At 48.8% G+C, this 72089-nt stretch overlaps 1 protein-coding gene across 3 annotated transcripts; it reads right to left on the bottom strand.

The window, feature by feature from the left end:
- Nucleotides 1-18462: 18462 nt before the first annotated feature.
- sesn2 (sestrin 2) lies at nt 18463-70541 on the bottom strand. 3 transcript variants are annotated; one of them, XM_078423028.1, is made up of 11 exons: nt 70464-70541; nt 67680-67995; nt 42110-42175; nt 36508-36705; nt 35142-35324; nt 32548-32772; nt 28430-28577; nt 27262-27377; nt 25219-25409; nt 24225-24369; nt 18463-22785 (listed from the first exon to the last, which is right to left on the bottom strand). In XM_078423028.1, the coding sequence occupies exons 2-11, from the start codon at nt 67959-67961 to the stop codon at nt 22699-22701; spliced, it is 1641 nt and encodes a 546-aa protein (XP_078279154.1). In that variant the 5' UTR covers nt 67962-67995; nt 70464-70541; the 3' UTR covers nt 18463-22698. The 3 variants fall into 3 exon arrangements, with proteins under 3 accessions (XP_078279154.1, XP_078279155.1, XP_078279156.1); XM_078423029.1 differs by lacking the exon at nt 70464-70541 and adding an exon at nt 68937-69046; XM_078423030.1 differs by lacking the exons at nt 67680-67995; nt 70464-70541 and adding an exon at nt 47680-47834.
- Between the last annotated feature and the right edge of the window lie 1548 nt (nt 70542-72089).

Below are 72089 nucleotides of genomic sequence, written 5' to 3'. Positions count from 1 at the left end.
TCCGGGTGCTCCGGTTTCCTCCCACACTCCAAAGACGTCCAGGTTGGTAGGTTAATTAGCTTGGTTTGAATGTAAATTGTCCCTAGTGTGTGTAGGATAGTGTTAGTGTGCGGGGATCGCTGTTCGGCGCGGACCCGGTGGGACGAAGGGCCTGTTTCCACGCTGTATCTCTAAACTAAACTAAACAAAATGCTGAGCACGCGTTATTCCTGTACTTTATTTTATTACTCTTTATTACCTACTTATGGAGATAACGCATTTAGAAAAATATACCCTTTTTAAAGTAATAATGATGAAAAATTAGTGAACCAGTCATTCTTCTTTGTAATTGATTAGGTTTCCAGGCATCAATTACAGGGAGATAAACGTAACATTTTTCTAAGAAATAGATTGTGCTAAATGTCTCACACGATTGTTTCAGGGTTGTAGATGCAAGGAAATGCAGATGTTGAATTGTTGAAGGAACTCAGCGGGTCAGGCAGCATCTGTGGAGAGAATGGACGATCTTTATCCAGATCGTCTTCTATTCATTCCCTCCACAGATGCTGCCTGACCCTCTGAGTTCTTCCAGCAATGTTCCCCATGTTGGGGGAGCCCAGAACCAGAGGTCACACAGTTTAAGAATAAGGTGTCGGCCATTTAGGACTGATATGCGGAAAAACCTTTTTCACCCAGACAGTTGTGAATCTGTGGAATTCTCTGCCACAGAAGGCAGTGGAGGCCGATTCACTGGAGGTTTTCAAGTGAGAGTTAGATTTTAGCTCTTCGGGCTAACAGAATCAAGGGACATGGGGAGAAAGCAGGAATGGGGTACTGATTCTGGATGATCAGCCATGATCATATTGAATGGCGGTGCTGGCTCGAAGGGCCGAATGGCCTCCTCCTGCACCTGTTTTCTATGTTTCAATAGACAATAGACAATAGGTGCAGGAGGAGGCCATTCGGCCCTTCGAGCCAGCACCGCCATTCAATGTGATCATGGCTGATCATTCTTAATCAGTACCCCGTTCCTGCCTTCTCCCCATACCCCCTGACTCCGCTATCCTTAAGAACTCTATCCAGCTCTCTCTTGAATGCATTCAGAGAATTGGCCTCCACTGCCTTCTGAGGCAGAGAATTCCACAGATTTCCATGTCATATGTACCCACAACGGGAATAGTGAAATTCTTACTTAGTTCATATTCATAAGTTCAGAGGAGTAGAATTAGGCCATTCGGCCCATCGAGTCTACTCCACCATTCAATCGTGGCTGATCTTACAGCAGCACAACAGGCTGTAAACCAAATACTCACAGATAATATATAATAAACAAAGAAAATCAATAAACTGATAATCCCAGAGGTGTGTGGGTTTGCAGGTTAATTGTCCTCTGCGCATTGCCACTAGTGTGGAGGAGAGGATGTAAAAGTGGGATCACATAGAACTAGTGTTGACTTCAGTTTATTATTGTCACATATATCACATGTCGTGACAAGCTTTTGTTTGCCTGCTTTCCAGTCAAAGAAAAAAACGTAAATGGGTTATTGATGGTCGGCGTGGACCCGATGGGCCGAAGGGCCTGTTTCCATGCTGGGTCTCTAAACTAAACTGGACTTCTGTGTAAGAAGGAACTGCAGACGCTGGTTTACAACGAAGATTGACACAAAAAGCTGGAGTAACTCAGCGGGACAGGCAGCATCTCTGGGGAGAAGGAATGGGTGACGTTTCTGGTCGGGACCCTTCTTCAGACTGAGAGGCAGGGGAGAGGGAGACACAGAGATAAGGATGGGTCAGGTGTGAAAACGAGAGATCAAAAGGGATGCGGTTCAAGGTAAATGTAGAATAGATCATTGTTAGCTGGGGGAAGCTGACAACGAAGCATATAGAGATAACATTTAATCAGGGGGACAGTCAGACTGGTCGGAGAACTGGGAAGGGGGAGGGATGGAGAGAGAGGGAAAGCAAGGGTTACTTGAAGTTAGAGAAGTCAATATTCATAACGAAGGTAGACACAAAATGTTGGAGTAACTCAGCGGGACAGGCAGCATCTCTGGAGAGAAGGAATGGGTGACGTTTCGGGTCGAGATTTTTCTGCAGACTGAAGGAGTTCAGATCAGTTTAAAGAAGGGTCTCGACCCGAAACGTCACCCATTCCTTCTCTCCAGAGATGCTGCCTGACCCGCTGAGTTACTCCAGCATTTTGTGTCTACTTTCGATTTAAACCAGCATCTGCAGTTCTTTCCTACTCAATATTCGTACCGCTGGGATGTCGGAATAAAAGTGAGCCCTGGTGCATTAGACAGTGAGCCACGTCTGTGTGTCTACAGCATGGTCGCCAACTGTCCCGTATTAGCCGGGACATCCCGCATTTTGGGCTAAATTAGTTTGTTCCGTACGGGACCGCCCTTGTCCCTTATTAGTAGGGTTAACATCTTCCCCACTCCCAAATACGGGACAAAGGGTGATGTCACCGCCCCGCGCCCCACGTGACCTCACCCAGCCAGCGGCCACGTGCTCCCGCTCCCGCTCCGGGAGGCGAGTTGCTACTCAACCTCCGTTAGGTGGTGCCCAGGCCTAGGGGCCTACACTGTCCGGACCTACAGCGTCCGGGCCTACAGCGCTCCTCCCCTCCTCCCCCCGGGCCTAATACGGGACAAGGGCGGTCCCGTACAGGACAAACTAATTTAGCCCAATATACGGGATGTCCCGGCTAATACGGGACAGTTGGCAACCCTACTCACCACAGAGCGCTCCCACCTCTCCCACTAGCTCCATCCTCGGTCACCCTGCTCCTTCCCCCCCTCCGTACACTCATCACCCATCACTGAATCCTACTTTTCCCTTTTAACCCCCCTCTTTCCCTCCCCCCTGTCCCCTTCCGCCCACATCCCTCCCTGCAGCTGTATATTCCACTGTATATTCCATTTCCTCCCGCCTAGACTACTGCAACTCCCTATACACTGGGATCAGCCAATCTTCCCTGTCCCGCCTGCAACTGGTCCAAAACGCCGCAGCGAGACTCCTGACGGGTGCCCGTAAAAGGGACCACATCACCCCGATTCTGGCCTCTCTCCACTGGCTCCCTGTACGGTAGAGAATCAACTTCAAGCTCCTCCTATTCACGTATAAAGCCCTAAATGGACATTCCCCCCCCACATCAAAAATCTTCTAACCCCCCTCTCTAACTCCAGGTTCCTCAGGTCGGCCGACTTGGGGCTACTCACTATCCCGCGGTCTAGGCTTAAGCTCAGGGGTGACCGCGCTTTTGCGGTTGCAGCTCCTAGACTGTGGAACAGCATCCCTCTCCCCATCAGAACTGCCCCCTCCATCGACTCCTTTAAGTCCAGGCTCAAAACCTATTTCTACTCCCTAGCGTTTGAGGCTCATTGAGGAGGCGCTGTGAACTGTTTGCGTGCTACTGTATGTTTCATTTTTTTCCTTAGTACCTAATCAGATGTACAGCACTTTGGTCAACGTGGGTTGTTTTTAAATGTGCTATACAAATAAAATTGACTTGACCTCTCCCCCTCTTTATCTGACACTCTTTTTCACCTCGGTCCTTTATCACCGGGCGGTGACGCCACCATTTTGTCCCGTATCTGGGAGTGAGCAAGTTGGCACCCCTGCTCCACAGTGCGGTGGTATCTGCAGTAATCCTGCCCGCCCAGGCAGCTCTTGCCACACTCGGCCTTTCACCCGGCCGACTCCCCCTCCGAGATTTGTCGGAACGAGAGATAACGTCGTGTGAATTGGCACCGCTCGGGCACATCCTGTCAATGTTTCCATCTCGACAGGAACAAACGGCTCATTCTCCACTGATTACCCGCAGTAAAGCACTGCTCCAGCCGATAATTGTTCCGTGCAGGAAAGAACTGCAGGTGCTGGTTTAAATCGAAGGTAGACAAAAAAATGCTGGAGTAACTCAGCCGAGAGAAGGAACGGGTGACGTTTCGGGTCGATGCCCTTCTTCAGACTGAGATAACTTTTACGATGCATTAGGTGTTTGTTATCAACAATGCCTGCAGTAGCTTTTCACCCCGTTGGCTGCTAGTGAAGCCTGCCACTGCTGACAACGATGTTAATACCAGATGCGATCCTGCCCGTCCAACATCAATAACACAAAAGCAATCAATACTGGGCCAAGTGCACTCACTAACCCACTAACAACCTAAACTTTACGATTTAAAGACAATCAAACTCTATTTTTCTTTGAAACAGAAATTTCAAGAGAGAGTTAGATTTAGCTCTTAGGGCTAATGGAATCAAGGGATATGGGGAGAAAGCAGAAACGGGGTACTGATTGAGAATGATCAGCCATGATCATATTGAATGGTGGTGCTGGCTCGAAGGGCTGAATGGCCTTCTTCTGCACATATTTTCTATGTTTCTATGTTTTTATGTGATACATGTCAAGTCAAGAGTGTTTTATTGTCGTGTGTCCCAGATACAACAATGACATTCTTACTTGCAGCTGCCCCACAGAATGTGTAAACATGGCGCACTGTAAACAATGGAAAATTAAGAAAAGAAGTACACACACATACACACATGGACAAAACCAGTGCCCCAGGTCTATGTAGTATTTGGAGGTTGTAGTGTTTAATAATCTGGTGGTTGGAGAGGAGAAGATGCTCCTGAACCTGGAGTTACAGTTACAATGAAGGTTACAGTATTCATTTTACAGTTCACAGGCAAGTGTTTTTTCTCTGGGGAAGCGTCTCGACCCAAAACGTCACCTATCCATGTTCTCCACAGATGCTGCCCGACCCGCTGAGTTACTCCAGCACTCTGTGAAACGTCACCTATCCATGTTCTCCACAGATGCTACCTGACCCGCTGAGTTACTCCGGCACTTTGTGTTTTTTTTCTCTCGCTCACAGTAGGGCGGCACGGTGGTGCAGCGGTAGAGTTGCAGCCTCACAGCGCTTACAGCGCCGGAGACCCGGGTTCAATCCTGACTATGGGCACTGTCTGTGCAGAGTTTGCACGTTCTCCCCATGACCGCGTGGGGTTTTTTCCGGGGATCTCCGGTTGCCTCCCACAATCTAAAGTCGTTCAGGTTTGTAGGTTAATTGGTTTGGTATAAATGTAAATTGTCCCTAGTGGGTGTAGGATAGTGTTAGTGTGCTGGGATCGCTGGTCAGCGCGGACTCGGTGGGCCGAAGGGCCTGTTTCCACGCTGTATCCCTAAAACTAAAACAAAAAAACTGAAAGAAAACAGTTGTTTAAAAGAGCTTGTTGTTATTAGACTGACCTTGTAACTGTGTTAAGGACCGCTTTGGCAAGTAAGCCCACTCGTGTTAAGGAAATAACTATCTCCGAGCTCACTGGCGCAGCTGGGGAACTGTGGTGCCAGAAACACTTGGGCAGTGAGGTTGTGAGCACAGTGATAAGGCAGAGAGACAGGCAGTGAGGTTGTGAGCGCAGTGATAAGGCAGACAGACAGCCTCCCTCCACACTCCCTCTGCAATCACCATCATCAGCAACCTGCCTTGGAAAAAACAGCAAACCCCACTAACATCAAGTCAGAAGGCCATAAGTGATAGGAGTAGAATTAGGCCATTCGGCCCATCAAGTCTACTCCGCCATTCAATCATGGCTGATCTATCTCTCCCTCCTAACCCCATTCTCCTGCCTTCTCCCCATCACCCCTGACACCCGCACTGATCAAGAATCTATCCATCTCCACCTTAAAAATATCCACTGACTTGTGGCCTCCACAGCCTTCTGAGGAGCCAGAGGCATCGCTGAAGCAGTTTAATTGTCCTTGGCTGGTGTTTTTAGAACTCCACAGTGAGCAAGGACTGATATTTCCTACTTTTGCAAATATTCCAAAATATCCCAACCTAATATCGAATGACAAAGATGCTGCCTCACCCACTGAGTTACTCCAGCACTCTGTGAAACGTCACCTATCCATGTTCTCCACCGATGCTGCCTGACCCGCTGAGTTATTCCAGCACTCTGTGAAACGTCACCTATCCATGTTCTCCACAGATGCTGCCTGACCCCCTGAGTTACTCCAGCACTTTTGTGTTTAGCTCAAGATTCCATCATCCAGAACCAGGGGTCACAGTTTAAGAATAAGGGGTCAGCCATTTAGGACTGAGATGAGGAAAAACTTTTTCACCCAGAGAGTTGTGAATCTGTGGAATTCTCTTGCACAGAAGGCAGTGGAGGCCAATTCACTGGATGTTTTCAAGAGAGAGTTAGATTTAGCTCTTAGGGCTAACAGAATTAAGGTAGTGTATATGGGGAGAAAGCAGGAACGGGGTACAGATTTTGGATGATCAGCCACGATCATGATGAATGGCGGTGCTGGCTCGAAGGGCCGAGTAGCCTCCTCCTGCACCTATTGTCTATGTTTCAATGTTTCTACCTGCCTTCTCTGGTGACCTCTTTAACCTTGTGTCTATCGGTTCATTTTGTTTTCATTTATTTAAAAAACTGCAAAAATTATCTAAGTCTACCCAATCTTCCAGTTAGGCAGCTTTTGATTTATACTTAATCCAGGACCTTTGAGACTAGAGTTACAATCTCATATCTGAACATTTTTAACCCAACTTGGCAAGGGTAGAAGGAATTGAACATGAACTTTGATAACAGAAACACTCATAAAATGTTGCGTGGAACTTTAACCCGCTCTCTGGGACAACTCATTTCTATTTATCACACGGCTGATTGGGTTCAGAGGAAGAACCTCTTTGTGAAATTTCACATGCAACCAGATCCAGCGTTGGAGTTTTGGCTCCCTGCCTCTCCACCCAGTTGGACCCAACTCTATCAGTTTGGGTTGAGTGGGGCATGGTGGGGCCAGGAGAATAAACCCCATGGTAAGAATCTGCCAACTTATCCTGGACCAGCCATGGTGAAGCAACGACCAAGAAATCTTCCTTCCCTCGAAACCTGTCCTGTTTGCTTTGTTAGGCAGCATCTCTGGAGAGAAGGAATGCATGACGTTTCGGGTCGAGACCCTTCTTCAGACTGAAGAAGGGTCTCGACAAACCAGCATCTGCAGTTTTTGCTTTGTTGTCACCTTCTCCCATCTAACAATGATCTATTCGACATTATCCTTAATCTTCATCCCCTTCGCCCTGTTTTCACACATTCACGCTTCCGTATCTATCTACCTCCTCCCCTCTGACGTCAGTCTGTAGAAGGGTCTCGAACCGAAACTTCACCCATTCCTTCTCTTCAGAGATGCTGCCTGACCCGCTGAGTTACTCCAGCACTTTGTGTCTATCTTTGGTTTAAACCAGCGCCTGCAGTTCCTTCCTACATTACCCATGTAGCTGTCAGGGAGGCGGCTTGTGTCTCTGTGACCCTTTCAACCCACATCAGGGGAAGAGATCTTGTGAACCAGCAGCCTTTTATTGTGATTTACTGCAGTGATATAAGGTCATAAAGAATAGAAGTAGAAATAGGCCATTCGGCCCATCAAGTCTACTCCGCCATTCAATCACGGCTGATCTATCTCTCCCTCCTAACCCCACCCCTGAACCTGTATTGATCAATACTGTTTCTTGATATACTGCTTCTTTTTGCTGTGTGTTGTTGTGGGACTGAAGACAGCAGTTAATGGCTCGTTACTCTCAGGTAGGGGTTGCCAACTATCTCACTCCCAAATACGGGACAAGGTGACATCACCGCCCCGCGCCCCACGTGACCTCACTCAGCCAGTGGCCACGTGCTTCCGCTCTACCAATGGCGGCCGCCCGGGCCGGGAAGCGGGTTGCTAGGCAACCTCCGTCAGGCGAACACACTCCGTTAGCCTACACTCTCCTGGCCGACAGCGGCCCGCGGGCCTAATACGGGACAAGGGCGGTCCCGTACGGGACAAACCCATTTAGCCCAAAGTACGGGATGTCCCGGCTAATACGGGACAGTTGGCGACCCTAGTATTCTGTGGCCCGGAGTAAACCTTGGCTTTTTATTGCGGGTGAAATGTTCCCTTGGGTTGTAATCGCAAACAGTAACTGCTGACCTCCACTCCAGCAGCCAAGGATTGGATCATAATAGCCTGATAGTCCAAGGTCCGTTAATTCACACTTTGTTTAACTTTTACACCGGCCAAATGACATTACACCGGCCAAACGACATGAGCACCAACAAAGCCCTACACAAGCGAAACTCACGGGGGATCTGGCCATCGCCTTATCTCTTCACAAAAAGAAGACACAGAGTGCTGGAGTAACTCAGCGGGTCAGGCAGCGTCTGTGGAGAACATGGATAGGTGACGTTTCACAGAGTGCTGGAGTAACTCAGCGGGTCAGGCAGCGTCTGTGGAGAACATGGATAGGTGACGTTTCACAGAGTGCTGGAGTAACTCAGCGGGTCAGGCAGCATCTTTCGAGATATGGTGCAGAAACAGGCCCTTCAGCCCACCGAGCCTGTGCTGACCAGCGATCACCCCACACACTAGTACAATAGACAATAGACAATAGGTGCAGGAGTAGGCCATTCAGCCCTTCGAGCCAGCACCGCCATTCAATGCGATCATGGCTGATCACTCTCAATCAGTACCCCGTTCCTGCCTTCTCCCCATACCCCCTCACTCCGCTATCCTTAAGTGCTCTATCCAGCTCTCTCTTGAAAGCATCCAACGAACTGGCCTCCACTGCCTTCTGAGGCAGAGAATTCCACACCTTCACCACTCTCTGACTGAAAAAGTTCTTCCTCATCTCCGTTCTAAATGGCCTACCCCTTATTCTTAAACTGTGGCCCCTTGTTCTGGACTCCCCCAACATTGGGAACATGTTTCCTGCCTCTAATGTGTCCAATCCCCTAATTATCTTATATGTTTCAATAAGATATCCCCTCATCCTTCTAAATTCCAGTGTATACAAGCCTAATTGCTCCAGCCTTTCAAACAAGTAGAGTAGTGATGGAAATTATGAGGATTAAAGAAGAGGAGGTACGGACACTTTTGAAAAATATAAAAGTGGATAAGTCTCCAGGTCCTGATAGGATATTCCCTAGGACATTGAGGGAAGTTAGTGCAGAAATAGCAGGGGCTATGACGGAAATATTTCAAACGTCATTAGAAACGGGGATGGTGCCGGAAGATTGGCGCATTGCGCATGTTGTGCCTTTGTTTAAAAAAGGTTCTAAAAGTAAACCTAGCAATTTTTGACCTGTTAGTTTGACGTCTGTGGTGGGAAAATTAATGGAAAAGATACTTAGGGACAATATATATAATTATTTGGATAAACAAGGCCTGATTAGAAACAGTCAACATGGATTTGTGCCTGGAAGGTCATGTTTGACTAATCTTCTTGAATTTTTTGAAGAGGTTACATGGGAAATTGATAAGGGCAAGGCTGTGGATGTTGTCTATATGGACTTCAGTAAGGCATTTGACAAGGTTCCACATGGAAGGTTGATTAAGAAGGTTAAATCGTTGGGTATTAATAGTGAGGTTGCAAGATGGATTCAACAATGGCTGAATGGGAGATACCAGAGGGTAATGGTTGACAATTGTATGTCAGGTTGGAGGCCAGTGTCTAGTGGAGTACCCCAAGGATCTGTGTTGGGTCCACTGTTGTTTGTCATTTACATTAATGATCTGGATGATGGTGTGGCAAATTGGATTAGTAAATATGCAGATGATACTAAGATAGGTGGTGTAGTTAATAATGAAGTAGAGTTTCAAAGTCTACAGAGAGACTTGGGTCTTTTGGAAGGGTGGGCTGAAAGATGGCAGATGGAGTTTAATGCTGATAAGTGTGAGGTGCCGCATTTTGGTAGGACAAATCAAAATAGGACGTACAGGGTAAATGGTAGGGAATTGAGGAATGTAGTGGAACAGAGGGATCTGGGAATAACTGTGCATTGTTCCCTGAAGGTGGAATCTCATGTGGATAGGGTGGTGAAGAAGGCGTTTGGTATGCTTGCCTTTATAAATCAGAGCATCGAATATAGAAGTTGGGATGTAATGTTAAAATTGTACAGGGCATTGGTGAGGCCGAATCTGGAGTATGGTGTGCAGTTCTGGTCGCCAAATTATAGGAAGAATGTCGACAAAATGGAGAGGGTACAGAGGAGATTTACTAGAATGTTGCCTGGGTTTCAGCACTTAAGCTACAGAGAGAGGTTGAACAGGTTGGGTCTTTATTCTTTGGAGCGTAGAAGGTTGAGGGGGGACTTGATAGAGGTTTTTAAAATTTTAAGAGGGACGGACAGAGTTGACGTGGGTAGGCTTTTCCCTTTGAGAGTGGGGAAGATTCCAACAAGGGGACATAGCTTCAGAATTGAGGGACAAAAGTTTAGGGGTAACATGAGGGGTAACTTCTTTACTCAGAGGGTGGTGGCTGTATGGAATGGGCTTCCGGTGGAAGTGGTGGAGGCAGGCTCGATTTTATTATTTAAGAGTAAATTGGATAGGTATATGGATAAGAGGGGATTAGAGGGTTATGGTCTGAGAGCAGGTAGATGAGACTAGGTCAGAGAGAGTGGTCGGCGTGGACTGGTAGGGCCGAACGGGCCTGTTTCCGTGCTGTAGTTGTTATATGGTTATATGGTTATGGTTATACGACAGTCCCGCCATTCCGGGAATTAACCTAGTGAACCTACGCTGCACGCCCTCAATAGCAAGAATATCCTTCCTCAAATTTGGAGACCAAAACTGCACACAGTACTCCAGTTGCGGTCTCACCAGGGCCCGGTACAACTGTAGAAGGACCTCTTTGCTCCTATACTCAACTCCTCTTGTTATGAAGGCCAACATTCCATTGGCTTTCTTCACTGCCTGCTGTACCTGCATGCTTCCTTTCAGTGACTGATGCACTAGGACACCCAGATCTCGTTGAACATCCCCTCTTCCTAACTTGACACCATTCAGATAATAATCTGCCTTTCTATTCTTACTTCCAAAGTGAATAACCTCACATGTATCTGCCATGTATCCGCCCACTCACACAACCTGTCCAAGTCACCCTGCAGCCTTATTGCATCTTCCTCACAATTCACACTACCCCCCAGCTTAGTATCATCTGCAAATTTGCTAATGGTACTTTTAATCCCTTCATCTAAGTCATTAATGTATATCGTAAATAGCTGGGATCCCAGCACCGAACCTTGCGGTACCCCACTGGTCACTGCCTGCCATTCCGAAAGGGACCCATTTATCCCCACTCTTTGCTTTCTGTCTGTCAACCAATTTTCTATCCTTGTCAGTACCCTACCCCCAATACCATGTGCTCTAATTTTGCCCACTAATCTCCTATGTGGGACCTTGTCGAAGGCTTTCTGAAAGTCGAGGTACACCACATCCACTGACTCTCCCCTGTCAATTTTCCTAGTTACATTCTCAAAAAATTCCAGTAGATTTGTCAAGCATGATTTCCCCTTCGTAAATCCATGCTGACTCGGAATGATCCTGTTACTGCTATCCAAATGCTCAGCAATTTCGTCTTTTATAATTGACTCCAGCATCTTCCCCACCACTGATGTCAGACTAACTGGTCTATAATTACCCGTTTTCTCTCTCCCTCCTTTCTTAAAAAGTGGGATAACATTTGCTATCCTCCAATCCACAGGAACTGATCCTGAATCTATAGAACATTGAAAAAGATCTCCAATGCTTCCACTATTTCTAGAGCCACCTCCTTAAGTACCCTGGGATGCAGACCATCAGGCCCTGGGGATTTATCAGCCTTCAGTCCCATCAGTCTACCCAAAACCATTTCCTGCCTAATGTGGATTTCCTTCAGTTCCTCCATCACCCTAGGTTCTCCGGCCCCTAGAACATTTGGGAGATTGTGTGTATCTTCCTCAGTGAAGACAGATCCAAAGTAACGGTTTAACTCGTCTGCCATTTCTTTGTTCCCCATAATAAATTCCCCTGCTTCTGTCTTCAAGGGACCCACATTTGCCTTGACTATTTTTTTCCTCTTCACGTACCTAAAAAAACTTTTGCTATCCTCCTTTATATTATTGGCTAGTTTACCCTCGTACCTCATCTTTTCTCCCCGTATTGCCTTTTTAGTTAACTTTTGTTGCTTTTTAAAGAGTCCCAATCCTCTGTCTTCCCACTCTTCTTTGCTATGTTATACTTCCTCTCCTTAATTTTTATGCTGTCCTTGACTTCCCTCGTCAGCCACAGGTGTCTCTTACTCCCCTTAGAGTCTTTCCGCCTCTTTGGGATAAATTGATCCTGCAACCTCTGCATTATTCCCAGGAATACCTGCCATTGCTGTTCTACCGTCTTCCCTGCTAGGGCCTCCTTCCAGTAAATTTTACCATCCTACACACACCAGGGACAATTTACAATTTTACAAATGTAGAAAATAGGTGCAGGAGTCGGCCATTTGGCTCTTCGAGCCAGCACCGCCATTCAATGTGATCATGGCTGATCATCCAAAATCAGTACCCCGTTCGTGCTTCCTCCCCATATCCCTTGATTTCGTTAGCCCTAAGAGCTAAATCTAACCCTCTCTTGAAAACATCCAGTGAATTGGCCTCCACCGCCTTCTGTGGCAGAGAATTCTACAGATTCACAACTCTCTGGGTGAAAAAGTTTTTCCGAACCTCAGTCCTAAGTGGCCTCCCCCTTCTACTTAAACCGTGACCCCTGGTTCTGGACTCCCCCAACATCGGGAACATTTTCCTGCAGACATTGAGATGCGGGAGGAAACCGGAACACCCAAAGGAATCCCACTTGGTCACAGGGAGAACATGCAGACTCCACACAGACAGCACTCGAGGTCAGGATCGAACCTTGGTCGATCTCTGAAGAAGTGTCCTGACCCGAAACGTCGCGTATCCATGATCTCCAGAAATAGGCACGATGTGCTGGAGTAACTCAGCAGTCAGGGAGCTGGCTCTTAAACACTTAAAAATATATATTTACATGTGTATATCATCTTTCACATTCACAACAGGAATCTCACAGCCAATGAAACAACCTTCACGGGTGGCATGGTGGCACAGTGGTAGAGTTGCTGCCTCACAGCGCCAGAGACCTGAGTTCGATCCTGGCCACATGTGCCGTCTGTACGGAGTTTGTACGTTCTCCCCTGACCTGCGTGGGTTTTCTCCGGGTGCTCCGGTTTCCTCCCACACTCCAAAGACATGCAGATTTGTGGGTTAATTGGCTTTGGAAAAAATTGTAAATTGTCCCTAGTGTGTCATCAGGTCGTAAGTGATAGGAGTAAAATTAGGCCATTCAGCCCATCAAGTCTACTCCGCCATTCAATCACGGCTGATCTATCTCTCCCGCCTAACCCCATTCTCCTGCCTTCTCCCCATAACCCTTGACACCCGCACTAATCAAGAATCCTTCAATCTCTGCCTTAAAAATATCCATTAACTTGGCCTCCACAGCCGTCTGTGGCAATGAGTTCCACAGATTCACCCCAGGATAGCGCAGAACTGTGTCAGTGTGCGGGGATCGCTAGTCGGTGTGGACTCGGTGGGATGAAGGGCCAGTTTCCATACCTCTAAAGCCTTAAGGATAGCGAAGTCAGGGGGTATGGGGAGAAGGCAGGAACGGGGTACTGATTGAGAATGATCAGCCATGATCTCATTGAATGGCGGTGCTGGCTCGAAGCGCCGAATGGCCTCCTCCTGCACCTATTGTCTATTGTCTAAAGTAAAGACTCTATGAGTCTATGAACACGGGGGTGTGGGCACAACGGCAGACGCACTGACCCAAAACATCACGGTACGGTTACAACATTTGTCAGTGACCTTGAAGCTGGCGGTTCCTACCCGACAGATAATCTGGGTTAGTTGTGCTGAATGACATTAATCACTACGATGCAGCATGTTGTACAGGGGAAAGATACTTTATCACATCTCATTCCGATTACACTCCCGACTGCCTGGCTTGGCCTTCACAATGTTGACATAAGCGAGCCTGAAACCACGACCTATCTTCCCAGCTGCATCAAGTATTCACAATACCACGCCGCCAAGCAACCCGCAGGTTCATTAGTGACAGGAGCAGAATTAGGCCATTGGGCCCATCAAGTCTACTTAGGGTTGCCAACCTTCTCAGTCCCAAATAAGGGACGCAGGGTGATGTCACCGCCCCGCGCCCCACGTGACCTCACCCAGCCAGCGGCCACATGCTCCTGGCCCGGGCGGCCGCCATTGGTGGAGCGGGAGCACGTGGCCGCTGGCTGGGTGAGGTCACGTGGGGCGCGGGGTGGTGACGTCACCCTTTGTCCTGTATTTGGGAGTGAGGAAGTTGGCAACCCTACTAATACGGGACAAGGGCGGTTCCGTACGGGACAAACTAATTGAGCCCAAAATACGGGATGTCCCGGCTAATACGGGACAGTTGGCAACTGTAAGTCTACTCCACCATTCAATCATATCCGAACTATCTCTCCCTCTCAACTCCATTCTCCTGCCTGCTCCCCACAACTTTTGGAATGTAGTGCAGCAAAGTGCAGTCGTGCAATTTGGTTGCAGGAATTAACGTGTAGACTATTTTCTAAAAGGGGAGAGAATTCAGAAATCAGAGATGCATCGGGACTTCAGAGTGCTGGTGCAAGATTCCCAAAAAGTCAATCTGCACGCCGAATCGGTAATATGGAAGGCAAATTTATTTAGAGAGGGCTACAAAAACAGGGATGTAATGCTGAAGCTTTATGAAGCACTGCTCAGACTACGTTTGGAACATTGTGAGCAGTTTTGGGCCCCATATCTGAGGAAGGATGTGCTGGCCCTGGAGAGGGTCCAGAGACGGTTTACGAGAATGATCCCAGGAATGAGTGGGTTAACATATGATGTGCGTTTGTCGGCACTGGGCCTGTATTCGCTGGAGTTTAGAAGGATGAGGGGGGACCTCATTGAAACTTACCGAATAGCGAAAGGCCTGGATAGAGTGGATGTGGAGAGGATGTTTCCACCAGTGGGAGAGTCTAGGACCAGAGGGCACAGCCTCAGAAAAAAAGGACGTATCTTTAGAAAGGAGATGATTTCGATTTTTAGATTTAGAGATACAGCGCAGAAACAGGCCCTTCGGCCCACCGAGTCCGCGCCGACCAGCGATCCCCGCACACTAACACTATCCTACACCCACTAGGGACATTTTTTTTACATTTGCCCAGCCAATTAACCTACATACCTGTATGTCTTTGGAGTGTAGGAGGAAACCGAAGATCTCGGAGAAAACCCACGCAGGTCACGGGGAGAACGTACAAACTCCGTACAGACGGCGCCCGTAGTCAGGATCGAACCTGAGTCTCCAGCGCTGCATTTGCTGTAAGGCAGCAACTCTTCCGCTGCGCCACCGTGCCGCCCTTTGGGGCCCTTTGATGAGGAGGAATTTATTTAGTCAGAGGGTGGTGGATCTGTGCTATTCATTGCAGGGACGGCTGTGGAGGCCAAGTCAAAGGATATTTTTAAGGCAGATTCTTGATTAGTACGGGTATTAGGGGTTATGGGGAAAAGGCAGGAGAATGGGGTTGAGAGGGAAAGAAAGATCAGCCATGATTGAATGGGGGAATAGACTTGATGGGCCGAATGGCCCAATTCTGCTCCTAGAACATGAACATGAATTTGGCCCTGACACCAGCCTCCCTAAAACTACAGACAGCTTCCCGCTGTCAGAGAGACAAGCTTTTATCAGCCGCTGTGATTCCTGCAAATGTATTTTCGGTTTGTTTTTCATAACTGACTTGGTGCGTGTAATCTGCATTGTCTTTCACTCTGTGAACATTTTCAAACAAAGATACGGGGCACCTGCAATAAATAATTTTTATTGAGATAGCAGATTTGAAAGTCAAATAAAATTCCAATCAGCTACCAGAGGGCATGGGACAAAATTAGACCCATGGAGATGATTTAGTGCAAAATGAAGTTGGTTTTAAGGAGACAGAATAGACAGGAGGAGGCCATTCGGCCCTTCGAGCCAGCACCACCATTCAACGTGATCATGGCTGATCATTCTCAATCAGTACCCCGTTCCTACCTTCTCCCCATACCCCTTGACTCCGCTATCCTTAAGAGCTCTCTCTTGAATGCATTCAGAGAATTGGCCTCCACTGCCTTCTGAGGCAGAGAATTCCACAGATTCACAACTCTCTGACTGAAAAAGTTTTTCCTCATCTCCGTTCTAAATGGCCTACCCCTTATTCTTAAACTGTGGCCCCTGGTTCTGGACTCCCCCAACATTGGGAACATGTTTCCTGCCTCCAACGTGTCCAACCCCTTAATAATCTTATGTTTCAATAAGATCCCCTCTCATCCTTCTAAATCCCAGTGTACAAGCCTAGTCGCTCCAGTCTTTCAACATACGACAGTCCCGCCATTCCGGGAGACTGCAGATGCTGGAATCTTGAGAATAAAACTAAATAAAACTGTTTTTCTCTATCACAGACGTTGGACATAATCTCTGTATTTTTCCACAGTGCTCCGTAACCTTGACAAAGTTTATCACCAGCTGCCCATTGGAATGTCAACACTGGATCTTTGTCCTTGCTGCTCCTGGATCCTTGCTCAACTCCACGCATCTGCCAAACCCTACAACATCCACCACCATTAAGAAGCAATGCTTCACTGGTTTCTGTTACAGGCAGAACATTTCAGCCATGATCACATTGAATGGCGGTGCTGGCTCGAAGGGCCAAATGGCCTCCTCCTGCACCTATTGTCTATTTCATTGAAATGTGTGGGAAGGAACTGCAGATGCTGGTTTACATTGAAGGTAGACACAAAATGCTGGAGTAACTCGGCGGGCCAGGCAGCACCTCTGGAGAGAAGGAATGGGTGACGTTTCGGGTCAAAGTCTGAAGGATCTCGACCTGAAACGTCACCCATTCCTTCGATCCAGAGATGCTGCATATCCCGCTGAGTTACTCCAGCACTTTGTGTCTAACATTTCAGTGAGTTTACTTTAGTCTAGAGATACAGTGCGGAAACAGGCCCTTCGGCCCACCGGGTCCATGCCGACCAGCGATCCCCACACACCAACACTATCCTACACCCACTAGGGACAATTTTACATTTATATCAAGTTAATAAACCTACAAATCTGTACGTCTTCAGCGTGTGGGAGGAAATGGATCTCAGAGAAAAGTCATTTATTCACAAAACGCTGGAGTAACGCAGTGGGACAGGCAGCATCTCAGGAGAGAAGGAATGGGCGACGTTTCGGGTCGAGACCCTTCTTCAGACTCCCCCTCTGAGAAAAGTCACGCGGTCACGGGGAGAACGTACAAACTCCGTGCAGACAGCACCCGCGGTCAGGATGGAACCCAGGTCTCTGGGGCTGTGAGGCAGCAACTTTACCGCTGCGCCACCGTGACGCACGAACAAATGAGCTAGACTCGAACTGCAATTAATCTGCACGTTCGTGGGTAATATTTAATAGCTGCCTTTGAAAGTTATATTCAGGATCTGCATAGGCAGACACTTGGGCACCAGAATACAGTTGATGCACAATATATTTAATGATTATTGTAATCTCAACACTTTCAGATTATTTCAAAACATTTCCATTCGACAAGGGACAGAGGTCAGAGAGGAATTTTCCAGAAGTTTTCATCCTAATTTAAGGGTATTACCAATAAGACAGGTTGGATAACTTAGTTTAGTTTAGAAATACAGCGCGGAAACAGGCCCTTCGGCCCACTGAGTCCGCACCAACCAGCGATCCCCCGCAGACTAACACTATCCTATAAACACTAGGGACAATTTACACTTATACCAAGCCAATCAGCCTACAAACCTGTACGTCTTTGGAGTGTGGGAGGAAACCAAAGATCTCGGAGAAAACTCACGCAGGTCACGGGGAGAACGTGCAAACTCCACACAGACAGCACCCGTGGTCAGGGTCGAACCCTGGTCTTTGGGACAGAGGCAGCAGCTCTACCTGCTGCGCCACCATGCGCCCTTAACCAGATGCTCCACAGAATATGTGCAAAGTTCGCCACAGATAAAGAAAACACACAAAGCATTTTTGAAAAAAGTATCTTTATTTTTATGAAATCAAAGTCAAAAAGTAGTTTGCAACTTCTAAAGCTCCCACAAACAATAAAATTAAGGGTCTACGCTGGCAAGATATCACCGTTCATGGGTCAACAATGGGGTGAAAGCCCCAGAAACATTTACAGATTGCCCAGTGATTGGGGCAGTCTCTCTCTCTCTCTGTCTCCGCAAGACTCCCAAATGGCCAACGTGTTGCACAACATATCTTGAGAAAAAAAAACACAACCTACTACTCAAAAAGTTTAAGTGATCCATAAGTTCATAACCAGCATATTAAACTGTGGGAAAAAATGAAAGACTTCAAAGTGGAGAGGAGAGAGATCACGTCAGCTCACAGGACAGTGTGGAGTTGTGGCTCAGTGCATCAGTGCTGACAGGTTTGAAAGTGAAGATAGACACAAAATGCTGGAGTAACTCAGCGGGACAGGCAGCACCTCTGGAGAGAAGGAATGAATGGGCGACGTTTCGGGTCGAGACCCTTCTTCAGACTGATCAGTCTGAAGAAGGGTCTCGACCTGAAACGTCACCCATTCCTTCGCTCTATAGATGCTGCCTGTCCCGCTGAGTTACTCCAGCATTTTGTATCTATCTTCAGTTTAAACCGGCATCTGCAGTTACTTCCTAGAGTTAGAAAGTGATTTTATCAACAACTTAAAGCTTCTTTACTTTACGGAGTGCATTAAAGTCTAGTGCATCTTTACAAAAGACATGGTAAATGGTGCAGCATGTATATAAATGTGTATATGTATATATATATGAACCTTTGACTTATGGAAACAAGAAAAATTGTGACTTCCATAGAACAGTGATAAACCTGAAAGTCTATTTGCTCATTATACAGAACAGATAAGATATCATTAATAATCTCTCCTTCACCTCTACCCAAGAGAAAGGAACACATTCAATTAAGGAGCAGAAGTCTTGGTTTGTATGTAAAAAAAATTAATGCTCAAGGACTAGGTCGTGCTGCCTTTGGGAACAGCAGGCCTTGAATTAAAACATAGGAACTCTCACAGTTTTAAAGTAAACTGGATGGAGGTGTTATTTTTAGACTTGGCATTGTAAAGGTGTTCACAGAACCAGCGATCGGCACAGATCTCAAGACCGGACATCACTGCAAGTCACGTCGAACGTCCGATAACTCTTTGTCTCTGAGACTGCCGGGAGGGACACTGGTTACTAACAAATCTTTGGTTAGCGCGTGTGCCTGAGGACACCGGAGAGATCTAGCTAGGCATTATCCCAAGCTGTGAATCTTCCTGCACTGCACACTATTCTGTACAACAGGACACCAAGATTAACCAGAGAATAAAAAGAAACCTTTCAGCAAATGCACAAGCCTGTAAAAGGGTTACTGGGCCAGCTAATAACCTTAGTGTTAAATTATCGCCATATACTTACTAAAAATTACATTCTAAATGATTCCGTTTGTTACTTGTCACTTCCTCACTGTTTACTGAAAGGGCCAAGGGGTTTAATTTTGAACGATGCAGATGGTGGGAACCTGATGATCCCACAATTTTGACTGTCCTTTGCCAATGTTTCCTCCTTGGCATTCACGTTAATCAATGCACCAAAGACCAAGTCATCGCACACCCGAAAAAAGACACAAAGTGCTGGAGTAACTCAGCGGGTCAGGCAGCACCTGTGGAGAACATGGATAGGTGACATTTCACAGAGTGCTGGAATAACTCAGCGGGTCAGGCAGCATCTGTGGAGAACATGGATAGGTGACGTTTCAGAGTGCTGGAGTAACTCAGCGGGTCAGGCAGCATCTCTGGAGAACATGGACAGGTAACGTTTCACAGAGTGCTGGAGTAACTCAGCGGGTCAGGCAGCATCTGTGGAGAACATGGATAGGTGACGTTTCAGAGTGCTGGAGTAACTCAGCGGGTCAGGCAGCATCTCTGGAGAAAGGGACGTTTCAGGTCGAGACCCTTCTTCAGACTTCTGAAGTCTATAGAGTATTAAGATGGATCTCGATCCGAAACATAATCTATTTCTTTTGTCCAGAGATGGTGCCTGACCTACTGAGTTACTCCAGCACTTTGTGTCTATCTTCGGTTTAAAAGAGCATCTGCAGTTCCTTCCTCAGACTAGTTGCATCAATCTGAAGAAGGGTCCCGACCCAATACGTCACTTGCCCCCCCCACCCAGATGCTACCTGACCCGCTGAGTTACTCCAACACTCTGTGTCTTTATTTTGGTAAACCAGAGCCTGCAGTTCCTTGTGTCTACATCTTGCACCTACCTGCCTTGGACAAGTGTTAGAGGTTATGGGGGAAAAGGCAGGAAAATGGGGTTAGAGAGAGAGATAGGTCAGCCATGATTGAATGGCGGAGTAGACTTGATGGGCTGAATGGCCTAATTCTACTCCTATCTCTTATGACCTCATAGTTTCAAAGCAAAGCCAAGCCTAATTTCAAGGGAAGCTGGCGTAGAAGTGACACCACAAACTACCTGTCATCTCCAAGCGGTCGGTATTCCTTGCGTAATCTTCCAAGGACTCCACTCCGAGATGGCACGGATTCAGACAGACCATTCCCTGATTGTACTGCTATCTGCACTCAGTGTATAGCTGGTGAATAACGGGATGGGGTTTGACAAGACTCCCCTCCCCTGTAACCCCACCCCTCCCCCGTCAAAGAAACAAATATGGTTTTTTTAATATATAAAAAGAACAACAAAGAGAAAAACTTATGCTGGTGTTGGCTAACAAGGAATACTATCCACACAACAAAAAAGACAATGGTAATTGAGGTTTTTGATCAGTACAAGCAGAACGTGAAGTAGGAACACTGTAACAATGGCCACCCAGCTGATCGATATGTGCAAAATCAAACAAGAAACCGGGGAGTCTCAAACAGGAAGTGTGTGCAAATCAAGGCATCACCAGTTTAGTTTCGAGATACAGCGCCCGATCCCCGCACACTAACGCTACCCTACGCACACGAGGGGCAATTTACAATTTTACCCAAGCCAATTAACCTACAAAGCTGCGAGTCTTTGGAGTGTGGGAGGAAACCGGAGCGCCCGGAGAAAACCCACGAGATCACAGGGAGAAGGTACAAACTCCGTACAGACAGCACCCGTAGTCAGGATGGAACCCGGGTCTCTGGCGCTGTGATAGAAGACTTTACAGAAGCCTGGAGTTTCAGGCAATGGTTTAACAGGTTTTCTGCAGTTTGGAGCAAAAATGATTTGTTCACTTAAAAAAAGGAAATGCAAATGCCCACGATTGCTTGGCAGAGATAGATAGATTCTTGATTAGTGCGGGTGTCAGAGGTTATGGGGAGAAGGGGGTTAGGAGGGAGATAGATCGCCAATGATTGAATGGCGGAGTAGATGTGATGGGCCGAATGGCCTAATCCTACTCCTATCACTTATGACAGCACAGTGAACAGAAGGCAGGGGATGGTCTCCTTTGGTCATGTTGTCCGTTGACAACGCTGCTGTTAAACAGGGGAAAGAAATAACACCAGGACTTTCAGAGAGAGAGAGAGAGAGGCAGTACCGAACTTTAACCCAGTCATCCTTTGCTAATCTATAACCCGGCACTTTTAATCTGAGGTGCAGAAACAACTGCAAAGTTGCTTTCCCGGGGGAGAAGAAAGGGTTTAGTTTTTGTTTTTGGTTTCAGAGGTACAGCGTGGAAACAGGCCGTTCAGCCCAAAGTGCACACCGACCGACCGACCGACCAGCGATCATCTGTCACGCTAGTTCTATTCCACACACTCGGGACAATTTACAGAAGCTGATTAACCCACAAACCTACATGTCTTTAACCCACACGGGCACGGGGAGAACGTACAAACTCCGTACAGACAGCACCCGTAGTCAAGATCGAACCCGGGTCTCTGGTGGCAACTCTACCTCTGTGCCCAATCTCCGCATCAAAGTAGTTAATGAATTATAGAAGGGGGAATCCATTTAAGTATTTGGAGAAGTAGATTTTAAGCTGGGTAATTGTCACCTGCAAGGGGTCAAGGCTTGGAATCTAATGGCACAGTTGGACAGGTACATGGATAGGACAGGTTTAGAGGGTTATGGACCAAGTGCAGGCAAGTGGGACTAGGGTAGCTGGGACATTGTTGGCCAGTGTGGGCGAGTTGGGCTGAAGGGCCTGTTTCCACACTGTATCACTCTATGACTACGACACCCTCTCTCTCTCTCTCTCTCTCTAATCCCCACCCTCCACCCACCGCCAGAGGGCTCACTTAAACATGGTCGCCCCCTCAACACAAGATGGGATAGTGACCGTCAGGCTCAATCTCAGCTTTGGTAATGCATCGAAACAGCAAAGGATACAAATGAAAAATCTCTTGATGGATCAAACAGCCACAACATAAATAAATACAAGACCAGCGAGAAGTGTTGAAACACAAAAGTAGGCTGTGTCACAGCCAGCTGGCTTCACAGTTCTAAGTTCTAGACGATACATTCAGGAGTGCCCATCTCCGGCAGGGTGGCGATGGGGAAGCACGAGGACTTGCGCGTTGGCTTCGAGATCAAACCTTCAAAACCATTCACCGCGTACTGAACAACAGCAAAGATACTGAAGCTAGCCCCCCTTCCCCCACCACCACCATTGCCTCAAGGAAAGAGTTTGAGGAAGTTTTATGCTGTAAAATAACGTGCATTTCAGATATTGGGGATGGGCCGTGTTGTGGTGGGCTCCTCCTGTCAGTGCAGCCAGCCCAGAGGGTGAGGAGGGGCCGCCGGCCGGCCGGCCGGCCAGTCTCTAACGGGAGCCCTGCTGTCCACGGGCTGGGCACACACTCACGTCATGTACCGCGTGATGGCACGCAGGGCGTACAGTAATGCTGCCTGCATCCGCGCCTCCAGCAGCAGCAGGTTCACGTGCACCTGACGGGGTGGACGAAAACGGCCAATTACCACCTGCCAAAGAGCCCCACTCCCCTCCCCACTCCACCTCCCCATCCCATTACCACCTCCCCACCCCTCCCCACTCCACCTCCCCTCCCATTACCACCTCCCCTCCCCATCCCATTACCACCTCCCCTCCCCATTACCACCTCCTCTCCCCATTACCACCTCCCCTCCCCACTCCACCTCCCCATCCCATTACCACCTCCCCTCCCCTCCCCATTACCACCTCCCCTCCACACTCCACCTCCCCATCCCACTCCACCTCCCCTCCCCATCCCACTCCACCTCCCCATCCCACTCCACCTCCCCTCCACACTCCACCTCCCCATCCCACTCCACCTCCCCTCCCCACTCCACCTCCCCATCCCACTCCACCTCCCCTCCCATTACCACCTCCCCTCCCCTCCCCATTACCACCTCCCCTCCACACTCCACCTTCCCTCCCCATTACCACCTCCCCTCCCCACTCCACCTCCCCATCCCATTACCACCTCCCCTCCCCTCCCCATTACCACCTCCCCTCCACACTCCACCTTCCCTCCCCATTACCACCTCCCCTCCCCCCTCCCCATTACCACCTCCCCATTACCACCTCCCCTCCCCTCCCCTCCCCACTCCACCTCCCCTCTCCATTACCACCTCCCCTTCCCTCCCCATTACCACCTCCCCTCCCCATTACCACCTCCCCTCCCCTCAATTGGTCAAAAGTGATAGGAGCAGAATTAAGCCATGCGGCCCATCAAGTCTACTCCGCCATTCTATCACGGCTGATCTATCTCTCCCTCCTAATCCAATCCCCTGCCTTCTCCCCACAACCTCTGTCACCCTATCTATCTCTGCCTTCAAAATATCCACTGACTTGGCCTCCACAGCCTTCTGTGGCAAAGAATTCTACAGGTTCACCACCCTCTGACTAAATAAATTCCTCCTCATCACCTTTCTAAAGGTTCGTCCTTCTATTCTGAGGCTGTGCCCTCTGGTCCTAGACTCTCCCACTAGTGGAAACATCCTCTCCACATCCACTCTATCCAGGCCGCTCACTATTCGGTAAGTTTTAATGAGGTCCCCCCTCATCCTTCTAAACTCCAGCGAGTACAGGCCCAGTGCCGACAAACGCTCATCACATGTTAACCCACTCATTCCTGAGATATATTCTTGTAAACCTCCTCTGGACTCTTCTTCAGTCTGAAGTTCTAGGATAGTGTTAACGTGCGGGGATCGCCGGTTGGTGCAGACGCGGTGGGCCGAAGGCCTTGTTTCTGCGCTGTTTCTCTAAACTAAACCTAGACTAAATTTAAACTCAATGCTCGAAGCTGTCATCTTCCTTAAACCAGCATCTGCAGTTCCTCCCTACACATTCTGTCTGCTTGAAACCAGGAGTTTGATAGTTAAAACTTCCCAAAAACCAGACGCACCTTTTCTGAATGCCTGAAGTGTCTCCAGAAGCACACGTACATTCTCTTGGTCGTTTTCTCTGGGTAACAAGCCACAGTCTTGATGTAGATCTTCAGGCTGCGTTCGAGAAGCTGGTTGACCTCTCCATAGTCGTAGTCATCATATCTACACCGGAAAGGGGGGGGGGGGGGGGGGGGGGGGAGAAGACACGAGGATAAATATCTCCGGAAGCCACGAGGACAAACGCTCAAGAGCGCGAGCAGTTTGTAAGTTATAAAAAGGGGACGTACAACGAGATCTGGGTGTCCTAGTGCGTCAGTCACTGAAAGGAAGCATGCAGGTACAGCAGGCAGTGAAGAAAGCCAATGGAATGTAGGCCTTCATAACAAGAGGAGTTGAGTATAGGAGCAAAGAGGTCCTTCTGCAGTTGTACAGGGCCCTAGTGAGACCGCACCTAGAGCACTGTGTGCAGTTTTGGTCTCCAAATTTGAGGAATGATATTCTTGCTATTGAGGGCGTGCTGCGTAGGTTTACTAGGTTAATTCCCGAAATGGCGGGACTGTCGTATGTTGAAAGACTGGAGCGACTAGGCTTGTATACACTGGGATTTAGACGGATGAGAGGAGATCTTAAACGTATAAGATTATTAAGGGATTGGACACGTTAGAGGCAGGAAACATGTTCCCAATGTTGGGGGAGTCCAGAACCAGGGGCCACAGTTTAAGAATAAGGGGTAGGCCATTTAGAACTGAGATGAGGAAAAACTTTTTCAGTCAGAGTTGTGAATCTGTGGAATTCTCTGCCTCAGAAGGCAGTGGAGGCCAATTCTCTGAATGCATTCAAGAGAGAGCTGGATAGAACTCTTAAGGATAGCGGAGTCAGGGGGTATGGGGAGAAGGCAGGAACGGGGTACATATTGAGAATGATCAGCCATGATCACATTGAATGGCGGTGCTGGCTCGAAGGGCCGAATGGCCTCCTCCTGCACCTATTGTCTATAAACGAGTGACATACCTGATGCCAAACACACAGTGGATGTAGTTCCAAATGGCCCTCCTCAACATGGAGGTGTCCACGTCACAGTGCATGGCCATGGTGTTGTAGGTCAAGTTGTACACCACCTGGAACTTCTCATCCAACAGTTGGCCAACCTCCGGGTACAGCCGGTTGATCAACGAGTAGCCATGGTCCTCCCAGGTGTAGTCCTGAACACAGAGTTTAGTTTAGTTTAGAGATACAGCGTGGAAACAGACCCTTTCGGCCCACCGGGTCCGCGGCGACCAGCGATCTCCGCACACTAACACTATCCTACACACACCCACTAGGGACAATTTTTTACATATACCAAACCAATTAACCTACACACCTGTACGCCTTTGGAGGGTGGGAGGAAACGGAAGATCTCGGAGAAAACCCATGCAAGTCACGGGGAGAACGTGCAAACTCCGTACAGACAGCACCCGTAGTCGGGATCGAACCCGGGTCCCTGGCACTGCAATCGCTGTAAGGCAGCAACTTTACCACTGTGCCACCGTGCCGCCCAAAGAGGCACAGCATGTTATGTTCATAAGTGAAAGGAGCAGAATTGGGCCATTCGGCCCATCAAGTCTACTCTGCCATTCAATCATGGCTGATCTATCTCTCCCTCCTAACCCCATTCTCCTGCCTACTCCCCATAACCCCTGACACCCGCACTAATCAAGAATCTATCTATCTCTGCCTTAAAAATATCCATTGACTTGGCCTCCAGTCTTCTGTGGCAATGAATTCCACAGATTCACCACCCTTTGACTAAAAAAAAATCATCTCCTTCCTAAAGGAATGTCTAATCCTGAGGCTGTGACCCCTGATCCTGGACTCTTGCACTGGTGCAAGTTCCACTCAGCTGGTTGAGGCACATGGAACGAGCTGCAGCTTAGAACGTGGAATACTGTGGAATATAAAGGGAGCAGCACAGTGGTGCAGCAGTGGAGTTGTTGCCTCTCAGCGCCAGAGACTCGATTGTAATCACGTATTGTCTTTCCGCTGACTGGATAGAACACGACAAAAAGCTTTTCACTGTACCTCGGCACACGTGACAATAAACTAAACTCATAAACCAGTTGAACTTGGCTCCATGTTGGGCACGGACATTGTGGGCTGAAGGACCTGTTTCTGCGCTGCACTGTTCTCTGGTCTAACCTCAACACACAACTCCAGTTCCCCACATCAGCTGGCTGTTAATGCATGTGTGGGAATGGAACTGCAGATGCTGGTTTAAACCAAACATGGACACAAAATGCTGGAGTAACTCAGCATGACAGGCCGCATCTCTGGAGAAGGAACGGGCGACGTTTCGGGTCAAGACCCTTCTTCAATTTGAAGAACGGTCTCAACCAGAAACGTCACCCATTCCTTCTCTCCAGAGATGCTGCCTGTCCCGCTGAGTTACTCTAGCATTTTGTGTCTACCTTCGATTTAAACCAGCATCTGCAGTTCCTTAAGAGCTCTATCTAGCTCTCTCTTGAATGCATTCAGAGAATTGGCCTCCACTGCCTTCTGAGGCAGAGAATTCCACAGATTCACAACTCTCTCTGACTGAAAAAGTTTTTCCTCATCTCCGTTCTAAATGGCCTACCTCTTATTCTTAAACTGTGGCCCCTGGTTCTGGACTCCCCCAACATTGGGAACATGTTTCCTGCCTCTAACGTGTCCAACCCCTTAATAATCTTATACATTTTGATAAGATCTCCTCTCATCCTTCTAAATTCCAGTGTGTACAAGCCTAGTCGCTCCAGTCTTTCAACATACGACAGTCCCGCCATTCCAGGAATTAACCTAGTAAAACTACGCTGCACGCCCTCAATAGCAAGAATGTCCTTCCACAAATTTGGAGACCAAAACTGCACACAGTACTTCAGGTGCGGTCTCACTAGGGCCCTGTACAACTACAGAAGGACCTCTTTGCACCCAGTCTGTGTTGTGAACGGGATGGGGGGTGGGTGTTAGTCTCTGGACGTGGAGTTACCTGGGCCCGGAACGTGGGGGGTGGGTGTTAGTCTCTGGACGTGGAGTTACCTGGGCCCGGAACGTGGGTGGTGTCTGCTCCCCGCGCCGACTGAAGTCCTTGTAACCGAAGTCCGCGTCTTCGACAAAGCACGATAAATTGGTCGATGAGAGCAACTGGTTATCATCTGCTGGGCAAAGGCAAAGAGCGGTCAGTTACAGAGGGAAAGCTAAAGACACACTGGGGACCATGTTATAGGAAAGATGTTGCCAAGACGGAAAGGGTCCAGAGAAGATTTACCAGGATGTTACCAGGACTCGAGGGTCTGAGCTGTAGCGAGAGGTTGAGCAGGCTAGGGCTGTATTCCTTGGAGCGCAGGAGGATGAGGGGTGATCTTTTAGAGGTGTACAAAATCATGAGAGGAACAGATCGGGTAGATGCACAGAGTCTCTTGCCCAGACTGGTTAGCACGTAACAAAAGCTTTTCACTGAACCTCGATACAAGTGACAATAAACTAAACTTCATAAGTTCACAAGTCAAAGGAGCAGAATTTGGCCATCCCACCCATCGAGTCTACTCTGCCATTCAATCACGGTTAATCGATCTCTCCCTCTCAACCCCATTTTCCTGCTTTCTCCCCATAACCCCTGACACCCGTACTAATCAAGAAAGTACTAAAGAATTACTAAACTAACCAACAAACAAACAAACTATCTTCAGACTAAATGTGTAGGGACTGCAGATGCTGGTTTAAACTGAAGATAGACAAAATCCTGGAGTAACTCAGTGAGACAGGCAGCATCTCTGGAGAGAAGGAATGGGTGACGATTCGGGTCGAGACTGAGTGTCAGGGGAGAGGGAGATTAGAGATACGGAAGGGTAAGGTGTTAAAAGGACAGATCGAAGCAAACAATGACCAAGGAAATGTAGAATGGTTCATTGTTGGCTGAGGGGAAGGTGACAACGAGGCACACAATCAGTAGAATTAATCAGGAGGACGGTGAAACTAGTCGGAGAACCAGGGTGGGGGAGGGATGGAGAGAAGGAAAACAAGGGCTACTTGAAGTTAGAGAACTAGGGTGGGGAGGGGGTCAGGGTGAGGAGGGGAGGGGGTCAAGGTGGGGTGGGGTCAGGGTGGGGATGGGAGGGGGAGTTGAAGTGTTTGGCAGGCGGGAGATGGAGCTGGGCCCAGGCGGACTGAGTGGAGGTGTTCAGTGAATATTGAAGTGACGTTTTACCTGCGGGGGCGACAAACGAGCTTTCCCGCTTCTCATGCTCAAACCGCGACGCCTTCTCCTCCTGACTTGCTTCTTCGCTCTGGCGGCCTTCCTGGAGCAGCTTCATCTTCTCCATCAGAGCCTCCAGCTCCCGCAGATCCTCCCTGCTCTGGGCAGACGGGCAGAACAGAGGCGTGGGCCCACAGTGCGCGGAAAACAGCCCGTCGCAAACAAACGGACAATTCTTTTCACTCGGCCAACTCTGAACTACATTGACCATTATTGTTATTATTACACTATTATTGTTTGTTTATTATGTGTACGTATGTGTGCGTGTGTGTATAGACACACATATACATGTGGGAAAGAAAACAGCAGATGCCGGTTTAAATTGAAGGTGGGACACAAAATGCTGGAGTAACTCAGCGGGACAGGCAGCATCTCTGGAGAGAAGGAATGGGTGACGTTTCGGGTTGAGACCCTTCTTCAGACAACGACCGTCTTAAGAAGGGTCTCGACCCCAAACATCACCCATTCCTTCTCTCCTATATACACATATATAAATATCTATATATATATATATATATATAATAATATACATATGTTTTTGTGAGTATATAGATAGATATACACACACATATATATACACACTGAACTTTTTTTTTGTATGTATGTTAGTACTCCTTTTCTCATTGATTATCTTGTTTACAGTGTACTATGTTTACACATTCGGTTGTGCTGATGCACGTAAGAGTTTCATTACTCTATCTGGGACATAAGATAATAAACCACTCCTGACTCTTAACTCTTGAACCATCCTACCACAACCAGAGAGCAGTGCTGAACTGCTATCTACCCCATTGGTGACCCTCGGATCGGACTTGATCCTTGATCGGACTTTGACAATAGACAATAGAAAATAGGTGCAGGAGAAGGCCATTCGGCCCTTCGAGCCAGCACCGCCATTCAATGTGATTATGGCTGATCATTCTCAATCAGTACCCCGTTCCTGCCTTCTCCCCATACCCCATGACTCCGCTAACCTTAAGAGCTCCATCCAGCTCTCTCTTGAATGTATTCAGAGAATTGGCCTCCACTGCCCTCCGAGGCAGAGAATTCCACAGATTCACAACTCTCTGACTAAAAAAGTTTTTCCTCATCTCTGTTCTAAATGGCCTACCCCTTATTCTTAAACTGTGGCCCCTGGTTCTGGACTCCCCCAACATTGGGAACATGTTTCCTGCCTCTAACGTGTCCAACCCCTTAATAATTTTATACGTTTCGATAAGATCCCCTCTCATCCTTCTAAATTCCAGTGTATACAAACCTAGTCGCTCCAGTCTTTCAACATATGACAGTCCCACCATTCCGGGAATTAACCTAGTAAACCTACGCTGCACGCCCTCAATAGCAAGAATATCCTTCCTCAAATTTGGAGACCAAAACTGCACAGTACTCCAGGTGCGGTCTCACTCGGGCCCTGTACAACTGCAGAAGGACCTCTTTGCTCCTATACTCAACTCCTCTTGTTATGAAAGACAACATTCCATTGGCTTTCTTCACTGCCTGCTATACCTGCATGCTTCCTTTCAGTGACTGATGCACTAAGACACCCAGATCACGTTGTACGTCCCCTTTTCCTAACTTGACACCATTCAGATAATAATCTGCCTTCCTATTCTTACCACCAAAGTGGATAACCTCACACTTATCTACATTAAACTGCATATGCCATGCATCCGCCCACTCACACAACCTGTCCAAGTCACCCTGCAACCTCATAGCATCTTCCTCACAGTTCACACTGCCACCTAGCTTTGTATCATCGGCAAATTTGCTAATGGTACTTTTAATCCCTTCATCCAAGTCATTGATGTATATTGTAAATAGCTGCGGTCCCAACACCGAGCCTTGCGGTACCCCACTAGTCACTGCCTGCCATTCTGAAAGGGACCCATTTATCCCCACTCTTTGCTTTCTGTCTGTCAACCAACTTTCTATCCATGTCAGTACCCTACCTCCAATACCATGTGCTCTAATTTTGCCCACCAATCTCCTATGTGGGCTTTGCAGGCTTTACCTTGCACTAAACGTTGTTCCCTTGTCATGTATCTGTGCACTGTGAATGGCTCGATTGTAATCGTGTATAGTCTTTCCGCTGACTGGATAGCACGATGCAACAAAAAACAAGAATACACTAAACTACGACTGCGACCGAGACAGTTCACAAGTCTCTGGCGCCGACAGTTACTGTTTCTGGCGCCAACAATCTGAAACTTGCTAACCTTCCATGCAATGAATGCAAAAGCCTCCTAGTTATTAACTGGCAAAACTAAAATTACCAGATCCTTATTGTGACAACAAACCACTCCCTGGAAAACGCAACGTCGAGCTTCATAATTAAACATGAAGCACCCGGTGTAAATTTGCTACAAAATGTTCATAAGTGATAGGAGCATAATTAGGCCATTCGGCCCATCAAATCTACTCCGCCATTCAATTATATCTGATCAATCTTTCCCACTCAACTCCAGTTTCCTGCCTTCACCCCATAACCCCTGACACCCGCACTAAACAAGAATCTATCCACCTCCGCCTTAAAAATATCCACTGACTTGGCCTCCACTGCCGTCTGTGGCAATGAATTCCACAGATTCACCACCCTCTGACTAAAGAAATTCCTCTTCATCTCCTTCCTAAAAGAACGTCCTTTAATTCTGAGGCTGTGCCCTCTGGTCCTAGACTCTCCCACTAGTGGAAACATCCTCTCCACATCCTCTATCCAGGCCGCTCACTATTCAGTAATACACCTAATGTGTTCTGCAATGGACAATCTGCAGCTGTTGACAAGAGTTTACCCAAACCCACAGCATCCCTGGAAAACGTGGATAGTCGACGTTTCAAGTCGGAACTCTTTTTCAGACTGATGAAAGATCCCGACCCAAAATGTCACATATCCACGTTCTCCAGGGATGCTGCCTGACCTGCTGAGTTACTCCAGCACTCTGTGAAACGTCACCTATCCATGTTCTCCACAGAAGCTGCCTGACCCGCTGAGTTACTCCAGCACTCTGTGAAACGTCACCTATCCATGTTCTCCACAGATGCTGCCTGACCTGCTGAGTTACTCCAGCACTCTGTGAAACGTCACCTATCCATGTTCTCCACAGATGCTGCCTGACCCGCTGATTTACTCCAGCACTCTGTAAAACGTCACCTATCCTTGAAGAAAAGGAATGGGTGATGTTTCGGGTCGAGACCCTTCTTCAGACTAGTCTGGGGAAATGGAATCGAGGGATATAGACAGTGATGTAGAGAGATATAAAACAAATGAAACTAGTACCACAACTAGGATAGGGGAGGGACCGAGGGAGAGGGAAAGCTAAAGATACACTGGACACCATGGGTTACTTGAAGTTAGAGAAATCAATATTCATACCGCTGGAGTGTAAGTAAGCTCCCCAAGTAAAATACGAGTTGCCGTTTGTCCAGTTTGCGTTTGGCCTCAGTGATTGCTGATCAGTGTCAGTGCCTCTCAGGGAGAGGGTGTGGGTCTGAAGAAGGGTCATAGAATCATAGAAAATAAGTGTAGGAGTAGGCCATTCGGCCCTTCGAGCCAGCACCACCATTCAATAGGATCATGGCTGATCATCCAGAATCAGTACCCCGTTCCTACTTTCTCCCCATATCCTTTGGTTCTGTTCGCCCTACAGAGCTAAATCTGACTCTCTCTTGTCCCGAAACGCCACCCATTCCCTTCTCTGCAGAGAAGCTGCCTGTCCCGCTGAGTTACTCCAACTTTGTGTGTAAACGAGACGTTAAGGTACGAGTGGACCAGGGTCAGCTTACTGCGCTGGCGTTAGGGTACGAGTGGGTGGGGGGCAGCATTAGGGTACGAGTGGGTGGAGGTTAGGGTATGAGTGGGTGGGGGGCAGCATTAGGGTACGAGTGGGTGGGGGTTAGGGTACGAGTGGGTGGGTGGGGGCAGCGTTAGGGTACGAGTGGGTGGGTGGGGGCAGCGTTAGGGTACGAGTGGGTGGGGGTACGAGTGGGTGGGGGCAGCGTTGGGGTACGAGTGGGTGGGGGTTAGGGTACTAGTGGGTTGGCGTTGGGGTACGAGTGGGTCGGGGGCAGCTTACTGTGCTGGCGTTCCCAGTGTCCTCGGAGCCGCTGCTGCAGGAGCTGTCGGAGTCACAGTTTCGAGGGGAGGGGGGTCTGAAGGTGAAGCCCCCGTCCTGGTCGAGGTCAGGCCGCACCCCACAGCCCAGCACGAAGGAGGCGAGCGAGTGGTAATGTGTGAGCAGCACCACCGCGTGGATCAGCTCCGCCAGCGACCAGCTGCTCTCACCCGCCCTCAGCAGCTCCTGCAACACACGACACACACGCATGACCAACCGCGCACACACACGCATGACCAGCTGCTCTCACCCGCCCTCAGCAGCTCCTGCAACACACCGTGTGTCAGAGCGACATACACGCATCATTCCAACACAAACACGTATGACCAGCGATGTACACATGCCCGTGTTAAGCAGCTTCTGCAACACACTGCGTGTGACCAGTCGCGTGCACACACAACTCTTACACACACGTGTGACCACTGTACTTTGGTATACGTGATAATAAACTAAACTAATCTAAATCTTAATCTAGTAAAGAGAACACACACACTGCTTGCATTCAGTTAATGCTGACGAGAGGTTTGGTTTGTTAAATGATAGAGCAATACATGCCAACCTACGCCTGTCCCCACATGACCAGAGCTACAGGTACACACCTTCAAATTCAAAACCATCGGATAATGACAGCAAAACTAGCAACCACACACGGTAATTACTAACCTCCAAATTCATTACTTCATAGGTGAGAGGAGCAGAATTAGGTCATTCGATCCATCAAGTCTACTCCACCATTCAATCATGGCTGATCTATCTCTCCCTCCTAACCCCATTCTTTAGATTTTTTTTTTTTAGATTTAGAGGTACAGCGCGGAAACAGGCCCTTCGGCCCACCGGGTCTGCGCCGCCCAGCGATCCCCGCACATTAACACTATCCTACACACACTAGGGACAATTTTTACACTTACCCAGTCAATTAACCTACATACCTGTACGTCTTTGGAGTGTGGGAGGACACCGAAGATCTTGGAGAAAACCCACGCAGGTCACGGGGAGAACGTACAAACTCCGTACAGACAGCGCCCGTAGTCAGGATCGAACCTGAGTCTCCGGCGCTGCATTCGCTGTAAGGCAGCAACTCTACCGCTGCGCCACCGTGCCGCCCTGCCTTCTCCCTGTAACCCCTGACAGCCGCACTAATCAAGAATCTATCTATCCCTGCCTTAAAAATATCCACAGACTTGGCCTCCACAGCCTTCTGTGGCAATGAATCCCATAGATTCACCACCCTCTCACTAAAGAAATTCCTCCTCATCTCCTTCCTGAAGGAACGTCCTTTAATTCTGAGGCTGTGACCTCTGGTCCTAGACTCTCCCACTAGTGGAAACATCTTCCCCACATCCACTCTATCCAAGCCTTTCACTATTTGGTGAGTTTCAATGAAGTCTCCCCTCATTCTTCTAAACTCCAGCGAGTACAGGCCCAGTGCCGACAAACGCTCAACATATGTTAACCCACTTATTCCTGTGATCATTCAGCCCAAGACTGAATAACTGTTCTTTGATATTCATACCTTCGAGCACCAGAGACCCAGGTTCGATCCTGACTACGGGTGCTGCCTGTACAGAGTTTGTACATTCTCCCTGTGACCGTGTGGGTTTTCTCCGGGTGCTCTGGTTTCTTCCCACACTCCAATAAAGACGTACAAGTTTGTAGGTTAACTGGTATAAGAAAATAACTGCAGATGCTGGTACAAATCGATTTATTCACAAAATGCTGGAGTAACTCAGCAGGTCAGGCAGCATCTCGTTAGAGAAAGAATGGGTGACGTTTTGGGTCGAGACCCTTCTGAAGAAGGGTCTCGACCCGAAACGTCACCCATTCCTTCTCTCCCGAGATGCTGCCTGACCTGCTGAGTTACTCCAGCATTTTGTAGGTTAACTGGCTTCGGTAAGTTGTAAAATTGTCCCTAGTGGGTGTAGGACAGTGCTCGTGTGTACGGGCTAATCGCCGGACGGCACAGTCGCAGTGGGCCGAAGGGCCTGTTTCCCCGCTGCATCTATAAACTTCAGATAGACACAAAATGCTGGGGTAACTCAGCGGGGCAGGCAGCATCTCTGGGGAGAAGGAAGGGGAAGGAATGCAGTGTAAACCAGCACCTGCAGTTTATTCCCACACCTCTTCCACCTCCCTCACGGGGAGCGTGGTGAGGGAGGGGGAGAGAACAGTGGACAATGGAGCACCCGGCAAGGGGGTGCCTTGTAGCTTTGTCAGCGCCCTTTACGTAGCGACTATTTGCATTCCTTGGGTACGCAAGCAAAGAATTTCACTGTGACGTGTCATATGTGACAATAACGTACGGGCGCTCCTCAACCTACGATGGGGCTACGTTCCGAGAAACCCATTGGAAACCGAAAATATCGCACGTCCAAACGCATTTAATACACTCGATCACGTGGCCGTAAGCGAGTGGAGGCTCGCTACGGGTCACTGCCGTTTGCACAATCACAACGTCCAAACATCGTAAGTGGAAGCATGGTAAGCCGGGGAGCATCTGTATCCTATCCCATCTCTAAACTAACGAGGCTGCTGTGCACAGCTCGGCAGACACTTGCCTCGATGTGGTCCTTGGTGATCAGCCAGGGCCGGTGAGCCAGGATTTTGTTGATTTCGCCGAGGTTCTTCAGTTTCTGGGGGACGGCGTTTAACCCGTTCAGCCACTCGGGGCTGCCCCCCACCTGCAGGAACTCGCTGATGTGAAGGCCAACGAGGTACGAGCACTGGTGCCGGGCAGCAGCCTGTAACCAGATGGAGAAACATAGACAATACGTGCAGAGAGAGGCCACTCGGCCCTCCATCCCACTATTACAGCCACTCCTCCACATTAACGGCAATGCACAGAGGTCAATTAACCTGCAAACCCACACACCCCTGGGATTAGTTTATTGTTTTTTTTCTTTGTTTATTATCATATATATACAGCCGGAAACAGGCCTTTTCGGCCCTCCAAGTCCGTGCCGCCCAGCGATCCCCGTACATTAACACTATCCTACACCCACTAGGGACAATTTTTACATTTTACCCAGCCAATTAACCTACATACCTGTACGTCTTTGGAGTGTGGGAGGAAACCGAAGATCTCGGAGAAAACCCACGCAGGTCACGGGGAGAACGTACAAACTCCGTACAGACAGCGCCCGTAGTCAGGATCGAACCTGAGTCTCCGGCGCTGCATTCGCTGTAAAGCAGCAACTCTACCGCTGCGCTACCGTACCGTGCCGAATTATTATATATTATCTGTGAGTATTTGATTTTTCAGCCTGTTGTGCTGCTGTAAGATCAGCCACGATTGAATGGCGGAGTAGACTCGATGGGCCGAATGGCCTAATTCTGCTCCTTTGAACTTATGAACATGAACTAAGTAAGAATTTCACTATTCCCGTAGTCTGTACATAATGACATAGACAATAGGTGTAGGAGTAGCCCATTCGGCCCTTCGAGCCAGCACCGCCATTCAATATGATCATGGCTGATCATCCAGAATCAGTACCCCGTTCCTGCCTTCCCATATCCCTTGATTCCGTTAGCCCCAAGAGCTAAATCTAACTCTCTTGAAAACTTCCCGCGAATTGGCCTCCATTGCCTTCTGTGGCAGAGAATTCCACAGATACACAACTCTCTGGGTGAAAAAGTTTTTCCTCATCTCAGTCCTGCTCTGCCGTCGGTAGCTTTAGGGGGGCCTGTATCTCTCTCTGTTGCTGTTGGTAGCTGAGGGGGGCCTGTATCTTCCTCTCTGTTCCTGCCAGAAGCTGAGGAGGACCTGTATCTCTCTCTCTGTTGCTGTCGGTAGCTGAGGAACACCTGTATCTCTCTCGGTTGCTGTCGGTAGCTGAGGAGGACCTGTATCTCTCTCTGTTGCTGTCGGTAGCTGAGGAGGACCTGTATCTCTCTCTGTTCCCGTGTGCACGGTGTGCTGCTCACCATTAAAGCGATGTAATGCCGGTAGTGATAGGGCAGCGGGCCGTCCATCTGCAGCAGGTAGTACTGAGTCTTCCAGAAGCTCTCCAGGTAGCGTGGGTGCAAGCCCATCACCATGGTGACGTTGTCCACACGACCAGTGGACATGAAGGCTTCAATGAAGAGCTGCCTCTCAGCGTCATCCTGACCCTCCTGTAGAACCTGTCGCCAGAACACAGCCATAAGCACACAGGCATTCCAACCACAGCCATAGAGTGTGACAGCATGGAAACAGGCCCTTCGGCCCAACTTGCCCATGATGACCAACATGCCCCATCTACACTAGTCCCACGCTTGCATTTGGCCCACACCGCTCGAAACTTGTCCTATCCACGTACCCGTCTAAACGTTTCTTAAACGTTGGGATAGTCGCTGCCTCAACTACCTCCTCCGGCAGCTCGTTCCGTACACCCACCACCCCTTGTGTAAAACAGTTAACCCCTCAGATTCCTATTAAATCTTTCCACCCTTACCTTAGCCCTATGCCCTCTGGTATAATATTCAACACCATGTCTTCAGAAATAATTTAAATACCTTGCAGGGAACACTATTTGAATGAAATGCAAAACACAAAATGCTGGCTGAACCTCGGGCAGCACAGTGGCCCACTGAGTCCCCGCTGACCATCGGTCACCTGTTCACACTGGTTCTACCTTATCCCACTTTCTCAGCCACTCGCGACACACTTCGGGGGCAATCTACAGAGACTGATTAGCCTACACACCCACACATCTTTTGGATGTGGGAGGAAACCGGAAGAAACCCACGTGGTCACGGGGAGAACGTTCAAACTCCAAACAGACAGCACCCGAGGTCAGGATCGAACCTAGGTCTCTGGCGCTGAGAGGCAGCGGCTCTACCCGCTGTGCCACCGTGACTCCCCTTCGTTGTGACGCCCCTTCGAAGTGCCTTTCATGTTCCGTCTCCAAGTTGACGCTGACAGTTCTTCGGCATGATATAAATTGCAAGCGACGTCATAAGTGATACGAGTAGAATTAGGCCATTCGGCCCATCAAGTCTACTGCGCCATTCAATCATGGCTGATCTATCTCTCCCTCCTAACCCCATTCCCCTGCCTTCTCCCCGTAACCTCAGACACCCGCACTAATCAACAATTTATCTATCTCTGCCGTAAACATTTTCGACGAGAGCACATTTAAAATTCCAGGCTGGTGCATTGGCAGTTTCACAGTTGGCACAGGATGGTGTTACTGACCCTGGCACTCTGCCTCCACTACAGTGAGCAGAGTAAACAAGGTCCTCACTCACGGCAAACAGCCTGCCAACACTCAGATGCCCGATAAATAAAAACATTGTCCGGTAATGAGATCACCAGCGATTCCAGCTCACCATCTCTGTTCCATTCGATGCTGCAGTTGGTCAACAAGTTCTACGTCATGGGAGCAGAATTAGGCCATTCGGCCCATCGAGACTACTCCGTCATTCAATAATTGGCTGATCAATCTTTCCCTCTCAACCCCATTCTCCTGCCTTCTCCCCATAACCCCCGACACCCGTACTAATCAAGAATCTGTCAATCTCCGCTTTAAAAATACCTCCAATGACTTGGCCTCCACCGCCCTATGTGGCAGATTCACAACCCTCTGACTAAAGAAATTCCTCCACATCTCCATTCTAAAGGTTCATCCTTTTATTCTGAGTTTGCACCCTCTGAGATTTATTCTGAGTTTGCACGCTCGACTCTCCCACTAGTGGAAACATCCTCTCCACATCCACTCTAAGGCCGCTCACTATTTGCTAAGTTTCAATGAGGCCCCCCCCCCTCTAAACTAAGCTATGGAATACCGATGGGGGAATGGAGTTGCTCTGAGGGCTAGTGTGGGCCAAACGAGTACAGGCCCAGTGCCGTTAAACACTCATCTTATGTTAACCCACTCATTCCTGGGATCATTCTCGTAAACCTCCTCTGGACCCTCTCCAGAGCCAGCACATCCATCCTCGGATATGGGGCCCAAATTTGCTCCCAGTGTTCCAAATGTGGCTTGACCAGCGCCTTATAGAGCCTCACTCAGCATTACAACCCTGCTTTTGTATTCTAGCCCTCTCTAAATAAATGCGTTTGCCTTCCGCATTAACGGCTCGACATGCAAATTAACTTTCTGGGAATCCTGCACCGGCACTCCCAAGTCCCTTTGCACCTCCGGTTTCTGGATTCTCCCCCATTCAGAAAATATAAATTTTCTTTAGGAATGTAGCTGGAGAGGGAGGGGGAAGAAAAGGGTGCGAGACAAGGTGGGGTACGGGGGAGGGAGGGGGATAAGCAGTTTCTCATTTCATTCACTGCCAGCAGTCAGTCCTGAACTCTGTCAGACAGTGCTGCTGAGTCATCAGTCAATAGATTTGCAGCTGATGCAATTCATCGCAATGATTAGATCAATTGTTTACTTGCTTCCCCCAGCTGTAAGACACATTAAGGTGCAAGATCTTTTGATCTACTAAAGCAGAAAGCATTTGTCATTCGTTGGGCGTTTAACAGGAGCAGCGAAGAAATAACCAAGAAACATTTCCAGTGCGTACAACAGCATGTGGGGAATAGATCGAGTAGACGCACAGAGTCTCTTGCCCAGAGTAGGGGAAATCGAGAACCAGAGGACATAGGTTTACGGTGAGGAGAGAAAATTTTAACAGGAACCTAAGGTGCAACTTTTTCTTTTACACAAGAAGGGTGGTGGGTGTATAGAATAAGCTGCCAGAGGAGGTAGTTGAGCCAGGGACTATCGTAATGTTGAAGAGATATTTAGACAGGCACATGGATAGGACAGGTTTAGAGGAATATATATGGGCCAAACGATGGCAGGTGGGACTAGACATGTTGGTCGGTGTGGGCAAGTTGGCCCGAAGGGGCTGTTTCCACAATGTAAGCAAGAAATTACAGTAAAACCCGTTTAGTCAAAGAGAATAAACTATCATGCGTTGTGCAGGAAGGAACTGCAGATGCTGGTTTACATCAAAGATAGACACAAAATGCTGGAGTAACTCAGCGGGACAGGCAGCATCTCTGGAGAACACGGTTATACGACTTTTTGTGTCGGGACCTTTCTTCAGACTGAAAATACAGAAAATAGAGGTTGGTGGGAGGAACAAAATGAAGGCAAGAAAAGGCCAGAACAAATCAGGGGTGACAACAAATGACCTCAGGAAGGGTGGAGGTCACAGTGGCCCATTGTTGGCTGGGGGAGGAAGAGAGATACAACTGATGGAACTGGTAGGATGACTAGGGTGGGGGAGAGGGGAGGGGAGGGAATGACAATAGACAATAGGTGCAGGAGTAGACAATTCGGCCCTTCGAGCCAGCACCGCTTTAGAGATACAGCGCCCTTTCGGCCCACTGGGTCCGCGCCGCCCAGCAATCTCTGCACACTAACACTATCCTACACCCACTAGGGACAATTTTTACATTTACCAAGCCAATTAACCTACAAACTTGTGCATCTTTGGAGTGTGGGTGGAAACCGAAGATCTCGGAGAAAACCCACACAGGTCACGGGGAGAACGCACAAACTCCGTACAGACAGCACCCGTAGTCGGGATCGAGCCTGGGTCTCCGGCGCTGCATTCACTGTAAGGCGGCAACTCTACCGCTGCGCCACCGTGATCGCCCTATGCCGGAGTTACTTGAAGTTACAGAAATCAATGCATCATGACCTGCTCTGAAACTCTAAAGCAGACGTTGGCTCTGAAATCACTAAGCAAACTACTGGAGATAAGGCGCGGGTTGTAGAGTGCATGGCTAAAGTTAGCTAACAAGTAGAAAGACCGTGTCAGCATTTTTTAAAAGATTAGATAAGTGTCTATGGCAAAGGGAATCAAACAAACAAAAGCCTATAAGATGTGTAGGAAGGAACTGCAGATGCTGGTTTAAACCAAAGATAGACACCAAATGCTGGAGTAACTCTGCAGGTCAGGCAGCATCTCTGGAGAAAAGGAATAGTTGACGTTTTGGGTCGAGATCCTTCTTCAGATTGAGAGTCAGGGGAGAGGGGAACTAGAGATATAGACGGTACTTAGGACAAATGAGTAGAAGATATGCAGAAAGTAAAGTTCCACTGTCTGCATTAACCCATTATCACCTATCCCACAGCCAACAATGGAGCATTGTTGGCTCCACATTTCCTTGATCATCGTTGCTCTCTGCATTTCCTCCATTCATTTGTCTTCAGTACCGTTTATATCCCTCGTTCCCCTCTCCCCCGACTCTCAGTCTGAAGAAGGGTCTCGACCCAAAACATCACCCATTCCTTCTCTCCAGAGCTGCTGCCTGACCCGCTGAGTTACTCCAACATTTTGTGCCTGCCTTAAGCAAAAGCCTACACTGGCTGGTAATCAGGAAGAGGGAGAATAAATGCTGGAATTGCCCTGTGGTCAGACTGCATCTATTTCTTGACGTAGAAGGTGCCTGATGCAATTTGCAGTCATTAATAGGAAATAAAACACAGGAACAGGTCAAACAGCTGTGAGACACACTGTCCCAAAAGAAGAAAATTATCAGCCTGCTGGTTTGGTCAGTCTATTTCCTCCTACTGATGCAACTTCTATGTAATAAGGGTGCAGAGAAGATTTACGAAGATGTTGCCAGGACTCGAGGGCATGAGCTCTCGGGAGAGGTTGAGCAGTCTAGGACTTTATTCCTTGGAGCACAGGAGGATGAGGGGTGATCTTATGGAGGTGTACAAAATCATGAGGGGGAACAGATAGGGTGAATGCACATTCTTCTTTTCCCCATGGTACAGAACTCAACAACTAGAGGGCATTTTTAAGGTGAGAGGATAAAGAATTACAGTGATACTGAAGGAAAACTAATTCTGCACAGAAAAACTGAAGGAAAACTAATTCTGCACATAGAATGGTGGGTATATGGCACGGGTTGCCACAGGACATAGTTGAGGCAGGTACAATAACATTAAAAAAATATTTAGACAGGTACATGGATAGGAAAGGTGTCGATGGATGTGGGCCAAAGGCAGTCAGGTGTAGATGGGGCATGTTGGTCAACATGGACACACCCAGTTGCTTCTGTGCTAGATGACTCTATGACATTGCCGATTTGTCTGGTAACCCATTCACTCCACTAACTCGTTGCTTCCAAGAGAAGGCAGGAGAATGAGGTTGAGGGGGAAAAATAGATCAGCCATGATTGAATGGCAGAGTAGACTCGATGGGTCGAATTACCTAATTCTGCCCCGTGTGTCTTATAATCTATCCTAACCATCCAGCCTTTGAGTGGGGTCATTTTTAGACTTACAGATAACAAAAACTCACGATTCTTTATTAGACAGGTACTTGGACAGGACAGGTTTAGGGTGATATGGGCCAAACGCAGGCAGTTGGGACGAATGTAGATGGGACATGTTGGTGTGTGTGGGCAAGTTGAGATGAAGGGTCTGGTTCCACACTGTGTCTATCTATCTATCTATCAAACTCTGACTTTATGACTCTTTAAAGCTGGTGTAATATTATTGTAAAGTAGAATAAACAGGCGAAATGTTCACTGCACAAATGACCTTCACTGAAACAGCAAGATTCTGGTTCAGCTGGATTCACTTACCTCTTTGACTGGAATGAAAGAACTTGGGCCCTGACCAATGGGGTGAGGTATTTTAACTTTTTGATCCTAAAAATAAACAAACCGTAGTTATAATTTGTTTCTGTTAACACAATATAGATACAGTGCAAGTACATGTTTGGAGAGAGGCAATGAACAGATGAAGTTTCAAGTTGGGACAAGTTATGAACAGTAGAGTTGCTGCCTCACAGCGCCAGAGACCCGGGTTCAACCCTGACTACGGGTGCTGTCTGTACGGAGTATGTACTTTCTCCCCGTGACCTGCGTGGGCTTTCTCCGAGATCGTCGGTTTCCTCCCACACTCCAAATTTGTAGGTTAATTGGCTTGGTATAAATGTAAAATTGTCCCTTGTGTGGGTAGGGCAGTGTATGGGTGTGGGGATCACTGGGCAGAGCAGACTCGGTGGGCCGAAGGGCCCCTTTCCATGCTGTGTATCTCTAAACTAAACTAAAATGTGCTAGCTACGAGAAGCTCTAAAGAACTAGAAAGTCGACAATGCAGCAAAGTCCCACTAAACAAACTGGTCTCCCTTTCTCAAAACACACAGTGCTGGAGAAACGCAGCGGGTCAGCCAGCATCTGTGGAGGGAGAGGCTAGGCGACATTTCAGAGAAGTGTCCTAACGTGAAACTTCATCTGTCCATTGCCTCCACAGATGCTGCCTGACCTGCTTTCTTCCAGCGGTGTGTGTGTTTTATGAAAACATAGAAAATAGGTGCAGGAGTAGGCCATTCGGCCCTTCGAGCCTGCACCGCCATTCAATATGATCATGGCTGATCATCCAACTCAGTATCCCGAACCTGCCTTCTCTCCATACCCCCTGATCCCTTTAGCCACAAGGGCCACATCTAACTCCCTCTTAAATATAGCCAATGAACTGGCCTCAACTACCTTCTGTGGCAGAGAATTCCACAGATTCACCACTCTGTGAAAAAAACCTCTCTCATTTCGGTCCTAAAAGACTTCCCCCTTATTCTTAAACTGTGACCACTTGTTCTGGACTTCCCCAACATCGGGAATAATCTTCCTGCATCTAGCCTGTCCAACCCCTTAAGAATGTTGTAAGTTTCTATAAGATCCCTCCTCAATCTTCTAAATTCCAGCGAGTACAAGCTGTGTCTATCCAGTCTTTCTTCATATGAAAGTCCTGCCATCCCAGGAATCAATCTGGTGAACCTTCTCTGTACTTCCTCTATGGCAAGAATGTCTTTCCTCAGATTAGGAGACCAAAACTGTAAGCAATGTGTCCATGTGTCTCTCTCTCCCCCACCATCCTCTCTCCTTCCCCCCTCCCCCTCCTCTATTTCCACCTGTCAACACAGCCATGATACACATCTCAGCCCCGTCCAACTCACCATTTCCAGCAGCTTCCTGGCATGTAACAGAAAGTCAGGAGTACAGTTCACCGCACCACTCTCCCCTCAGATCCTAACTCCGACTTGCTGAATGACAAACATTGCTCACCAGATCACACCCGACTCCTCTGTAGAGTCATTGCACCAGCATCTGCTTCATTACATCATTCATTAGCCGTGCCCTTCTCACCGATCTCCGGAAACCAATTCCAACTTGTCTACACATTCTTCGACAGAATAGCCAGCTCATTCAATGGCAGCTTTGACATAACGTCTCATAGGTTCATAAGCCCCAAGAGCAGAATTAAGCCATTCGGCCCATCAAGTCTACTCCGCCATTCAATCATGGCTGATCCATCTCTCTCTCCTAGCCCCATTCTCCTGCCTTCTCCCCATAACCTCTGACACCCGCACTGATTAAGAATCTGTCAGACTCGGCCTTAAAAATATCCATTGACTTGGCCTCCACAGCCTTCTGTGGCAAAGAAAAGGCCTGTTTCCGGCTGTATATATATGATATGATATGATAAGACTTCCACAGATTCATCACCCTCTGACTAAAGAATTTCCTCATCTCCCTCCTCAAGGAACACCCTTTAATTCTGAGGCTGTGACGTCTAATCCTAGACTCTCCCAGAAGTGGAAACATTCTCTCCACATCCGACCCGAAACGTCACCCATTCCTTCTCTCCAGAGATGTTGCCTGCCAGGCTGACTTACTGCAGCATTCTGTGTATCTTCTTCAACATAACAAAGCTGGACTCCAATTTTACCAAATCAGCGAACAAGCAATTTTTCTTACACAGGGAGTAAATTTAACCAGTTAATTCTAAGCGCCAGACTGACGTGGAGCAAGTGGTAAGGTTATATACAATCCCTGGTGACTGCACCCGACTTGGGCTTAGATTGGAGGCACAAGGAACTGCAGATGTTGGAGTCCTGAGCAAAATACCAAGTGCTGGAGGAACTCAAGAGGGTCAGGCAGCATCCGTGGAGGGAATGGACACGACGTTTCAGGTAGGGACCCTTCTTCAGACAGATGGCGTAGAGGTGGGGCAGTCCTGGCAAGTGGTTGGTGGATACAAGGAGAGAGTGCGAGATAGTGGCTTTGCCAAAGATCAATAAACATAGCTGGTTCAAGCAAGCAGAATCAAATAGCCTCCAGGGCATTTGAAAAACATTCGTCTGGCTAATTCCTGCTCTATCTGGTCTCAACCCAAACACTGGCAGTTTGAGAAGTCACTGAGCTGCCAAATTCCATAAATCAGCTGGGAAGTAAACACAGCGAGGCAGGAAAGCACCGAGCTGTAAATCTAGACATTAAAAAAACACAACGATAATCAGACCCAGCTCGCGTACGGAAACATCGATCTTCACGTGGGGAGGGGGGGGAAACCGACAATGGAACGTACTTCCATTCCTGCATTGTTGGGGGGGGGGTTTCTAGCACTGCGTTCATTAAAAAGGGGTGCACACTAATTGAATGAGGAGGGGTGGCAGCCACTAATTACATGCTGGGGAGGGCACCCTACTAGTTATAAGGGGTTAGTGCAGGGGTGCACCCCGTTAATCAACATGCGAGAGTGATCACAATGAAAGGCACCCCATAAACAACAGAGGGGAGGAGGGCACCCCAATAATTACAACGGAGGAGAGCAGCCCAATATAGTTTTAATGGGAGAGCACCCCATTAATTACAACGGGGAGGGATGTGCACCCCAATAATAACTATGGAGGAGGGCACCCGAATAGTTAATAGGGGAAAGGGCACCCTAACAATTACAATGGGGAGGGGAGGGCTCCCCAATAATTATAATGGGGGAGAGCTCCCCAATAATTATAATGGGGGAGAGCTCCCCAATAATTATAATGGGGGGCACCCCAATAATTATAATGGGGAGGGGACCCCAATAATTATAATGGGGGCGGCACCCCAATAATTATAATGGGGAGAGCACCCCAATAATTATAATGGGGGAGAGCACCCCAATAATTATAATGGGGGAGAGCACCCCAATAGTTACTAGTGGGAACTATCGTAGACAGTCCTTGCATCCAAATTGTGCAGGATGTGAATGACAACAGGGAGAGGACACCCCAAAAACCACAACGATGGAGGGGGCAATAATTACAGAGGGGGCACCCCAATAACTACAGGGGGGGGCATCTATTCATAATGCACATGGATCAGGGTTAGGGCATCAGTGCAAAGGCATCACACCGGTAGCAGCCCCTCAAATGAAGGTCCCAGCACAAGTTCTTCTTCAGAGCAGCCAACTTGTTTAAAACAGGAAGACAGACACAAAATGCTGATAGACACGGTCTGAAGAAGGATCTTTACCAGAAACGTCACCTATTCCTTCTCTCCAGAGATGCTGCCTGTCCCGCTGAGTTACTCCAGCATTTTGTGCCTATCTTTGTTGTAAACCAGCATCTGCAGTTCCTTCCTGCACGTTACTAATGTACTCTGCCACTGGGAGGGGTGGCAATTGAAGAGACGACGGGGATGGATGGATGGGGCGGGTGGGTGGGAAGAGGAGATCCTGCAGCTCAACTCCAGCAAAAATCAGAGGGGAACTGCAGACACAAACTTAAGGTAGATACAAAATGCTGGAGTAACTCAGCGGGTCAGGCAGCATCTCTGGAGAGAAGGAATGGGTGACGTTTCGGGTCGAGACCCTTCTTCAGGTCTATCCAGAGATGCTGCCTGACCCGCTGAGTTACTCCAGCATTTTGTATCTACCTTCGATTTGAACCAGCACCCGCAGTTGTTTACCCACACTTCACAGACACAAACTTTATCAGTTCACCAGTTATAGGAGAAGAATTCGGCCATTCGGCCCATCCAGTCTACTCCGCCATTCATACACGGCCGATCTCTCTCTCTCTCCCCAATCCAATTTTCCTGCCTTCTCCCCTTGACACCCGTTCTAATCAAGAAACTTGTCCATCTCTGCCTTAAAAACATGCACCGACTTACCCTCCACAGCCCTCAGCGGCAATGAATGCCACAGATTCACCAGCCCCTGACTGAAGAGGTTCCTCCACACCTCCTTCTAAAATAATGTACGTTAATTCTGAGGCTGTGTCCTCTGGTCCTAGACTCTCCCACTAGTGGAAACATCCTCTCCACATCCACTGTGTCCAGGCCGCTCACTGTTCTGTGTTTCTTAGATTAGAGATACAGCACAGAAACAGGCCCTTCGGCCCACCGAGTCCGTGCCGACCAGCGATCCCCGCACACTAACACTATCCCACACACACTAGGGACAATTTTTACAATTATACCAAGCCGATTCACCTACAAACCTGCACGTCTTTGGAGTGTGGGAGGAAACCGGAGCACCCGGAGAAAACCCACGCAGGTCACGGGGAGAACGTACAAACTCCGTACAGACAGCGCCCGTAGTCGGGATCGAACCCGGGTCTCTGGCGCTGCATTCACTGCACTAATTCAATTCCTCCCATCCCCATCCTTGTGAACTCCAGCGAGCACAGGCCCAGTGTTGGTTGTCCTGACCTGGGATGGAGGGGGGAGAGAGAGGAGAGAGGAGAGGGAAGAGAGAGGAGAGGGGAGAGAGAGGAGAGGGAAGAGAGAGGAGAGGGAAGAGAGAGGAGAGGGGAGAGAGAGGAGAGGGGAGAGAAGAGAGAGGAGAGGGGAGAGAGGAGGGAAGAGAGAGGAGGGGAGAGAGAGGAGAGAGAGAGAGGAGAGGGAAGAGAGGAGAGGGAAGAGAGGAGAGGGAAGAGAGGAGAGGGAAGAGAGAGGAGAGGGAAGAGAGAGGAGAGGGGAGAGAGAGAGAGGAGAGGGGAGAGAGAGGAGAGAGAGAGAGGAGGGAAGAGAGAGGAGGGAAGAGCGAGGAGGGGAGAGAGAGGAGAGAGAGAGGAGAGAGGGAAGAGAGAGGAGGGGAGAGAGAGGAGAGGGAAGAGAGAGGAGAGGGAAGAGAGGAGAGGGGAGAGAGAGGAGAGGGGAGAGAGAGGAGAGGGGAGAGAGAGGAGAGGGAAGAGAGAGGAGAGGGGAGAGAGAGGAGAGGGAAGAGAGAGGAGAGGGAAGAGAGAGGAGAGGGAAGAGAGGAGAGGGGAGAGAGAGGAGGGAAGAGAGAGGAGAGGGAAGAGAGGAGAGGGGAGAGGGGGGGGATGAGGTGGAGGTGGGTGTTGGGGACGGTCAGGGCCTCTTCACCTGGCCGGCTGCCGACTCACCTGGGGGCGGCGGACCCGCTTGCAAGAGTCACAGGTGAGGTAGTCGGACAGCGCGGGCTCGCCGGCAACGCTGCGAGGGCGGACGGACACCCTCATGATAATGGCGGCGGCGGTGGCTGTGGCGGGGACGGAGCGGCGTGAACTCCCGTCTCCAGTGGCGGGGACTGCCCGCTCTGGCCGCGCGTCCGCAGCGCCGTCCTTAAGTAACCCGCGGGCCCGTCACAGCGCCGCCCAGCGGCCAGTCGCCGCCGCCGCCCCCTCTCCCCCTCGCCCCTCCCCCTCGCCCCTCCCCTCGCCCCTCCCCCTCTCCCTCGCCCCTCCCCCTCCCCCCCACTGCTCCAAACTTAGTACTTGTTTCTTGTACCCTGTGGTCATCACTGCCCAAGAGTCCACCAGGGTCCACACTGAAAGTGTCCTATACCCACCAGGGACAATTTTTTTAAACACTTTCCTACAGCCACTACAGACAGTTTTAACATGTTACCCAGCCAAGTAACCTACAACTTTAGTTTAGTTTAGAGATATCTAATACTTGTCGATGCAACTTTACTTTGGGGGGGGGGGTGGTGGGCGGTGGGGAGGGGGGTTTGGGGGTTGGGGGGAGTGGGGGTTGGGGGGAGTGGGGGTTGGGGGGAGTGGGGGTTGGGGGGAGGGGGGTTTGGGGGAGTGGGGGTTGGGGGGAGGGGGGTTTGGGGGTTGGGGGTTGGGGGTTGGGGGAGTGGGGGTTGGGGGGAGGGGGGAGTGGGGGTTGGGGGGAGGGGGGTTTGGGGGTTGGGGGGAGTGGGGGTTGGGGGGAGGGGGGTTTGGGGGTTGGGGGGAGTGGGGGTTGGGGGGAGGGGGGAGTGGGGGTTGGGGGGAGTGGGGGTTGCGGGGAGGGGGGAGTAGGTTTCGACGCGATTCCAGCGAACATATATATTAGTCTGAAGAAGGGTCTCGACCCGAAACGTCACCCATTCCTTCTCTCCCGAGATGCTGCCTGACCTGCTGAGTTACTCCAGCATTTTGTGAATAAATCGAATATATATATTATATACCTTTGATAAATACCTTCGATTTGTACCAGCATCTGCAGTTATTTTCTTATTCTTACACTATATATATATATATATATATATATATATAGAATGGGTGACGTATCGGGTCGTCAGACTGTCTGAAACACCACCCATTCCTTCTCTCCTGAGATGCTGCCTGACCTGCTGAGTTACTCCAGCATTTTGTGAGATATATATATATATATATAAATATATAAATAAATTATAGCTTGGGTAGTTAACAGCCCAGCGGTATGAACACTGACTTCTCTAACGTCAGATAGCCCTTGCTTTCCCTATCCATCGCCCCCCCCTTTCCTCCCACCAGTCTTACTGTCTCCCACTACATTCTATCTCTGTCCCGCCCTCTCCCCTGAAGGGTTGCAGAAACAGTCCAGCTGGTTCAGCGCTTTCTCTTTGGCACCGCCCGGCATCGGACACACACGATGAAAGGATAAGACACACAAAATGTTGGAGTAACTCAGCGGGACAGGCAGCATCTCTGGAGAGAAGGGATGGGTGACGTTTCAGGTCGAGACCCTTCTTGAGTCCGTACCTAGGTACGTGTGACAATAAAGCATCACTATTGCCACATGTCGTCATTTCTCGAAGGCTACGATGCAAATGCTGAGCTTTCCTGCAGCCTTATTGTGAGCTTTTAATCCGCTTCTGTCTGAGGCAGGGTATCTATCCTTTCTTCACCCATTCCTTCTCTCCAGAGATGCTGCCTGTCCCGCTGAGTTACTCCAGCACTTTGTGTCTATCTTCGGTGCATCTGCAGTTCCTTCCTACAGACACAATGGACTTTGTGCGTTGTTTATTTTTGTTCCAGGCTGATCAGAATTACTTAGCACCGATCGCAACACAGAATTCACCACACAGTTTCATACCCTCGTTGCATTTAGAAGGTAGTTGAGGAAAAATAAGTCACACAATTACTCTCAAATTAAAAATAGTAAGTTCGCACAACAATCCTAATCTCTGGGACACAATGTGTATTGTCGATAAAGGCGCTTTGAGGAATAAACTACGCAAACTTAAAATGCTTGAAAGTAGAGTTAAATTTCAAACAAGCACAATGCTTTCCTACTTGCAAGCCGATAGGAACGACTTAGCACCGATTTGCAACATGGAATTCACCGAAGAGTTTCATACACTGAAGATAGACACAAATAGCTGAAGTAACTCAGAGGGGGTCAAATGGAATGGGTGATGTTTCGAGTCGAGACTCTTCTTACCACTTTCTTACACTGATTGCATGCAAGCCTTTAAATTCTTTTGAAAACGTGTAGAATTTAAATTCTTAAAATTAATAATAGCAAATTTGTACTAAGTACAGGTGTCGGGACCTTACTAATGTCATTTACCTTACTAATGTCATTTTTAAATCTTATTTATCCTTGGAATATTACTGCTGAGGTGAACGGTTTCCTTGTCAAATACATTTCATTGTACCGTTGACTCTGTGCCAACCTACATATGACAAATAAAATGTATTATTATTATTATTATTATGGGGACAAGGCAGGAGAATGGGTTTAGGAGGGAGAGATAGATCAGCCATGATTGAATGGCGGAGTAGACTCGATGGGCCGAATGGCCTAATTCTGCTCCTAGAACCTATGAAAAAAGAGACATGGACAGGATAGGTTGAGGGATGTGATCCAAATGGGACCCGCTTAGATGGGGCATGGATGATTTTGTCCAAAGGGCCTGTTTCTGTGCAGTATAGAGATGAAGTTCTTTATTTACATCCACACTTTAGGTGACGTTTCACTGTCCAAATTCAAGGCTATGGTTCGGCTAAATAGCTCGAGCACACTTAACTTGGCACAAAGCACGGGGCACAGTGTGTACTTGTGTATATCCGGTGAGACAGATAGCAGGTCTGCCTGCAGCAAGGGCCTGCACAGCTGCAAAGGGCATGCACGGGTGTGGGAGCTGGGAAGACAAGTGGAGATAGGAGAGGTCAGGAGCAGGGGGGGAGCTGCAGATACTCGCAACCACACAGATAGCGGATGGCGAGTGGGCAGCACACCAAACTCAGGGAAGAGACGGGAGATTAGAGCAAGCAGCAAAGGCTGCAACCTACACAAGCCTTTGTTCAATGGTGGCACAGCGGGTAGAGCTGCTGCCTCACAGCGCCAGAGACCCGGGTTCGATCCTGACTACGGGTGCTGTCTGTACAGAGTTTGTACGTTCACCCTATGACCGCGTGGGTTTTCTCCGGGTGCTCCGGTTTCCTCCCACACTCCACAGACGTACAGGTTTATAGGTTAATTGGCTTCGGTAAAATTGTAAACTGTCCCCAGTGTGTGTAGGATAGTGTTAGTGTGTAGGGATTACTGGTCGGCACGGACTCGGTGGGCCGAAGGGTCTGATTCCGTGCTGTATCTCTAAAGTCTGAACTCTAAAGTATTCGGCACCTTCACCTGTGTCCACCTATCACTCTTCCCCCTCCCCTCTTCCAGCTTTCTTCCCCCCCTTCTCCATTAGTCTGAAGAAGGGTCCCGACCCGAAACATCGCCTGTCTATTCGCTCCACAGGCTCTCCCTAACTCATTGAGTTCCTCCAGCACTTTGTGTCTTGCAGAAAATAAACGTGCCCACCAGCCGGGCGATTCTGCTCGCCATTATAGAGTGGCAGAGACGATCTTGTTACAATTACTCATTGTGCCGAGCCTGGGAAAATAATCCAGCTCACTAATCTTACAAAAGAAGTTACACAATAATCTCTCAATGAAGCAAAACACCTTATCAGTGTTCGAACAATGTTAGTGCTGACTCACACTGTCCATGATGCAGTGTTACACAAGAAACTGCAGATGATGGAATCCCAAGCAAAACACAAAGTGCTGGATGAACTCAATGGGTCAGGCAGCATCTGCAGGGGAAAGTCCGGTCGGTATAACATAATCAAAGACTTGTCCCACCCCGTTCATTCCTTCTTCTCCCCGCTCCCGCCCGGCAGAAGGTACAGAAGCTCGAAAGCGCGCACCACCACTCAGGAACAGCTTCTTCCCCTCGGTTATCAGGCTTCTGAACGGCCCTTCCATAAGCTAGGGTACTGTCCGATTCACCTCTACCCCATTGCGGACATTGGACTCTATCTCTGGAGCTGGTGCGCTACAATACTGAGAACTATCACCTACACTCTGTATCTTCCCCTTTGCTCCATCTACTTACGTAGGTGTGAACCGATTGTGTTCGTGTGTGGTATATTTCATCTGTTTGGATACCATGTAAAACAAAGCTTTTCACTGTAGCTCTGTACACATAACAATAATAAACCTAATCCTCAAATCTTCAGAAGTATTAAATGCTCTCTGTGGTTTCAAAGGCCATGTTTAGAATCAGTGAAAACAACAGGATTGGAGTAACTCAACAGGTCAGGCAGCATCTCTGGAGAGAAGGAATAGGTGACATTTCGGGTCGAGACCCTTCTTCAGACTGACCCGCTGAGTTACTCCAGCATTTTTGTGTCCACCTTCGATTTTAACCAGCATCTGCAGTTTTTATTACTACTTCCAAAACAACTTTGGTGCTGGAGAGGTCACAGTTAGAGTATTGTTGTGTTCAATTCTAGTCACCATTCTGTAGGAAAGATGTTGTCAAGCTGGAAAGGGTGCAGAGAAGATTTACGACGGTGTTGCCAGGACTCAAGGGCCCTAAGCTATAGAGAGATGCTGAGCAGGCTAGGACATGGGGCACAGGAGGATGAGGGGTAATCTTGTTCGGGTGTACAAAATAATGAGAGAAATAGATTGGGTGAACACACAGTGTAAGAAAATAACTGCAGATGCTGGTACAAATCGAAGGTATTTATTTCACAAAATGCTGGAGTAACTCAGCAGGTCAGGCAGCATCTCAGGAGAGAAGGAATGGGTGATGTTTCGGGTCGAGACCCAAGGGTCTCGACCCGAAACGTCACCCATTCCTTCTCTCCTGAGATGATGCCTGACCTGCTGAGTTACTCCAGCATTTTGTGAAATAAATACCTTCGGGTGAATACACAGAGTCTCTTGCTCAAAATAAGGGAATCGACAACCAGAGGACACAGTTTTAAAGCAAGGGGGAAAGATTTAATAGGACCCCGAGGGTAAACTTTTTTTTTTACACAAAGGGAGGTGGGCGTATGGAACGAGCTTCCAGAGGAGGTAGTCAAGGTAGGGACTATCACAAAGTTTAAGAAACATTTAGACAGGTAGATGGATAGGACAGGTTTAGAGGGATATTGGCCAAACGCGGGCAGGTGGGACTACAGATGGAATGTTCATAATTTCTAGGAGCAGAATTAGGCCATTCGGCCCATCAAGTCTAGTCCGTCATTCAATCATGGCTGATCTATCTTTCAATCTTAACCCTATTCTCCTGCCTTCTCCCTACAATCCCCTGACACCCGTACTAATCAATGTTGGTCAACATGGGCAAGTTGGGCCTAGTGGCCTGTCTCCGTGCTGTGTGACTCTATGACTTCGAGCCACAATCTTGTAGGTAATTGTGAGAGAGCTAGGCGGCTGGACCTGCCAGCATTAGAATCCCGAGATGGAGAAAAACAGACGAGGCTCATAAGTGATAGGAGCAGAATTAGGCCATTCGGCCCATCAAGCCCACTCTGCCATTCAATGATGGCTGATCTATCTCTCCCTCCTAACCCCATTCTCCTGCCTTCTCCCCATAACCCCTGATACCCGCACTAATCAAGAATCTATTTATCTCTTAAAATATCCACTGACTTGGCCTCCACAGCCATCTGTAGTAAAGAATTTCACAGATTCACCACCCTCTGACTAAAGAAAGTTTTCCTCATCTCCTTCTTAAAAGAACATCCTTTAATTCTGAGGCTATGACCTCTAGTCCTAGACTCTCCCACTAGTGGAAACATCCTCTCCACATCCACTCTATCCAAGCCTTTCACTATTCTGTGTTTCAATGAGGTCCCCCCACCCTCATTCTTCTAAACTCCAGCGAGTACAGGCCCAGTGCTGACAAACGCTCATCATAGGTTAACCCACTCATTCCTGGGATCGTTCTTGTAAACCTCCTCTGGACCCTCTCCAGAGCCAGCACATCCTTCCTCAGATATGGGGCCCAAAATTGCTCACCATAATTACAATCAGTCATAAAAATATAGGTGGAGGACTGGACACGATCGTACTGTCAGGCACAGCGATCTTTCGGGGCCAAACAGACATCTCCAGCCCCCCCCCTGACTTGTCCAGGGCAGGTCTGTATCAAAAACAGCTCACACCTGTTGGTAATACTAACACGGCAGTAACACACTGGCTAGCAGTAACAACTCACCGTGTACAGAACACCTTTGGATATTTACAGGTAAACAAATCTATGATGAAGGTGTGTATGAACAAGGTGTTCAATCCCAAATGTAGAGTGTATTCAGCCTACGATGGATGCATAAATACACACCGCACTGCAGAGGACGTTACTGTGGGGTGTTGATGTTCAGTTTATTATTGCCATGTATACTGAGTAAGGTTGCCAACTGTCCCGTATTAGCCGGGACATCCCGTATTTTGGGCTAGATTGGTTTGTCCCGTACGGGACCGCCTTTGTCCCGTATTAGGCCCGCGGGCCGCTGTCGGCCGGGACAGTGTAGGCTAACGGAGTGTGTTCCCCTAACGGAGGTTGCGTAACAACCCGCCTCCCGGCCCGGGCGACCGCCGTTGGTGGAGCGGGAGCACGTGGCCGCTGGCTGGGTGAGGTCACGTGGGGCGCGGGGCGGTGACGTTACCTTGTCCCGTATTTGGGAGTGAGATAGTTGGCACCCCTAGTACGGAGGTACAGTGAAAAGCTTTCTCTTTGAATGCTCCCCAGTCAAAGACAACACTCTGCATGAACACAATGGGACTGTTCACAGGGCACAACCTTTAGACTTTCTCCGGGCGCTCCGGCTTACTTCCACATTCCAGTCGTACAGGTTTGTAGGTTAATTGGCTTCTGTAAATTGTCTCCAGTGTGTGGAGGATAGTGCTAGTGTGCGGGGTGATCGCTTGTCGGCGTGGACTCGGTGGGCCAAAGGTTCCAGCACGTTTCGTGCTGTACCTCTAAAGTAAAGGTACAGCGCAGAAACAGGCCCTTCGGCCCACCGAGTCAGAGACCCTTCTTCAGAGTCTGAAGATGGTTCTCGATCCGAATCATCACCCATTCCTTCTCCCCGGAGATGCTGCGTGTCCCGCTGAGTTACTCTAGCATTGTGTGTGTCTATCTTTGGTTTAAAACAGCATCTGCAGTTCCTTTATACACGTTCTCTCTGTCTATGTGTCTGTCCAAACGCCACTTAAATGTCATGTTCGTATCTGCCTCTACCAGCTCTTTCCACGTACCACCAGCCTCTGTGTGTAAAAAACTTGCCCCCCACATCTCCATTAAACTTTACCCCTCTCGCCAGTGGAGGCCAAGTCTCTGAATGCATTCAAGAGAGAGCTAGATAGAGCTCTTAAGGATAGCGGAGTCAGGGGGTATGGGGAGAAGGTAGGAACGGGGTACTGATTGAGAATGATCAGCCATGATCACATTGAATGGCGGAGCGTACAGGCTCGAAGGGCCGAATGGCCTACTCTCGCACCTATTGTCTTATAGCCGTGCCCTGTAGTCTTTATCTTTGTCCATCTCAGGACAAAATCTCCACCCACCCCATACAGCACAATACAATATCCTTAATTGTCATTGTGCAAGTACAAGATTTTTGAATGTGGCTTCCATATCGATGCTATCAAATATATAATTAAATCACGGCGAAAATGAAAACAAAAGGGGGAGGGGGGCAATCAATCCCTCTCATAATTTTATACGTTCAAATTTCCTAATTTTGAATTTTAGCCAGACGCAAAACATTAAAGAAAAATACTCGTTTCCAGTTCGGAACTTTCAGCAGCAGGAATATCATGTTCTCTCAAGTATCCCATCGCTGATTAACATTACTCCAGAGCAGTGTTTGCAAAGGTTATCTTTGTTGACATACATTGTATAGTTATACACAAGCGCTTAGTGTATCAAATATTGACACGTCTTTTCAAATCTTTGTTCCTTTCAACTTTTTAAGATTAGATGTAAACCCTCTGGGAATAAAATCATTTATGATTTATTTACAAAGGGGAAAGAACGACATGGTATTCCTATGAAAACGGAAGGAGCTTGATCAGTTTTGCCCCCTAAAGAGTTTGGAGGCTGTGCACTCTGGTTCTGGACTCTCCCACTAGTGGAAACATCCTCTCCACATCCACTCCATCCAGGCCGCTCACTGAGTTTCAATGAGGATATCCGTTGCAACACTGTGCCACACATTCGCGCTTTCATGGAGCTTGCTGTGCCTTATATAATTGGCCGCACCCCACTCTGAAGGTCAGCTTGGATCAGGGGCCACAAAGAAATGTCCATAGTTCTTGACCATCAACCCAAGAATCCTCTTGGGAAGATGCATGAGCTCGTGGACAGAAACATTCAGCTGAGGTGGCCCTTTGCTCTTCGAACATTCCAACAATGGTTTCCAGATTCCCCCAGGGCCACATCACCTTCCAATTCCTCTCCCAAGCTCTGCCACTCCAGATCTTCTGAGGTCCCTTGAACGTCCTCCGAGTACACCTTTCAGCATAGACACAAAATGCTCAGTAACTCAGTGGGTCAGGCAGCATCTCTGGAGAATAAAGATGGGTTGGGTTTCTCCCCCTATCCCTTGATTCCGTTAGTCCCAAGACCTAAATCTAACTCTCCCTTGAATACACGCCATGAATTGGCCTCCACTGCCTTCTGAGGCAGAGAATTTCACGGATTCACAACTCTCTGGGTGAAAAAGCTTTTCCTCATCTCAGTCCTAAATGGCCTACCCCTTATTCTTAAACTGTGTGACCTCTGGTTCTGGACTCCCCTAACACCGGAAAACATTTTTCCTGCATCTAACCTGTCCAATCCTTTAAGAATTTTATATGTTTTAAAGTTGCTGCAGTTTATTGAACGATGAGAGAGTGGTCACTGAGAATGAATGGAGCCATGGGGAGATACTTTAACATCATCCACAATGCAAACAGGTCACATCAAATAATGCCCAATGCAATGCCAAGTGTTGACACAACATGCGGTAATCACTTGTTGTTGGGAAATGTTTGACTCGCATTGCTATCAGCAATCCTTGCTCAGCAAAGCTGGGACAATGGTTTACTAATGTCAGTTCTCCGCCCTGGCCGGTTCCAGAGGCAACTCCAAACGAGTCGAAGATAAGACACAAAAAGCTGGAGTAACTCAGCGGGACAGGCAGCATCTCTGGAGAGAAGGAATGGGTGACGTTTTGGGTCGAGACCCTTCTTCAGACTGGTAAGGGGATAAGGGAAACGAGAGATATACGAGACCCTTCAGAGACTGACTTTTTGGTAAAACAGCAAAAACTGCTCAAAGTCTTGCTTCATCTGAGCTTCCCGGCAACACCTCTCCCTCCAGACCTCACCGTTCTTGCAACTGAATAACGACGCTCCACTAAACACCCATCAAAGTGCAGGAAGGAACTGCAGATGCTGGTTTATACCAAAGATAGTCACAAAGTACTGGAGGAATTCAGCGGGCCAGGCAGTATCTTTGGAGAAAAAGGATGGGTGACGTTTCAGGACCAGGCCCCCTTCTTCAGACTGGGAGACATCTTCTGGTCGGGACCATTTCTCCGACTGCAGAAGAAACAACACTGAGTTTAGTGCAAGTCTTATCCGTTTCCCTGCATGCCCACTGACACCACTGCACGACAATGCCTGCAGGTACCGCAGTGAAACTGAGATGCAAGGAACTGCAGATGCTGGAATCTTGCATTGAACACAAAGCTCTGGAGTAACTCAGCGAGTCACGAGGCATCTCCCGGAGAAATTGATAGGTGACATTTTGCGTTGGGACAGTTCTTCAGACTGATTGTGTGGGGGGAGAGTAAACTAGAAATTGATTTAATTGATAAGAAATGCTCTCTTAGTGCCGGCAGTGAGGTCCTTCAGTAAGTAGTACATACCTGGTACACCAACGCCATTTAAGGTTGTGTATCAGACCGATGTTTGACTCCAGAAACACATTCAGACTCTGTCGGAAACAGCCCGGTGTGTGACTCAAGGGTTATTAGGCATTGATGCTAAATACTAGCCTTGCTCGCAAGTCCCACATCCTGTTCAGCCACTCACATTTATATATAGAGCACTTTTTCATCAACTGCAGGTCTCACACTGCTGAGTTCTTTGCTGATAGACTCAAAGTGGTGGAGTAACTCAGTGGGTCAGGCAGCATCTGTGGAGAACATGGATAGGTGACGTTTCACAGAGTGCTGGAGTAACTCAGCAGGTCAGGCAGCATCTGTGGAGAAAAAGATGGTTGACATTTCGGGTTGGAACCCATCCTCACACCCTTCTCCCAGTCTGAAGAAGGGTTCAGACCTGAAATGTCACCCATCATTTTTCTCCAGAGATGCTGCCAGACCAGCTGAGTTACTCCGGCACTTTGTACCTGTCTATGTCCTCCAGAACTGAGTTACTCCAGCACATTGTTTTTATAAACCAGCATCTGCAGTTCCTAGTACCTCACTGTTTCTGATCTCATAAACAATGAAGAGAACAAAGCTCCTCACGTACTGGATCACAGACAGGTCTCTGCTACGCAGTGAAAGCTAAGCCAGAATCAGTGACCATCTCTATCAACATGAAGGCAGCTTGCACAATGTTAGTCTTCAAACAAGTCCCAGCCATTGGGCTGAATGACACATATCGATATGGAGAAGCACAAACAAATGAGGTCATGACACGACAATTAGATTTTTCAAGTGATGTTGATCGAGAGATTAGAATTGGCTAGAGAACCAGCGATAATTCCCCTGCTCCTTTTCAAAACAGTGGCACAACATCTCGTGGCTGTCTGCCCGAGCCCCCAGGTTGGTGTTTCAGGTGAGGGACCACACACCTCAGTTGGTCTGTCTGTAAATCAGTGACTGGAGGCTCAGGCCCACCCCGACTCTGCCCACCCCTGGGGGCAGAGAGTGAACAAGCAGAGTTACTCTGGAACTCACGTCACAGTCTGAAGGGTTTGGAGATCATTCTGCATTCAGCGTAGAACAGTACAGCACACAGTACATCAGACCCTGCAACACCAATGCTGGCTGCAGATGACCAAGGGCAGAACAGTGGTGCAGCGGTAGAGTTGTTGTCTCACTGTGCCCGAGACCCTGGTTCGATTCCGACCTCGGGTACTGTCTGTGCGGTGGAGTTTGCACGTTCTCCCTGCAACCACATGGGTTCCCACCGGTCACAGTTGAGTTTAGTTTATTGTCACGTGTACCGAGGTACAGTGAAAAGCTTTTGTTTGCGTGCTAACCAGTCAGCGGAAAGACAACGCACGATTACAATCGAGCCGTCCACAGTGTACAGATACAGGATAAAGGGAATAAAGTGACCCTCCTACATCCCAAAGACGTGCAGCTTTGTAGGTTAACTAGCCTCTGCAAAATGGCCCCTAGTGTGTAGGGAGTGGAGGAGAAAGTGTGGTAATGTAGAACTAGTGTTTAGTTTAGTTTAGTGTCACGTGTGCTGAGGTACAGTGAAAAGCTTCAGTGGGACAAAGGAGTTGCTTCTACGTGGTGCCTCTAAACTAAATATTAAACTAAGTCACTGTGGATCCTGTGTATCTTAATCTTCTAGAACAGCCGACCGTGAGGGACTTTATCTAATGCCTTACTAAAGTCCATGCAAACAACACCTTTCCCAGATCATCACCACTGGCTTTGATTTGTCCTCTGCATACCTTTCATTCATTTGTTCTTTGGATCTCTTCATATCGCTAGTCTCCCTCTCCGACACTTTCAGTCGAGACCATAAAGAATACAGAATGGCTTGAAGAAGAGTCTCGACCGGAAACGTCACCTATTCCTTTTCTCCAGAGATGTTGCCTGACCCATTGAGTTACTCCAGGACTCCCCTGCCCTGCCCTCATCAATCCCCTCCCAAAATAAAACCAACCAATTTTCCAAGAATCTAAGCAGAGATGCAAGCCATCTTTATCCTCCATATTAAAGGAAGGATAATGCTCCCGTTAAACTGAAGGACTTTGCCTTGGAAATATTATGGGTGAGTTCCTCGTTTATCAAAGTTTGGCTATCACAGCACAGAGATCCCACAAACAAAGCAGTCTTTCAGATGACTGTGACTTGGCAAACAAATCAACAACTGGAGCCACAAGATTAGCACAATGGTACAGAATATTGAACCGCAGTAGGGGAAGTCCAGCTCCAAGTTTAGACTTTAGACTTTAGAGATACAGCGCGGAAAAAATGCCCTTCGAGTCCACGCCGACCAGCGATCCCCACACGCTAACACTATCCTGCTGCCATTTGCTCAGTTAGGTCCAACTCAGAGGGAGGGAGAGGGGGACTTCCGGGGGGTTTTCATGTGCACTCTTGTAATTTTGTCCAGATTAAAGGAGGTGCCGGAAGATCGGTGGTGGACCTGTACTATTTAATAATAATAATAAGCCTTTATTGTCATTGTACTTAGAGATACAACAAAATTAGGAGAGTTACTCCTGATCAGTGCAACCAAAACAAGTTCAAACAAATTAAAAGCACATCCAATACGTCATTTAAATGCTTAAAGTAGTAAATGAATATATATTTATCACACCTAGTTAGAATATTGCACTTGGGAAAATATTGCACTTTAAAATGTAATAAATACTTTTAAAGAAATTAGTGGAATGGATGACAGCATTTCTCATGTCGTGCGAATATTTGAGGAATTTAGAGTTCTGATGACCCAGGGAAAGAAACTGTTCTTGAGTCTGTTTGTCCGGCTTTTGATGCACCTGTACCGCCTTCCAGAGGGCAGGAGGTTGAACAGGGACTGTCCAGGATGGGAGGGGGGTCTTTGATTATTTTCCTGGCCCTGCAGAGGCACCGAGAGCTGGAGATGTCTTCCAGGGAAGGCAGGGGGCCTTTTAGACATTCCTACAGCCCAGTTGCAAGCAAGGTCCAGCAGACAATAGAGATTAATAAGTAGTATAAGAAAATAACTGCAGATGCTGGTACAAATCGAAGGTATTTATTCACAAAATGCTGGAGTAACTCAGCAGGTCATGCAGCATCTCGGGAGAGAAGGAATGGGTGACGTTTCGGGTCGAGACCCTTCTTCAGACTGAAGAAGGGTCTCGATCCGAAACGTCACCCATTCCTTCTCTCCCGAGATGCTGCCTGACCTGCTGAGTTACTCCAGCATTTTGTGAATAGAGATTAATAATCTACCCGTGTTGTGATGAATTCTGCCTGAATTACCAGCAGTGCTTGCATCGTTAAACTGTGGCCTGGGGATCAAGGCAGAATCTTGGATGCACCTTGTTAGGTGACCCCAAATCTGACAGAGTCTGGAGATAGTAAATCTGGCTAATCTAAAAAAAATGTAAACGCAATAAGAATATTTTTTGGTTGCTCAAATGAAATATTTCAAATTAAATATTAGTCGAGGGAATGCGTGTCAAGTCCAATAAATGCTGGTGTGGATCCAAACTCTGAGCATCGTGACTCATTCAGTTGAGAAAAAGTACATTTCAACCAAAATAAATCGCTGGGGCGGCACGGTGGCGCAGCGGGTAGAGCTGCTGCCTCACAGCGCCAGAGACCCGGGTTCCATCTTGACTACGGGTGCTGTCTGTTTGGAGTTTGTACGTTCTGTCCGTGACCTGCGTGGGTTTTCTCCAGGTGCTCCGGTTTCCTCCCACACTCCAAAGACGTGCCGGTTTGTCGGTTAATTGGCTTTGGTAAAATAAATGGCCTGGTGTTTATCGGTAGAGTCATGGTCAAGGGCATGGTGCAACGAGGTGTCCACGATCTCAGAAGAAGAATCCCAACCCGAAACATAGAGAGTCGAGTCATAGAGTGGAGACAGGTCCTTCAGCCCAACTTCAAAGACGTACAGGTTTGTAGGTTAACTGGCTTGGCATACGTGTAAAAAATTGTGCCCAGTGTTTGTAGGATGGTGTTAATGTGCGGGGATCGCTGGTCGGCGCGGACCCGGCGGGCCGAAGGGCCTATTTCCGCGCCGTATCTCTAAACTAAACTTGTCCACACCACCCAACATGTCCCACCTGCCCGCGTTTGGCCCATATCCCTCCAAACCTGTCCTATCCATGTACCTGCCTAACTCTTTCTTAAACATTGCGGTAGTCCCTGCCTCAACTACCTCCTCTGGCAGCTCATTCCACACACCCACCACCCTTTGTGTGTAAAAGGTACCCCTCAGATTCCCAGTAAATCTTTTCCCCTATCCTACCTACGTATTCCAGGGATGCAACCTGAGCTGCCGAGTTACTCCGGCACTTGTCTTCATTTATAAAACTGATTGTGAGAGTCATTTCACACTTCAGAATGAATCAGTAAACGTCCCCCACTCAAGTGGCAGCAGGCTGCTGGTATCATCAGTGGTGACGTATTTAACACCCACTTCAAAAAGGTGTTTATTTTAGTTTAAGGATACAGTGTGCAAACAGGCCCTTTGGCCCACCGAGTCTGCACAACGACCAGCGATCCCCGCATACACACCAGGGACAAGTTACAAATTCCCAAAGCCATTTAACCTACACACCTGCACGTCTTTGGAGTGTGGACAGAAACCGGAGCACCCGGAGAAAACCCACGCAGGTCACGGGTAGAACGTACAAACTCCGCACAGACAGCGCCCATACTCAGGATGGAGCCCGGGTCTCTGGCGCTGTGAGGCGGCAACTCGACCGCTGCGCCACCGTGCCATTTCCATGTTGCATCTTTCAATTAAATTCGATTTGCCGTCCTTGTCACCAGCTGTACTGTAGTTGGCCTCAGGGACTGGAGTAAATGGGCACCAGGTCTCTGTTGACTATTCTGCCCTGTAGCAAACACTTGTGTTCCACTGTGCACCCTCGTGCACGAGCTCACACTTTCCACTGTCCGCACCATCTGACACCACTTTGCCCCGCTTGCTCACGTCACTACTAGCATTTATCAGAAATGTGACATTTAATCCCTTCAACCTAAACATTCATCTCGATTGCCACCAGGTGAGGCATAACGACCACCCCCGGCAACATTCCACCAAGCCCAGGTACCAAGCTGAAAATTAGCTGTTTATTCTCATGTTCATAAGTTCTAGGAACATAATTAGGCCATTCGGCCCATCAAGTCTACTCCACCATTCAATCATGGCTGATCTATCTCTCCCTCCTAACCCCATTCTCCTGCCTTCTCCCCGTAACACCCGACACACCCTGTACTAATCAAGAATCTATCCAACTCTACCTTAAAAATATCCATTGACTTGGCCAATCATTCCTGGGATCGTTCTCGTAAACCTCCTCTGGACCTCTCAAAGGTCTGATACATTGATCATCAGGTCCTTAAGAATTAACCACTTTCAACCTGAAACTTTCTGCAGAAGAAGGGTCTCGACCTGAAACGTCACCCATTCCTTCTCTCCAGAGATGCTGCCTGTCCCGCTGAGTTACTCCAGCATTTGGTGTCTTAACTTTTTGTTAAATAGTCCTCGCCAGTCTTTATCAATTTACTTTGCTGAATTCCACAATGATCTCAATCCTCAGACAAGCAGCTGTTGCTGGCAATTTCAGAAGCCTCTTCCTTGAACATAATACTATCTTTATATTTATATTTCATCAGACACAGATGAATCAGGTTTCCGTCTGGGCATTTGTGTCTTAAAAGGAATATATTTATGTTGCAATTTCTTGTGCATTGTTTCTTCATTGCCTTTCCTCCATCATACCTCTGTCGTCTTCCACGTAAACCACAAAACAACTCTCCTTAGTTTAGAGATGCAGCGCAGAAACAGGCCCTTCGGCCCACCGGGTCCGCGCCGCCCAGCGATCCCCGCACACTAACGCTATCCTACACACACAAGGGACAGTTTTACATTTATACCCGGCCAATTAACCTACAAACCTGCATGTCTTCTAGATTTACTAGAATGTTGCCTGGGTTTCAGCACTTAAGCTACAGAGAGAGGTTGAACAGGTTGGGTCTTTATTCGTTGGAGCGTAGAAGGTTGAGGGGGGACTTGATAGAGGTTTTTAAAATTTTGAGAGGGACGGACAGAGTTGACGTGGGTAGGCTTTTCCCTTTGAGAGTGGGGAAGATTCCAACAAGGGGACATAACTTCAGAATTGAGGGACAAAGGTTTAGGGGTAACATGAGGGGGAACTTCTTTACTCAGATGGTGGTGGCTGTATGGAATGGGCTTCCGGTGGAAGTGGTGGAGGCTGGCTCGATTTTATTATTTAAGAGTAAATTGGAGAGGTATATGGATAGGAGGGGATTAGAGGGTTATGGTCTGAGTGCAGGTAGATGAGACTAGGTCAGGGAGAATGGTCGGCGTGGACTGGTAGGGCCGGACAGGCCTGTTTCCATGCTGTAGTTGTTATATGTTATATGTTATATGTGTTATATGAGTGTGGGAGGAAACCGAAAATCTTGGAGAAAAAAAACTACTCGGGTCACGGGGGGAACATACAAACTCCGTAGAGATAGCACCCGTAGTCAGGATCAAACCCGGGTCTCCGGCGCTGCATTCGCTGTAAGGCAGCAGCTCTACCGCTGCGTCACCATGACCGGTCCTCTGAGGCCTTCACAGTTCCTCTTATTCAGATTGAAGACCTTGGCTTCATACTACATTGTAAAAACGATCAAACACATTATAAAAGTTTAATAATGTTATGGCAACTCTTCCCTGTAGGTCCCCTGGCAACTAGATAGCTGTGGAGGGCAAGTCATTTTTAAGGCGGAGATGGTCAGATTCTCGATTAGTGCGGGTGTCAGAGATTGTGGGGAGAAGGCAGGAGAATGGGGTTAGGAGGGAGAGATAGGTCAGCCATGATTGAATGGCAGAGTAGACTTGATGGGCAGAATGGCCTAATTCTACCCCTATGACATATGAAATTATTATCATTTAACATAGAGAGACACAAAATGATGGAGTAACTCAAGGGGTCAGGCAGCATCGATAGAGAACATGGAAAGGTGACGGTTTCGGGTTGGGACCCTTCTTCAGACTGACTGGGTGTGTGTGGGGGGGGGCCCACCGAGTCCACAATAATCGACAACCCATTCACACCAGTTTCATGTTCTCCCACTTTCTCATCCACTCCCTGCACACCAGGGGCAATTTACAGAGGGCCAATTAACCAATAAACACGCATGTCTTTGAGTTGAGGGGGGAAACCGGAGCACCCGGAGAAAACCCACGTGGTCACAGAGAGAACATGCAAATTCTACATAGACAGCGCCAGAGGTCAGGACCCAACCCGGGTCTGTGGTGCCATGAGGCAGTAACGCTACCTCCTCCTAGTTACAATAAATGTCACCTGTCCAGCCTTTTTGCAAGTTTAGTTCAGAGCTACAGCGCGGAAACAGGTCCTTCGTTCCACAGAGTCCGCGCCGCCCAGCGATCCCCGCACACTAACACTATCCTACACACACCAGGGACAATTTATATTTATACCAAGACAATTAACCTCCAAACCTGGACGTCTTTGGAGTGTGGGAGGAAACCGGAGATCTCGGAGAAAACCCACGCAGGTCACGGGGAGAACGTGCAAACTCCGTACGGACAGCACCCGTAGTCGGGATGGAACCCGGGTCTCTGGCGCTGAAAGTGCTGTGAGGCAACAACTCTACCTCTGCACCACAGTGAAAGTCTCAAATTATTTATATTTTACTCTGATCACAAACACCTCTTTTTTCTGATTTATGCCACTCATAACTTTGCAACTATAAATAACTCGCACCAATTTTCTGCCCTTTGTTAGTTGAAAATTTAATTCAAAGTAACTTGAATTCTCATCGTAATCTATCAAAGGCAGCGTTAGAGTTATTGCCTCACAGCGCCCGAGACCCGGGTCCGATCCTGACCTCAGGTGCTGTCTGTACGTTCTCCCTGTGACCACGTGGGTTTTGTCCGGGTGCTCCGGTTTCCTCTCACACTCCAAAGATGTGCGGGTATGTAGGTTGAAGGGCCCGCTGTAAATTGCCTCGAGTGGATACGAAAACTGGGATAATGTAGAGAAGGAATGGGTGACGTTTCGGGTCGAGACCCTTCTCGGCCCGAAACGTCACCCATTCCTTCTCTCCATAGATGCTGCCTGACCCGCTGAGTTACTCCAGCATTTTAGACAATAGATAATAGACAATAGGTGCAGGAGGAGGCCATTCGGCCCTTCGAGCCAGCACCGCCATTCAATGTGATCATGGCTGATCATTCTCAATCAGTACCCCGTTCCTGCCTTCTCCCCATACCCACTGACTCCGCTATCCTTAAGAGCTCTATCCAGCTCTCTCTTGAATGCATTCAGAGAATTGGCCTCCACTGCCATCTGAGGCAGAGAATTCCACAGATTCACAACTCTCGGACTGAAAACGTTTTTCCTCATCTCAGTTCTAAATGGCCTACCCCTTATTTTGTGTCTACCTTTGATTTAAACCAGCATCTGCTGTTTTCTTTCCTGCACACTGATATCTTTCCTATAACTGGGTGCCCAAAACTAAACACTATACTCCAAATTCAGTCTCACCGACATCGTGCACAACTGGAAATGAACGTGACACCAACAATATTGAATGAAAAGACACTTAGAATGTGTGGGCTATGGCCTTCCATCACAGTGAGTCTCCTCCAGTCACCTCCTCACTGTGATGGATGTTTCTTTGTTTTTTGTTTGTGTTGGTTGTGATTGTGTGTGAAATTGTTTATTTTTATTGCTCTATTGCTGGACTGTGCATGACCTTTCATTTCACTGCACATCTTGTATGTGCATGTGACAAATAAACTTGACTTGACTTGCAACGTTGCTTTATATTTATTTACTTATTATGAATAAAGTTCATTCTTGAAATTAAAAAACCAACACAATATAGAACAGTAGGCAAGAACAGGCCCTTCGGCCCACAATGTCTGTGCCGAGCATGATGCCAAGACCAACTCTTTTGTGTCTGCACGCGATCCATATCCATGTGCTCATCCAAAACTCCACCACCACCTCTGGCAGCGCGTTCCAGCACCCACCACCCTCTGTGCCCCGCACATTGCCTTCAAACTTTGCCCCCTCTCACCTCAAAGCTACGCCCTCTAGTCTTTGACATTTCCACCCTGGGGTAAAAGGGTCTGCCTGTCTACCCGATCAATGCCTCTCATCACATCCATAAGGCATAGGAGCAGAATTAGACCATTCGTCCCATCGAGTCTACTCCGCCATTCAATCATGACTGATCTATTTTCCCCTCCCGTCAGTTAGATATAGCTCTTAGCTCTTAAAAAGCAAGAACGGGCACTGATTTTGGATGATCAGCCATATAGAATGGCGATGCTGGCTTGAAGGGCCGAATGGCCTCCTGCTCCTCATTGTTATGTTTCTATGTAACACCATTCTCCTGCCTTCTTCCCTTAAACCTTTGACACCCTTACCAATAAACAACCTATCAATCTCCGCTTTAAAAATATCCATTGACTTGACCTCCATAGCCGTCTTTGGTAATGAATTCTAGATTCACCACCCTCTTGCTAAATAAATTCCTGCTCATCTCCTTCCTAAAGGAACGTCCTTTAATTCTGAGGCTGTGCCCTCTGGTCCTAGACTCTTCCACGAGTGCAAACATCCTCTCCACATCCACTCTATCCAGGCCGCTCACTATTCGGTAAGTCCCATGTCCATATAACGTCATTATTCCTTCCTTACTTTCCACTCTGAGACTTGACTACCCATTAGGTTTGATCAGTGCGGGTGTCAGGGGTTATGGGGAGAAGGCAGGAGAATGGGGTTAGAAAGGAGAGATAGATCAGCCACGATTGAATGGCGGAGTAGACTAGATGGGCCGAATGGCCTAATTCTGCTCCTATACGAAGCTAAGACCCACCCAATGCAGCGCTTGTGCCTGGTGCCCGTGTGTGTCTGCACCCGTGCATGCACTCACCTGCACGGCCCGCAGGATGCTTGCGCTCCTGTCCCGGATGTCTGCAAAGGGGCAGCTGCGGGAGAGGCGCAGGAGCAGCAGCAGGAGTGGCTGCAGCTCAGCCTGCGCCCCCTCCTGCGCCAGGCAGCCGCGCACCGCCCGTGCAGCGCCGTCCATGGCCGCCGCCCTGAGCTCCCGCTGACGGCTCTGCAGCTGCTCGGCGCATTTCCTCAACTCGTATGCGGCCGGCACCTGGGGCACCAGTGCAGCTCCACCGCAACCCTGGCCCTCCTCCTGCTCCATCGCAGCTCAATCAGCGGCCAGGCCTCATCGGAAACTGCGGCACAAACAAGAAACCTTAATGTTGCCCAAAGTCGCAAGACTCTCGCAAATGACCAACAGTGGAGCAATGGCATTCGTACTTGCAGCAGTGCCATGGGTTGTAAACACTGCACTCTATAGATTATATAATAAACACAACATACAAGCTCAATAATTTAAAAAAACAAGTAACCGCAAGAAAGCCCAAAGGCAATAAATAGTGCAACCTAAAGCAGTATTTATTCACAAAATGCTGGAGTAACTCAGCAGGTCAGGCAGCATCTCAGGAGAGAAGGGATGGGTGACGTTTCGGGTCGCGAGACCCTTCTTCAGGCTGATGTCGGGGGGGGGGGGGGGGGGGGACGGACCCGGAACGTCACCCATTCCTTCTCCCCTGAGATGCTGCCCGACCTGCTGAGTTACTCCAGCATTTTGTGAATAAATATCTTCGATTTGTACCAGCCTAAAGCAGTACCTAGTTTGCAGTTTAGTTTGGACACCCTACATGGACAGGAAAGGTTTGGAGGGGTATGGGCCAAACGCAGGCAGGTGGGACTACAAGTGTCAGAGGTTATGAGGAGAAGGCAGGAGAATGGGGCTAGGAGGGAGAGATAGATCAGCCACAATTGAATGGCGGAGTAGACATGATGGACCGAATGGCCTAATTCTACTCCTATTCATTTTGGCCGGGGTAGCTGGGACATGTTGGTCAGAAGATAGACATCAGCATCTGCAGTTCCTTTCTCCACACTCCTTGGCATCTTGGTCAGCATGGGCAAGTTGGGCCGAATGGCCTGCTTCCACACTGTATGGCTCAAGAGCCTGATGGTTGTTGGGAGAAGGCTGCTTCTGAACCCGGACCGGGCTTTAGTTTCCAGGCTCGTACGGCTGCTGCGAGTAAGATTTCCATTGCGCCTTCAGTAAACATGATGCTAAAATGTTGCATTAACGCCTTACAATGCGTCAGAACCCTGACGATGCGGCAGAAATCGAGCACAAACTCCTTCAATACATCTGAAGAGTTGTATTAGAGCCTTAGATAGGTCTGAGATGCTGCATTAAAGCCAGAAACGACGCATTACCACTGTAGCTTTAGCTACAAGACCCCCCACCCCCCACCTCAGTTACACTCTGCGCCGCCAACATCCACCTGAAATCTGGCGGAAACGTTCCACTTTAAGGCAGGAGATAAAAAATACTGTAAGAGAAGGGGGGGGGGGGGGGGGTGAGAGGGGGGGAGGGAGAGAGGGGGGGGGGAGAGAGGAGGGGGGAGAGAGGAGGGGGGAGAGAGAGGGGAGGAGGGAGAGGGGGGAGGAGGGAGTGGGGGGGAGAAGGGAGTGGGGGGAGAGAGGAGGGGGGAGAGAGGAGGGGGGAGAGAGAGGAGGGGGAGGGGGGAGGGGGGAGAGAGGAGGGGGAGGGGGGAGAGAGGAGGGGGAGGGGGGAGAGAGGAGGGGGGAGAGAGGAGAGGGAGGGGGGAGAGAGGAGGGGGAGGGGGGAGAGAGGAGGGGGAGAGAGGAGGGGGAGGGGGGAGAGAGGAGGGGGAGGGGGGAGAGAGGAGGGGGAGGGGGGAGAGAGGAGGGGGAGAGAGGAGGGGGAGGGGGGAGAGAGGAAGGGGAGGGGGGAGAGAGGAGGGGGAGGGGGAGAGAGGAGGGGGGAGGGGGGGGAGAGAGGAGGGGGGAGGGGGGAGAGAGGAAGGGGGAGGGGGGAGGGGGGGAGAGAGGAGGGGGGAGGGGGGGAGAGAGGAAGGGGGAGGGAGGGGGAGAGAGGAGGGGGGAGGGGGGGAGAGAGGAAGGGGGAGGGAGGGGAATGAGGAGGGGGAGAGAGGAGGGGGGAGAGAGGAGGGGGAGAGAGGAGGGGGAGGGGGGGAGAGAGGAGGGGGAGAGAGGAGGGGGAGAGAGGAGGGGGAGGGGGGAGAGAGGAGGGGGAGGGGGAGGGGGGGAGAGAGGAGGGGGAGGGGGAGGGGGGGAGAGGGGAGGGGGGGAGAAGAGGAGGGGGGGGAGAAGAGGAGGGGGAGGGGGAGAGAGATAGGGGAGGGGCAGGGGGTATGTGGGGAGGGGGAGAGATCGAGGGGGGAGATGGGGAGGGGGAGATGGTGGAGGAGGGGGAGGGAGAGGAGGGGGGAAGGGGGGAGGGAGAGGAGGAAGGGGGGAGGGAGAGGAGGGGGGGAAGGAGGGGGGGAAGGAGGGGAGGGGAGGGGGAGGGAGGGGAGGGAGGAGGGGAGGAGGGGAGGAGGAGGGGGAGAGGAGGAGGGGGAGAGGAGGGGGGAGGAGGAGAGAGGTGGAGGGGTGGAGAGGGGGGCGGAGGAGAGGGGGAGGACAGAGGGGAAGAAGGAGAGAGGAGGAGGGGTGGAGAGGGGGGGAGGGGTGGAGGAGAGAGGGGGAGGAGGAGAGAGGGGGGTAGGGGAGAGAGGGGGGTAGGGGAGAGAGGGGAGAGAGGGGAGAGAGGGGGTGGGGGTGAGGGGTAGAGGCAAGATGCATGTGTTACCGGCGCTGGTGGGGAATCCTCGGCCGCTGGACATGAAGTTGCAACAACTCACCGCCCCAGCTGATGCAACTTTTTTGATACAGTTTTACGCCGTTGCGCATGCCCGGCCGCCGCGGGCGCGTCTGGGAATTGTAGTTCGCCCGCTTACCCGCATGCGCTGTGACGGCCGCGCAGCCCCGCCGTCTGGAACCACAACTCCCGGCACGCACCGCGCCGCCCTCCCTCCCTCCTCCCCCGCCGCCGTCTTAAAGGGGCCGCCCCGTCCCGCGCTGGCTGCACCAATTCAAGTAACTGTGAAGGCGAAGAGGCCAAAGGTGCTTGAGTATTAATTGCAGCACTGTTCGCAATGCAACAAGGTCACTCACTGGGGCTCCAGTCACACTGTTTATTGCACACTCCACAATAATTTGACAACAAATTAGAGGACGCAGCAAATAGTAGAACAAGACCACAAGACATCGGAGCGGAATGTGGCCATTCAGCCCATCAAGTCTACTCCACCATTCAATCATGGCTGATCTATTTTTCCGTCTTAACCCCATTCTCCCCATAACCTTTGACACATTTACTAATCAGGAACCTGCCGTTTATGATTTGGTACGTTTCAATGAGGTTCCCCCACCCTCATCCTTCTAAACTCCAGCGAGTACAGGCCCAGTGTCGTCAAACGCTCATCGTATGTTAACCCACTTATTCCTGGGATCATTCTCATAAACCTCCTCTCGACCCTCTCCAAAGCCAGCACATCCTTCCTCAGATGTGGGGCGGTGCCCAAAACTGCTCACAATGTTCCAAATGCAGCCTGACCAGTGCCTTATAGAGCCTCAGCATTACATCCCTGTTTTTATATTCTAGTCCTCTCGAAATAAATGCTAGGTTTGAATTTGCCTTCCTTACTACCAATTCAACTTGAAAATTGGAATTCTGCACCTGCACTCCTCAGCCCTTTGCACCTCCGATTTCTGAATTCCCTCCCCATTTGGAAAGTAGTCTGTTCATAACTCCACACTTTGCTACAAGACCCTTATTTAGACAATAGACAATAGGTGCAGGAGTAGGCCATTCGGCCCTTCGAGCCAGCACCACCATTCAATGTGATCATGGCTGATCATTCTCAATCAGTACCCCGTTCCTGCCTTCTCCCCATACCCCCTGACTCCGCTATCCTTAAGAGCTCTATCTAGCTCTCTCTTGAATGCATTCCGAGAATTGGCCTCCACTGCCTTCTGAGGCAGGGAATTCCACAGATTTACAACTCTCTGACTGAAAAAGTTTTTCCTCATCTCCGTTCTAAATGGCCTACCCCTTATCCTTAAACTGTGGCCCCTGGTTCTGGACTCCCCCAACATTGGGAACGTTTCCTGCCTCTAACGTGTCCAACCCCTTAATAATCTTATATGTTTCGATAAGATCCCCTCTCATCCTTCTAAATTCCAGTGTATACAAGCCTAGTCGCTCCAGTCTTTATGTGTGTGTGTGTGTGTGTGCCTGTGTGTGAGTGCCTGTGTGTGAGTGTACTGAGGTACAGTGAAAAGCTTTTGTTGCGTGCTATCCAGTCAGCGGAAAGACAATACATGATTACAATCGAGCCATTGTAATTGTAAATGTAATTAATGATTTCGATCG

The sequence above is a fragment of the Rhinoraja longicauda genome, chromosome 27, assembly GCF_053455715.1.
Source record: "Rhinoraja longicauda isolate Sanriku21f chromosome 27, sRhiLon1.1, whole genome shotgun sequence".
Classification (NCBI taxonomy): domain Eukaryota; kingdom Metazoa; phylum Chordata; class Chondrichthyes; order Rajiformes; family Arhynchobatidae; genus Rhinoraja; species Rhinoraja longicauda.
This window is presented reverse-complemented; position numbering and strand designations above follow the sequence as displayed.

Bases quoted from the DNA above. Each gene is read 5' to 3' on its own strand.
- sesn2 (XM_078423028.1), bottom strand. From the start codon at position 67,961: ATGGAGCAGGAGGAGGGCCAGGGTTGCGGTGGAGCTGCACTGGTGCCC. The intron at 35,325-36,507 runs GTGAGCAGCACA...ATCTGGTTACAG, and splicing joins GGCATTACATCGCTTTAATG to GCTGCTGCCCGGCACCAGTG. The intron at 27,378-28,429 runs GTAAAACGTCAC...TTTGCCCAGCAG, and splicing joins CTCGTTTGTCGCCCCCGCAG to ATGATAACCAGTTGCTCTCA.